We start from the raw sequence: 65,863 nt of genomic DNA, 5'->3' as shown, positions 1-65,863 counted from the left end.
CTCCAGGCAAGACTACTGGAGTGGGGTTCCATTGCCTTCTCCGATTTTTTGTATAGATAAATATATAGAAATTCCTTAAAAATTTTTTATAGTGATATACTGATTACAGTGTGCTACCACATTTGTCAAAACCCGTGTATATTAGAGCTTTCTCCATATTAGTACATAAAGCATTTCTCACATTCTTTGCTCTGATTAACAAGTATTTATGGCTATACTTTAGTTAGCCAGTTCCCTATTTATGGTCACTTGGGTTGTTTCTAATTCTTTTTAAAAAATATTAATACAAACAATATTTTATTGGACAATCTTGTACAGAGCCAATTTGCCTATTTGAGTGTACCTGTAAGATAAAACCCTTGAAATATAATTTTGACTCACATTTTGCATGCACTTTAAGTTTTGATAGGGCTTCCCTGGTGGCTCAGATGGTAAAGAATCTGCCTGCAATGTGGGAGACCCGGGTTCGATCCCTGGAGAAGGGAATGGCAAGTCACTCCAGTATTCTTGTCTGAAGAATCTCCATGGACAGAGGAGCCTGGCAGGCTATAGTCCATGGGATCACAGAGAGTTGGACACAACTGTACACTTAGGTTTTGATGGGCATTGCCAACATTCTGTTCATAAAAATAGTAGTAATTTACATTCCTTCTGCTATTTTAGTATTGCTCCCGAGGCCCTCAAAGCAGCAAATGACTTTATATCATTCAAGTGTTATTCAAAATTAACCATAGAACCTCTTTGCCCACAAGAACTAACATTCAAAAGAGAGAATTTTTAAAGTATATATATATATACTATTTGCCTTTTTATAATTTGCCCACAGTTCTTTGCCTAGGCTTAGAAAAGTCTAGAGGAGTGATTCTGGAAGAATGTAATGAAACAGAAACAGCTAGCAAGGTAATTAACAAATGATAGTCCTCCCTTGCCCTAGAACCCATCATGTTGTCACAGATGTCTCTCGTCCCTGGATTTAAAGAGGCCCATGGCTACCCATTAGTCCATCCACAGCCCCACGCAGGAGACAGGAGTGGGGACGGATGAGCTGGAAGCCTGGTGTCTAAAAGTGGAAGCTTAAACATAGCCTTGTCCAGGATACTTTCCAAACTACAAATTACTCTTGACTTAAAAAAAAAAAAAGTCCTCATTCCCCAGGAAGGAATCTGATGTGAAAGAATAAAAAAGTTGACTTAGAAATCCTATGCATTGGCCACAAGAGCCATGAAGAAATACCTAGTCTCCCCAGCAGTGGGTCCAGGAATGTAGCTTTGTCTCCAAATGACTTCGACTCATTCCTGCTCATTCCATTTTTCCCTGTGAAATAGGACAAGTATGCTTTCTTTTTGTCGAAACAGTGTCTCAAGGAGCTTAAGCGCTGTGCCGGTCATCCCAGATGGAGATGTGGCTGAGATGGAGAAGAACCTGAGAAGCTGGTTCTACTTGCCTCTATTACAGGCCTTGGGACACTGTTCTCACTCATCAGAAGCCAGAACTCTGCCTCGCTCTCAGAACCTTCCCTCCAAAAGCTGACCCCACTCTAGTATTTTGTTTTGCTTTCTCAGATTAATCATTTTCATAGATTCTACACTCTTAATGAAATGGAATTAGATGCTCATTTCAAGATAAACTCTAAACTTCCCAGGTGGCTCAGTGGTAAAGAATTCGCCCGCCAATGCAGGAGAGGCAAGGGATGTGGGTTCAGTCCTTAGGTCGGGAAGATCCCCTGGAAGAGGAAGTGGCCACCCACCCCAGTATTCTTGTCTGGAGAATTCCATGAGCAGAGGAGCCTGGTGGGCTACAGTTCGTGGGGGTCACAGAGTCAGACACAACTGAGCGACTGAGCACACAGGCATGCTTGAAATGCACTCTCTTCTTTTTCACTTCTTTTCTTTTTGCTCTTCATGTGCCTGGAAAGTTCTCTTTCCCACTTACTACATGTCAAAATTCCAACTACACTGTACATTCATTAAATTTTCCCTAACCCCACCCCAACATACTATGTAATTTCTGCCTTGGCCAATGTATGCTGCACTTTCTTGAATTTCTCATCCAGCATTCTGGGCAGAGCTATTTATAAACAGCTCTTTATGAATTTGCCTCTTGTCTTCCTCTGCATTAGATTATAAGCTCTTTCATGACACAAACCATTATCTTTATACCCAATGTAGTGCCTGAGTCATCTGAGGGGCTTACACATACACAGAATATATTTAGCAATTATGATTAAAGTAGATGAATTAATAAAACAGTGTAACTTTTCTTTAAGTGGAATGGTGGAGAACATTTTTCATATTGATGCTGTGTATTTTCAACCAAAAGATATTATTTCTTCCATTTCTAATGGCTCAGTGGTTCCTAATGCCATCAGGATCACCTGGATGGATTTCTTAAACTCAAGTTCCTGTCCCTCACCCTCAAATTTGACTCAATGTGTCTGAGATTGTGTATTTCTAACAAATTCCCAGGTTATGCTGATACCCCAGTTCAAGGCACTAGATTTTTAGATCCATTGTAATAAGCACCTGGAAAATCCCATGGACGGAGGAGCCTGGTAGGCTACAGTCCATGGGGTCACAAAGAGTCGGACACTACTGAGTGACTTCACTTTCACTTCACTTTCAGTCACAGCATCGGTCAGTCAGTTCAGTTGCTCAGTCATGTCTGAGTCTTTGTGACCCCATGGACTGCAGCACACCAGGCTTCCCTGTCCATCACCAACTCCCGGAGCTTGCTCAAACTCATGTCCCTCAAGTTGGTGATGCCATCCAACCACCTCATCCTCTGTCGTCCCCTTCTCCTCCTGCCTTCAATTTTCCCCAGCAACAGGGTCTTTTCCAGTGAGTCAGTTCTTTGCATCAGGTGGCCAAAGTATTGGAGTTTCAGCATCAGTCCTTCCAATGAATATTCAGGATTGATTTCCTTTAGGATTGACTGGTTGGATCTCCTTGCAGTCCAAGGGACTCTCAAGAGTCTCCTTCAACACCATAGTTCAAAAGCATCAATCACAGGCTAGCAACATAATTAAGCCTCTGGTACTTTTGTCCAGTTAGCCCTGATATGTTTACCCAAGAGGATGGTGGAGAGACTCAGAAACAGTTTGGACTGTGCCAGCGTGTCAGTGGGCTGTGACTGATGAGAAGACCAACCTTCCTGATGGGCATTGTTTCAGAATTACTGCTCCTTTGAATCTGTGAAGGAATCTAAACAAATCCTTTTACTCTAAGGCTTCCCCGGAGGCTCAGAGGTTAAAGTGTCTGCTTGCAATGTGGGAGACCTGGATTCAATCCCTGGATTGGGAAGATCCCCTGGAGAAGGAAATGGCAACCCACTCCAATATTCTTGCCTGGAGAATCTCATGGACGGAGGAGCCTGGTAGGCTGCAGTCCATGGGGTCGCAAAGACGGACATGACTGAGCGACTTCACTTTCTTTCTTTTCTTTAACTCCCAGAGAAAGGACAGTAGCACTTGAAGGCCAGTCACTGTTTAGACATCAGTAAAAATTTCTTGTGATGCAGCGTGGGTGGCCATATAGCACACGAGGGTCATGTGCTGTGCTGACAGAGAACCCGTGTGGTCGTGTTATGGAATCCAACCTTGTGCTGCTTGCCACATGACAGGCTGATAAATTTGAGAGAAGTATTGGGGGAAAGAACAGAGACTATTCAAAAAGCCAGCAGATGGAGACTATGTCAGACTAGTCTCCCAAAGAACCATCTGACCCAAGTTAGAATTCAGGCTTCTTTAATACTAAAAGGCGAGGAAGAGAGTATATGGCTAGTTGTTACAGACTTCCTGGCCCTGGAATCCTTTGTTATTGCAGCTGTTTGTGAAGGTCTGGTCACAATGTTCCTATAAAACTCTTATTTTCTATTCTGCATCTTTTTATTATACCTTAAAGGTCAAGCCTGGGAGCAGAGCCTTGAGAATGGGCTATCATGTTTATTTTAGGCTATTGGGAGTCAAGTGTATTCTTCTCTGATTTGAAAAGAATGGGGTCACGAGAATATAATTTGTGGGATCCAGTGCAAAATGAAAATGAGGGATCCTTTGATAAAAAGTTACGTAGAATTTCAAGGTGGCAACAGCAGAGCAGAGAGCAAATACGGGGCTCTTCTGAGTGGCCAGGTCACATGTCCATGACATTGGTCTTAGCCTTGGCCATGCAAAGATTCTAGCCATTTTTGGAAGAGAAATGCCAGGGGAAGACTGAGTGAGGTGTTGTGGGGGGAGCTGATGATACAGGTATAGATGGTGGAGCAGAAGACTGGTGTTAGAGCTGATTTTCCTGGCCCTTTTTTCTCTCCATGTTGTTATGGCATGGCTTTTTTATCTCCTTGTAGCAGAGTGGTGAAGGGTTGGCTTGTCCTTCAGTGTATGTGGACTATGACGGCCTGAGAAAGAATGTTAAGAACACCACGATGAGCCTGTCACCTGCAGTGGAGCAGTGAGCAGCTCTGAGAAAGAGGCACCCTGCTGATTGAATGCAAAAGCCCTCCACCAAGAAAGAGAGCTCAACACAGATTAGAGTGGATGCTGTTTTCCTCCTTTACTACATCTTTGTCCTTTTACTTATTTTTTTAAACTACATTTGTTTGAGGAAATTACATTTATTAGAAAAAAAAAAAAAAGGAAGGAATCTCTATGTTTTCCACTAAATGGTAGACTCCCCAGGAGCCAGTTTCTGTCCTATCCATCTTGGTGTCCTTGTTCCCAGCACAGCACTAGATCCCCCAGACAAACAATTATGTTGAAAAATTGAACCAAATTGTTTTTGGCATTGATTCTGGAGCTTCAGATTCTCTTCTAGCATGATGTTATTGTTTAAATATTAAACAAAGAAAATATCTAATTTTGGCAAACATTTGGTTTATGAGCTAAGGTTTTTACCAAGCTTTATTATGGAACTTTTTTCTTGTTATGATAAAACCCTTTGCTGGATTATGCATCCAAAAATTTTTAAACGCCTTTGAGGAAATGTAATTTGATACCAAGGGGCTTCTCTGGTGGCTCAGATAGTAAAGAATCTGTCTGCAATGCAGGAGTTATTGGTTCAATCCCTGGGTTGGGAAGATCCTCTGGAGAAGGAAAAGGCAACCCACTCCAGTACTCTTGCCTGGAGAATCTCATGGACAGAGGAGCCTGGCAGGCTATAGTCCATGGGGTCACAAGAAACAGACACCACTGAGCGACTCACATACACACAGCTGTGTGATATGAAGTAGCTGGTTAACAAATGTGGGCCTTATTTTCCTTATGCATTAATTTATTAATTTGTCACTTAATTGAGCAATCAATTAGTTAATACCCATTTTTTGAATCAGACATTGCTAAGCACAGAGGATCCTTTTTTAAAAAAGTATTTTCTTTTTACTGAGGTAACATTGGTTTATAGCATTATATAAATTTCATGAGCACTACATGTTCCCTGCCAAAAGTTTAGTTTCCATCCATCATCCTGCAGCTGACCTCCTTTACTCATCACCTTTCCCCCACCTTTCCACTCTGGTAACCACCACTCAGTTCTTTGTATCAATATGTTTGTTTTTGGTTTGTCTGGTTTCTTCATTTATTTATTATGATTATATTTTATGTATGAGTGAAATCATATGGTGTTTGTCTTTCTCCATCTGACTTATTTCACTTAACATAATACCCTAAAAGTCCATCCAGGTTGTCCCAAATGACAAGTTTTATTCTTTTTAATAGCTGAATAATATTTTATTGTATTTATATACCACATCTTTATGCATTCATCCATTAATGGGCACTTATGTTGTTTCCATATCTTGGCTATTGTAAATAATGCTTTGATGAACGTAGGGGTGCATATATTTTTTTCAAATTAGTGTTTTTGTTGTCTTTGGATGAATACCCGGAAGTGAAATAGATGGATCATATTCTATTTTTAATTTTTTGAGGAACCTCCGTACTGTGTTCCATAATGACAGGACCAGTTTGCACAACAAACATACCAACAGTGCGCGACACTCGTTGTTTCTTGCGACTTTGATGATGGCTATTCTAACATGCATGAGATGATGTTGCACTGTGGTTTTGACTTGTGTTTCCCTAATAATTAGTGATGTTGATCATCTTTTCATGCAAGCACAGAGGATATTAACACACAGACAGACATGAGTACTAGTTCATCCCTTCTTATCAACTGGTGCTCATAGACATGTAAAGAAATAATGATGTGGTTGTGACATGTGCTAAATGGTAGCAACAGAAAGAAGGGCTCTGAGAACATAGAAAAAGAGTCCCTCTCTCTACCTGGGGAGTTAAGACAGATTTCACACAGGGAGGTGAACCTGAGGACTGTCTCTAGAAGTGGTAGATAAGCTTCCCAGAATGGCCTCAATTTTTTCCTTCTAAGTTTGTCAAGCAGAATGGAAGAGTCTCTATAGGTCTTTCCAGGGCTACCATGTTAAGATACAGTAGTCCTACCTTATCTGTGGGAGATACATTCCAAGACCCCCGGTGGATGCCTGAAATTACGGATGGTACACAACCCTACATGTACTATGTTTTTTATTACGTATGTGTGCATGTGCTCAGTCACTCAGTCACGTCCGACTCTCTGCGGCCCCATGGATTGTAGCCCACCAGGCTTTTCTGCTGATGGAATTTTCCAGGCAAGAATAGTGCAGTGGGTTGCCATTTCCTACTCCAGGGATCTTCCCAATCCAGGGATCAAATTCTCATCTCTTGCATCTCCTGCATTAGCAGGCAGATTCTTTATCACTAACGCCACCTGGGAAACCTGTTTTTTCCTACATAACAATACATATCTATGATAAAGTTTAATTTATAAATTAGGCACAGTAAGGGAGTAACAATAATAACTAATAAAAAATAGAAAACATATAATAATATACTTTAATAAAAGTTATGTGAATGTGGCCCTTCTCTCTCCAAATATATTATTGTACAAATTCAATGCCTTTTCCACCTTAACTAACCATTTCTCATGCACTGTGGCCCGAACTTCTGCACTTGGAAATACGACAGCAGAACAACAGCACAGATTTCTTTTTCCTTTTTCATAATTTCACGAATAGAAGATTCTTTCTTTCTATAGGCCTTAGGCATACATTCTTTCCTTCCATAGGCAACCTCAGCATACAATTTTTTCCTTTCTTTAAGTTGAGAGCTTTCACCTTTTCAATTAAAGGAAGCCTTCATGGCTTCCCTTTGGCATATCAAAATTCCTAGCATCATTACTCTTTCATTTTGGGACCATTATTAAGTAAACAAGGGTTACTTGAATACAAGCACTGTGATACTGTGACAGTCAATCTGATAACCCAGTGATTCACATCCCTGGTGGAAGGGAGCAAGACCACATGACAGCTCATCATGCCACTCAGAAGGGACCTATTACTTAAAACTTATACATTACTTATTTCTGGAATTTTCCATTTAATATTTTTGGACTGCAGTTGACCAAGGGTAACTGAGACCATGCAAAGCAAAACCATGTGTAAGGGGGGACTACTGTGTTAGGATTTAAGAGGTGGCCTAAAAAATGTTTGAGAGCAGTGATTGTTTCTATATGCTCTTATTTTTTCTATCAGCCACTGTCTTTCTCCCATTCCAAGACGTAACTGTTTTGACTACATGGTTCTATTTGTTGTAGTGAACATATTACTCTTTAACATTTTTATTAAGGAGCATAATTTCTGTCCTCACCACCCCCATATATTGGTTTCTTTTTTTTCTCCACTTTTTTTTTAAGATCCTTGAAAAAGCCTTGTTTTACAGAACCCTCTCAAGCAAGAGCTAATTAGTTTTCTCAGCATAATTGCTAGTGCTGCTGCTGCTGCTAAGTCACTTCAGTCGTGTCCGACCCTGAGACCCCATAAACGGCAGCCCACCAGGCTCCACTGTCCCTGGGATTCTCCAGGCAAGAACACTGGAGTGGGTTGCCATTGCCTTCTCCAAATTGCAGGTGAATCATCTTCAAAACTCACAGACCTCTTGAACTTCTAGAAAGAGTCTGTTGTCTTCTGATGAAGATTTTTGTTGATGGTCATTTGTTATGCAAACAACTTTGCTAACTCTCCAGAAGGTGGAAGGGAATCTATTTCTAAAGAAACTATGTAAGATTTAAGAATTGTATGACTATATTAAGGAAACATTTTAACTTAACAAAATAAGGTATAAAGTTTAGCCCTCCCAATTCTTTACCACTTGAGACCTTGTTAAAAACGGAAGTTCCCAAATATTCAGAGCTCCTCTGTGCAAACTGCTAGGGGCAGTTTTGACCTTGAACCTCTCTCTGTTCTCAAAATCGCTACAACAGAACTTTTGAAAGTTTGTGGGCTTGGGAAGAACAGCAAATTCTTAGAACCCTGGATTTTCCAGCGAATAAAACCATTGATTTCCATCCTATGATGCATGACAATGTCACTTCAATTTTCTTTCCTTATGATGGACAGGGAGGCCTGGCACGCTGCAATTCATGGGGTCTCACAGAGTCGGACACGACTGAAGCGACTTAGCAGCAGCAGCAGCAGCAGCAGCTGTGAATAGGTGGAGAGCATTCATATATGAGGTTTTGGGGTTTTTTGCTTTTTTTTGCTTTTATAGTGTAACACACAGAGTATTTAATAAGGACCCTTTGGTGACTGCTTGTGTCATTACTAAAGGAAGCAGAGATATTGAAACAAGCAGAGAAACTACCAAGTTTTGTGCTTTACTCTTTGGTAGAAAGTTGCTGTGGCCTTCATTTGTCCAATTTTGCTCCAGCTCTTGGGGTGGAAGTGGTTTGAAAAATTAGAAAGAGTTTTGATGGGAGGCCAATGCTCTCAGCCTCCCCAGGAACTACCATTCATCACACCCCTGCCCAAGCCCCCGTAGTCTTTACACTCTTTGGCGCAGAGACTGGTTTTTGTCTGTTTTATGACATTGCACTGTCTCCTTCTTTCCCCATTGACTCTTCCTAAAACTTTTGATCTCCATGAGTAAGAGATGCTGCTGCTAACCTTCCGCAGTTCAAAGACAGCTGAGAAGGCTGGAATATTTAAGTCTGATTCTCTCCCCTGTGTGTTTGTCCACAGTTTCAAAAGCAAAATTCTAAGAGTTCCTGAGACAGGGTTACTTGGCAACTGTCAAAACTGCTAGCACACTGGCATCTTCTCAGCTTACCTTCATCCATGTGGAAACTGTTTGTTTCAAAGATTGCTTCTGTTGCTGAACTAAAGACAAAATAAAGATGAACTGTGGTAACACATTTCTAAGAAATGTTTTATTATTTGCTCGTTCAGACTGAGTTAAAATAGATTTGTCCACTTTAAAAACAAGCCAACAAACAAACAAAAAACCCGACCGTGCTCAGCAAAATTTGTTTTTGTTTTCCTCCTTGTAATTTACTGCCTGGTTGTGGTTTTATGACACAAGGCACTCTAGTCACTGTCCCATAAAACTGGCAGACTGAGAAGCAGCTGCAGTCAGATGCGTTCCCACTCTGGGTCAAGAAATAAAATCCTAATGTTTAATCTTGGTGAAAATGGAGTTGGGAAATTATGAGGCAAAGAGAGTTGATCAGACATTTTGGCTGAGATAAGGTTGCTAGACATTTCAGCACTTACAGACCTGCTAGGGACCTCTCTCGCCCAGCACACTCAAATGCTCTCATGTGGTTTAATTTAATTACGAACAGCACTTGCTGGTGCTGTTCATTTCAGGTGATGCTATTGTACCAGAGTTATGAATGAGTTGAACAGTGCGTCTAGAGGCTTTCCAGTGAAAGCACTTTTGGGTAACAGAAGGGTTAAATCCACAGTGATTTCAATGTTTCTTACTTTCACTTTGTGGGATTAAAGCCAATGCACGGGGTGATGGGATATAAAATCACTGAATTACAGGAGATCTTTATTTATGTGCCTGTTATAAAATGGGGAGTTTTTATGACCCAAAGATAAGTTAATGAATAGGCATGAGAAAGATAGTTGAAGAAACAGCATCTTTTATTAGTTGTCTCCTACTTTTTAAATGAAAAGATCATCTCTGTTGTAGTCTATTTAATTAATATTACATAACTATTTATATAATTTCTCCTCTCATGTAGATACTCTTTAAGATGAGGGCTGCTTGGAGACAAATCTCCTGATGCTTAGAAACCCAGACAAATGGGATAAATCGTAAGTGATGAGGCGGTACGTTTTCTAAATAGATACTAGAATTGGGTACTGTCGGAGCTGGTGACTACAAGCCCAGACACAGCCAGAATGTATGATCTCAATTCCCAGCTCTACCATGCACAACTGTGTGGAGTGGTCAACTCGGCCTTGCTGTGCCTGCTTCCCACCTGTAAAGCAAAAGTCCCCTCCTCTTGGGTTGATTAAGAGGAATAATTCATTTAATATATGTAAATATTTAGTAATTATTGTATTAGTTTTTGTGATTATTATTTGTCATGATCATTTATTCCAAGTTTCTCTGCTCAGATATCCTGATTTTTAGTCTAGTGTTCTTTCTTTTATTCTACTGCTACCCAGAAAAGAACACAAACTGTAAGTTCAAATGTGCTGGTAAACACAGAGACTGAAAGAGTGAGTGTGTGTGTGTGTGTGTGTGTGTGTCCATGTGTCTCTGGGTATGGCAGGCTGGACTTCATATAATAGAACAACTTCAAAGAAGTGGCTTTGTCTCCTTCATCTAGACTATTATAAATGACTCCTGAGTGACCTCTCCTTAGCCATCTCTCTTGCCCCAATGCCCCAGAACAAGCTTTCATATAAACATTAGGCTTTTTCTTCAAGTAGAAGTTTTAAGGTCACCAGTGATACAGTTAGCACTTAAAATTCTCAAAGAAACGTTTGGCTGAATAGCTTGTTACAGGCTCTGTTTGTACAAGTCGTCTGTGTGGGAATCTGGCAGTTCATCAGCACTAATGATAGTCAGATATACCAGCCCAAGACCGGGAACATGCCTCCCAAAAAAACTGTACAGTTTTGTAAGTGATACTAGGTTTTCATCACTGACCACAGTCAGCATCAAATTTACTGTTTTAGTCTTCAAGACTGTTGCTCTGTTCAGAAAATAAAAAAGTGCTTTTACCTTGAGGCCAAAATGTAAATGTGTGACATGTACTTTTCCCCAGGCAACTGACTCACTGCGGATGTAATGACAAGCTATCCTTCAGTTTGATAGTTGATCAGTGAACTGGATGTGCAACTGCAGGAAATTTGCAGGGTTAGGAAATTAGATAAGCAAGATTATCACTAAAATAAAACTCTGCTCATTAAAATTATCTACTACTCTGGCCAGAGTTAATGGCCATCAAAATTTGGAAAGAGTATATTCTTAACTTCAACTCACTCCCTCAAAATTAATTTAATGAATGTCTACTAAAGGTCCCTGCGCAAGGGTTGTTGTTGTTCAGTCACTAAATCCTGTCTGACTCTTTGAGACCCTGTGTAGTAGGCTTCCCTGTCCTCCACTATCTCTCCACTGAGTTATTGATGCTATCTAACCATCTTATCTGTGTAAAGGATGAGGATACAAAGACAAGGAGATATAGTCCTTGCCCATAGGGCATTTTCAGGTTTTGAAGTGAAGTTGCTCAGTCCTGATCAACTCTTTGCGATCCCATTGACTGTAGCCTACCAGGCACCTCTGTTTGTGGAATTTTCCAGGCAACAGTACTGGAGTAGGTTGCCATTTCCTGGATCTTCCCAACCCAGGGATTGAACCCAGAACTCCCGCATTGCAGGCAGATGCTTGAAGTCTTTCCTACCTTGAGTTTGTGAATATTTGTCTGTTTTACCTTCTGGAAGTCCTACTGTTTTGCCTTTTGCCTCTAGATAAATTCTCAGGGTGCGGGGCGGTGGGGGAATAGGTGGAGAGTGAAGTTTCATTTGTTTCCATGTAGATATATATTTATTGCAGGTTTTCTGTACCTACTGCTCTGCAGTGATATTGTTGTAAAGCAAGTATCCCTATGTGTTTCTGGCTTGTCCATTTTATTTCATCCCGCTCATCATACAAGTCCTCTGGGCAACCAAATATCCCTATGAGGAAAAGGAGGTAAGAAAATAGCAGAAAACTTTGCTGATTATGTGGCTGAAATTGGCAACTGGGTTAAGATCTTAATTCTGCCACCTACTAGTCCTGTAACATTGGGGTACATTGTTTGACTTCTTTGGGGCCCTGCCAGGGACCAGCCCCGGCTGATCCAGGGTATTCGAAGCAGGGACGGCGTCAGCGACCTATTTATTTAAATATTTTATCAAAGATATAAAGAGTAATAGGATGAGGATAGCTCAGTAGGAAAATTTAGTGGAGAAAAGAGGCTGAGTAGCTTGGTTTACGCGGGAGACCAATAAAACTTCAAGACAAGAAGTTTGCACCACTTACGTAGGCCGCAGGCGTCCTTCCGTTCTCCCGAAGGAGAGGAGACACTGAGGCCTCCCCGGTCGGATCTTAGAAGCCCAGGCATAATTAGTAAGCATGGCGGGTTCCACGCTCCAGATGGAGACTCAGCCAGAATTTGGGGGAGAGAGAGACATGCGGAGACCAAGTTTCGGTGAACAAGGCCCGCACTTTATTTTCCAAAGTAGTTTTTATACCTTAAGTTGTGCATAGAGGATAATGGGGGAAGGGGTGGAGTCATGCAAGGACAGCAGCTCCTGGTCCTAATCGAAGCCAGGCTTTCAAACTTATATGCAAAAGTTCAGGTGAATTACATCATCTTCTGGCCAGGAGGCCTGTTAACATTTTAAGAAACTTATCTTTCTCTAAAGGTGATTATTCCAAAGTCAGGCACCAGCCTCCAAAAAAGCATTGGACAAAGCTGCATTCCTATAGGGCAAAGGTGAGGTGGGCTCAGTCAAGAAAAGAATTAACTCAAGGGTCCAAGGTTACAAACATTGAGGCTACTACTTACATTTCTATACACCCATTATATCAATCAATACACTGCCAAGGACACAGTAGGTAAGGAGTATGGAGACTTAGCAGCAAACACTGGCCCAATAAAACCCTTCACCAATACAATTTCTAATCAATCTTTTAACTACTCAAAAGAATCTGTGTTTAGACAGTTTAGAACATCTCATGCCTCTTACAGTTGGGAGGCTCTGAGCAATCACATGTGGCCGGAAAAACCTATTCAGGCAGGCTAGAGGATTTCCAAAGGAGTTTGTAGGTTAAACACTGTCACACCCAGGAATTATTAAATGGAGCTGTAAGCTAACTCTTTTTTCAGAGAGAGGTAGTGGGGGACAGCCCCCTGTAAAGTCAGAGGTGTAGGTGAAAGCACAAAGCAGAAAGTAGGCAGACTCTGGTTTTGGGGGTAGATGCTCAAGAATTTCCAGGGAGACTCCTGAGGCTTGATCCCGCCTTTGCGTATGCCAAGCCTCCTTCCTCATGACCTTTGCCATGGGCGGAGCTCGCTCCCTGCATCGGGCCCCATTTCCTAATCTTTATATTTAGCTCATAGTGTTATAAGGATTAATGACTGTATATATATATATATATATATATATATATAATGTTTACAACAGTACTTGTACACAGTAGTTCAGTTCAGTTCAGTTGCTCAGTCGTGTCTGATTCTTTGTGATCCCATGGACTGCAGCATGCCAGCCTTCCCTGTCCATCACCAACTGCTGGAGTTTACTCAAACTCATGTCCATTGGGTGGGTGATGCAATCCAAACATCTGATCCTCTGTTGTCCCCTTCTCCTCCTGCCTTCAATCTTTTCCAGCATGAGGGTCTTTTTCAATGAGTCAGCTCTTCGCATCAGGTGGCCAAAGTATTGGAGTTTCAGCTTCAGCATCAGTCCTTCCAATGAATATTCAGGACTGATTTCTTTTAGGTTGGACATACTTGCTGTCCAAGGGACTCTCAAGAGTCTTCTCGTACACCACAGGTCAAAAGCATCAATTCTTCAGTGCTTAGTTTTCTTTATAGTCCAACTCTCACATCCATACATTACCACTGGAAAAACCATAGCTTTGACTAGATGGACCTTTGTAGGCAAAGTAACGTCTCTGCTTTTTAATACGTTGTCTAGGTTGGTCATAACATTTCTTCCAAGGAGTAAGTGTCTTTTAATTTCATGGCTGCAGTCACCATCTGTAGTGATTTTGGAGCCTCCAAAAGTAAAGCCTATCACTGTTTCCATTGTTTCCTCATCTATTTGCCATGCAATGATGGGATGGCAAATAGATGGCAAAGATGCCATGATCTTAGTTTTCTGAATGTTGAGTTTTAAGCCAACTTTTTCACTCTCCTCCTTCACTTTCATCAAGAGGCTCTTTAGTTCCTCTTCACTTTCTGCCATAAGGGTGGTGTCATCTGCCTATCTGAGGTTATTGGTATTTCGCCCAGCAATCTTGATTCCAGCTTGTGCTTCATCCAGTCCAGCATTTCTCATGATGTACTCTGCATAGAAGTTAAATAAGTTGGGTGACAATATGCAGCCTTGACATACTCCTTTCCTGATTTGGAACCAGTCTGTTGTTCCATGTCCAGTTCTAACTGTTGCTTCCTGACCTGCATACAGGTTTCTCAGGAGGCAGGTCAGGTGGTCTGGTATTCCCATCTCTTGAAGAATTTTCCACAGTTTGTGGTGATCCACACAGTCAAAGGCTTTATCATAGTCAATGAAGCAGAAGTAGATATTCTTCTGGAACTCTCTTGCTTGTTCAATGATCCAACACATGTTGGCAATTTGATCTCTGGTTCCTCTGCCTTTTCTAAATCCAGCTTGAACATCTGGATGTTCATCGTTCATATACTGTTGAAGCCTGGCTTGGAGAATTTTGAGCATTACTTTGCTAGCATGTGAGATGAGCGCAATTGTGCAGTCGTTTGAATATTCTTTGGCACTGCTTTTCTTTGGGATTGGAATGAAAACTGACCTTTTCCACTCCTGTGGCCACTGCCAAGTTTTCCAAATTTGCTGACATATTGAGTGCAGCACTTTCACAGAATCATCTTTTAGGATTTGAAATAGGTCAACTGTAATTCCATCACCTCAACTAGCTTTGTTCATAGTGATGCTTCCTAAGGCCCACTTGACTTTGCATTCTAGGATGTCTGACTCTATGTGAGTGATCATACCATCGTGATTATCTGGGTCATGAAGATCTTTTTTGTACAGTTCTGCTGTGTCTTCTTGCCACCTATTCTCAATATCTTGTGCTTCTGTTAGGTCTATACCATTTCTGTCCTTTATTGTGCCCATCTTTGCATGAAATGTTCCCTTAGTAGCTCTAATTTTCTTGAAGAGATCTCTAGTCTTTCCCATTCTATTGTTTCCCCCTATTCCTTTGCATTGTTCACTGAAGAAGGCTTTCTAATCTTTTCTTGCTATTCTTTGCAACTCTGCATTCAAATGGGTATATCTTTCCTTTTCTCCTTTGCCTTTCACATCTCTTTTCACATCTATTTGTAAGCTCGCCTCAGACAACCATTTTGCCTTTTTGCATTTCTTTTTCTTGGGGATGGTCTTGATCATTGCCTCCTGTACAATATCACAAACCTCTGTCTATAGTTCTTCAGGCAGTCTGTCTATCAGATCTAATCCCTTGAATCTATTTGTCACGTCCACTGTATAATTGTAAGGGATTTGATTTAGGTCATAGCTGAACTGTCTAGTAGTTTTCCCTACTTTCTTCAATATAAGTCTGAATTTTGCAATAAGGAGTTCACGATGTGAGCCACAGTCAGCTCCTGGTCTTGTTTTTGCTGACTGTATAGAGCTTCTCCATCTTTGGCTGCAAAGAATATATTCAATCTTGATTTCGGTGTTGACCATCTGTACACAGTAGCACTCAATAAAAGACCTTAAAAGTCTTCATTTGAAGAAAAACATTTTTGTAACTGTGTATGGGGACAGATGTTAAGTAGACATACTGTAGTCATCCTTTTAATGGTATATGCAAATAGTGAACAATTATGTTGTACAACAAAGTGAAAATTGCTCAGTCATGTCTGACTCTCTGTGACCCCATGGACTATACAGTCCATGGAATTCTCCAGGCCAGAATGCTGGAGTGGGTAGCCTTTCCCTTCTCCAGGGGATCTTCCCAACCCAGGAATCGAACCCAGGTCTCACACATTTCGGGAAGATTCTTTACCAGCTGAGCCACAAGGGAAGCCTGGTTTTGGTGGAGACTGACCCTAAATAAAGCTTGTCAAAATAGAGCTATAAGCAAAGTCTTATGGGAGCACAGAGATTTGGCTAAATCTTTTCCAAAGATTGGATACTTAGAGTGAGTCTGAACAGGTAAAAGGAAGTTTCTGGAGAGAGAATAGGGGCAGGGAATTCTAGAAATGGCCAGAAAGAATGCATAGGGGCAGAGAGATAGAGGATGTATATCCAAACATTTGTTTGGGGGTGTTTGGGGAATTGGCTGGAGGGAACATTTAGAGAAAAGTATAGTGAGAATAAAGTTTGTAGAAGTAATTGAGTCCAAGGGTATGAAGCTTCAAATACCCTCCTGAAGGATTTGAATCCTGCCCTCAGACACCATACCCTTACATATTTTTAAGTAGGAATATGACATTGATAAATCTGTCTTTGAAAACTTACTTGGGAGATAGCCTTGAGTATGTATCAGTATGGAGAGAGTCTGTATATCATTTTATATATATGTGTATATATATACATATTGTTGTTGTTGTTTAGTCACTAAATTGTGACTATCCAACTCTAGGGATAGTATATTAATCAGGCTGTTGTAGCAAATACCATAGGCTTGGTGACTTAAACAACAGATATTTATTTCTCATAGTTCCAGGGGCCTGGAAAGGGCCAAGATCAGTTGCTGGCCATTTGGTTCCTGGTTAGAGCTCTCTTCCTGATTTGCAGATGACTACCTTCTCACTTGTGTCCTTGCATAGCAGAGAGAGAGAGAGAGATGGAGGGGGAGAGGGAGACGGGAGAGTGCTCTGGTCTCCTTTCCTATAAGGACACTAATACCATCATGGGGACCACCCTCTTGACCTCACATAAACCTAAGTACCTCTCAAAGACCCTATGTCCTAACACTATCACACTGAGGGTTAGAGCTTCACCATGTGAAATCTGCGGGGACACAAATATTCAGTGCATAACAGAGAAGAATTAGAGGTCTCCTTAATAACCAAGGCATTAAATAGCAGGGTTAGAGTTAAGGTTGAGATAGTCATGGTGGTAGAGATAGCTGTTACATATGTCATTACTAGATCTTAGATGACCTGAGGAGGAAAAACACTAAAGGTTAGAGTTTAGGATTAAAACTGTCAGTGTGATTAAATGCATAGGCACAAGAGGGAAAGTCCCTGAGTTCATCCCTCTGACTGTGTGATATGGGGCTAGATTTTTAAAGTCTCTACCCCAGTTTCCTCATTTGTACAGTGGGGATAATAATTGTACTCTCCTCATAGCGAAATTGTGAGTTAAACATGATAATGGGTATAAAGCACTAAGAAGAGTTTTTCCCCTTCAGTAAGATTGCAGCCATGAAATTAAAAGACGCTTACTCCTTGGAAGGAAAATTATGACCAACCTAGGCAGCATATTAAAAAGCAGAGACATTACTTTGTCAACAAAGGTCTGTCTAGTCAAGGCTATGGTTTTTCCAGTAGTCATGTATCGATGTGAGAGTTGGACTATAAAGAAAGCTGAGCACCGAAGAATTGATGCTTTTGAACTGTGGTGTTGGAGAAGACTCTTGAGAGTCCCTTGGACTGCAAGGAGATCCAACCAGTCCATCCTAAAGGAGACCAGTCCTGAGTGTTCATTGGAAGGACTGATGTTGAAGCTGAAACTCCAACACTTTGGCCACCTGATGCAAAGAGCTGACTTATTTGAAAAGACCCTGATGCTGGGAAAGTTTGAGGGCAGGTGAAGGGGACAACAGAGGATGAGATAGTTGGATGGCATCACCGACTCGATGGACATGGGTTTGGGTAAACCCCGGGAGTTGGTGATGGACAGGGAGGCCTGGTGTGCTACAGTCCATGGGGTCACAAAGAGTCAGACACAACTAAAGTGACTTAGCATGAATGCATGTTAAGACCCTACAAATGTTAACTAGATAGTATTTTATTATCAACAATAACTCATAATATTTTTCACTAAATTTTTTGAATTGCTTCATTCAAATTGATAACATCTTAAACTCTAAGGATCCAGAGTTTTCTTAAGAGCCATTAAATTTTTTGTTTTGTTTTGTTTTGTAAAAATTGTTTCATGGTTTTTTTTGTTTTTTGTTTTGATTTCACATACTATGTTATCATTGAATGGTCTTCATTTATAATATTTGTTGTTTATTTTCTGGCTTTCTTAGGTCTTATTCTAATGAATAAGACCTAAGAATAACAGATAAGCATTTTTGTTAAAATTTTTCCAACATAATATTTTTTTTTACCACAGTTACACATTTATATCATTTAAAAAATCAATTATACTTTCTTATGAAAAATAGCAGTCTCATGCTCATTCCTATCTTTACCCTCATTCCTGATATGGCTTTATCACTTGATTAAGATAGAGACTTAAACCTTTTCTTTTTCTTCTTTGTAAATAATAATTATTCGGGGGGAGATAAATTTGAGATGAAGTCGTGAAACTAGCAGGACTCTGTGGGGCTCATGGGCATGGTAGCCTTTCTGTCTTCCCCCATTCCTTTTTTCAAGAGAACCAGCCACTATGACCTTCCTTGAGTCCTGAAGGGCATATTCAAACAGTTGCTAATCAGGGAAGGGAGGGCAGACAAGGGAGGGGCAACCTTGGGGTCCTGCTTCTACTTCAAGGGATACACATAATAATATATTTGAGCTGTTTATAGAACTAAAACCCCTAGCACATGGACTCAGCATTGTTCATTCTGAAGAGGCCAGAAGGAACCAGAGAAGCTCATTAAGAGATTACCGGAGACCAGATTAAATGAGTGCAGGCCCTGCACACTCTCTAATGTTATCAGCAACCCTGCCCTTGACTCACTGCTATAAAACGCCTCCCCACATCCTCCCAGGTTGGGACACATGGTTTCTGAGGCATGAGCCCTCAGTGTCCCTCTCCGCTGGGTAAAGCAATAAAGCTATTCTGTCCATGTCACTCGAAACTCTGTCTCCAAGATTTGATTTGCCACTGGTGCACAGAGGTCAAATTTTTGGCATCGGTAACTCTCCCATCTCTCACGACGAACTCTCCATTCACTCATTTTTTAAAAAACAGTATGGACACATATTTTTAAATTTTACTCAACTGATTCACTAATTATTTTGATACTTAAATCGTCTCTTATTTGGTCAGTGCATCCTCTTCAACATAGCTTCTGTGTTTTTTGACATGTCCATATCATTTTTTGAGCCCTTTTTGGGGGCAAAAAGGTCCATCTTCTTCTTTCCCTGTGTTTTGCTCTTCATCCTGTTCACAGTGCCAGTTGTCTTGCTGTTCACACTGCTGGCACTGTTCGCTGAACTCAGGGTAGGCAAGGCATGAGCTGAGGCCAGAAGGCCGGAAGAAGACGCGAGACGCCATGGGAACTGCAGACATGTTTATTCTCTTCTGGCTGGCACAGCAGCCATAGCAGTAGCCATAACATAACACAACATAACTGCACACACCCTCGCTCCGGGCTGGCACAGCAGCCGTAACAAGTCTTCTCTCCCGGCTGACTGCAGCAGCCAGAGCAGTCTTCAGGCTATATTCTCTCCTCTCGTGGCTGACCCAACAGACACAGCCATGATAATACACAGCGGTAATTCCCGAAGCTTTATGGGTGGAGGTCACATATGCTTACAGCACACAAAAACCCGTGACCAAGCGAGTCCCTCATGACGCACATCCGCGGTGCTGTAAGTGATCGCAGCAGCTACAAAACTTGGGGCGAGAGAGCCTGAATATTCCATCTTGGCTAATTTGCTCTTTCCCTATATCCTGTCTCAGCTCCAAAATCAGTCATTTCCCCAAAGGGGTGCTGATTTAATGGAGAATGATTTTAGAGAGTAACACTTGAATTCTAGATGTACCCATTGCTTTTGTCTGAGGTCACTCTCTCAGACCTTCTTAGTGAACAAACACAGGTGTGTCCATGGGTATGCATCTGTGTATTTAGGTATATATTTGAAAATGATGAGTTTACCTCATTATCTTCAATTTCACTTAGATCCACAGGGTTCATTCTAGTTTTTTCCATTTCGAACTCCCTTTCTAACTCCTTCAGGAATGAGAAACTAGGCCCCCATTATCCTTAATATATTTACTTATCTGATCAATCTCTGTGTGTGTTACGATTTTCCATTGCCACTCTTTCCTCTGCAGGTGGCCTTTTTAGCCCACTGAGGCTCTGAGCCCCATATGCAGGCCCTTATCTCTCCTAACACCCCCATGATTGCCCTCCTTATCCTTCTGTCAGTCTGACAACCTACATAAGAACCTACTTCAAGTCTAACACCCCCCATCAGCAGTGCCCCAGCCCGGCCCCCACCCCACCCCCCGCCGGCTCCCCGCATAGATACCACCCTCGTTTGTCCCACCTAATAGCTCTTGGACTGAATTGTTCCAGAAGGAAAGGAAAAGGGACAACACAAACTTACTGCTCTTTCTTAGGTCATTTTGCTGGTGTATTTCTAGCATCTCTAGTAATGAGATTTTACCTAAGTTGACTGATCAGAACTCAGCACACTGAGACATGTGGCCAAACAGCAGGCTACAGCAGACACAAATTCTTGCTTTCCAGCAGTCTCAAGCAGTGGGTAATTGAACAGGTCCTCCTTTTACTTCTAATGAGCATTAAGTTACTGGTAATGACTAAGAAGAGGGCTATTTAACTAACAGTTTCAGATCTTGTTCAAAGTTTCTTTGTAGCTAACTAGGTTTCCATTTCAAATTCACCTCCATATGAGATTGGAATTAGGTTTCATAATGACCCTTTTTGCTGGGACCCCCTATGTTAGCCTTCTTCGGTTCTAGGGTATGGTGCTGCTGCTGCTGCTGCTGTTGCTTCAGTCGTGTCCGACTCTGTGCGACCCCATAGACGGCAGCCCACCAGGCTCCCCCATCCCTGGGACTCTCCAAGCAAGAACATTGGAGTGGGTTGCCATTTCCTTCTCCAATGCATGAAAGTGAAAAGTGAGAGTGAAGTCGCTCAGTCGTGTCCAACTCTTAGCGACCCCATGGTACAGACGTATGTAATTTCTGCAGAAGAGGTATAATATAACATAATGTAATATAGTATATTTGGGGCTTTTACACACTATTACCATTTCCTTCTGTTGACAGAGGAAATCCCCCCAACACTATGCACAGTCCCTTGTATGTATGACTATAATAATATATGACTTTATTGCCTCTGCTTTGAAGAGTCAGTCAGGAGCAGTGGAGTGTTTCCCTTTATTTTCTAAGAAAAGCAATGAACATTTATAAGCTTTGACATTTCCTAGGACTGACTGCTGCTAAAACTGGCTTTTTGATATAAGAAAGGTACTTGCTGTCTTAGGTTCTGATGGGAACTGTCTTTGTAGCCTATCCTGGTTGCGTTCCAGAATAGGGGCAGATAAGGTCCCCTCAGGATTCACTAGCAGTTGTCATGGTTCAGACTAAACCCTGTTTTGCTTAGCGGGGAAAACTTGCCCCACCTTTTCTTTGCCCTCTGTTTTCCTTTCCTGGCTGTTTCTTTGGTCCCTCAGAGTGTGGAGAAATATCCTGTAATTCCCTCAAACAGAAGATCTTGTGTAATAGAAATAAAAGCTAGGAGCCCAGGCAGAGGTGATATCATGTCACAGGAACTCTGGAAATGGAATCAGGAGGTTTGGGGTCCAGTCTTTGCATCTGTGGCTAATAAGGACTGTAGACGGTTTGGAAGTTTCTTAAGCAATTTAGGCCATTTTATGTGGGTGAGACCAGATGAGTTTCTAATGAATATTTTTTAGATCCCCAGGCCTATAGGTCACTCAGAACTGCTTCTGGGGGCTCGTGGTGGTGGTTGTGGTGGACTGGGGAAATAGTAACTGAGAAGGATATGGAGAAGGATATGGAGAAGGATGTGAAGCAGGCTGTGTTGGATAATCTCCACGGTCTTTCACACAGAGTAGAAGCAGCTCAATTTTCATATATGTTGCAGCTTAGTTGTTCTTAAAGGATTTTTTTTTTTTTTTGAAGAAAACATTCTCACACACACACACACACAAAAAAAAACAAAAACAAGGGAAAGTCAAAGAAAAGCTATGAGACCCCTTTACTGCCACATATTTTGTGGTCTCCTATGACAGCAGACCCCAACTAGACTATGCCAGATCTGTGATTTCCAGACTTATTAGATTCATGGAATATTAAAATAAAAATAGTAACCAACTGTGATGGTTAATTTTATGTGTCAACTGGCCTAGGCTTTGGTGCCTAGTTGGTCAGTGCCAGTTGAGATATTGCTGTGAAAATATTTTTTCGATGTGACTAATATTTAAATCAGTAGACTGTATAAAGCAAATTATGCTTGATAATCTCCATAGTGTGGGTGGGCCTCATCTAATAAGTTGAAGGCCTTAAGAGAAAAGACTAAGTTTCCCTGAGAGGGAAGGGATTCTGCCTCCAGACTGCTTTCAGGCCCAAGACTGCAACATGAATTTCCAGCCTGTAGCCCCTACAATTGTGTAAGCCAGTTTCCTTAAATCATTCAACCCCTTCCCCAGGCCATCTGTCTTGTCTATCTATGTATCTATCTGGGTTCAATCCCTGGGTCGGGAAGATCCCTCAGAGAAGGGAATGGCCACCCACTCCAGTATTCTTACCTGGGAAATTCTATGGACAGAGGAGGCTGGGAAGCTATAGTCCATGGGATCACAGAGTCAGACACGACTAACACTTTCACCTACCTATCTGTCTACCCACCTACCTGTCTACCTATCCTTATTGGTTTTGTTTATTTGGAGAACCCTGAATCATGAACCAACATAAGACTGTGGTTTTAATATTTACCAAGTAAGGACTCAAATCCAAACAAATAAAAATGAAAACCTACCATCTACTGTTATCACTTCATGAAGAAACTTTTCTACTCCCATAATAGAAAAGCTGTAATCTCAAAATAAAGGACAGTTTTATTGATTGAAAAGATCATGTCCTAGCAAACAGCTTCATGCACAGCTTCTCTTCATTTATAGTTTTTCATTTTCCAAACACAGGTGGAAGTGCCTGAGCCAGTCTTTAGGAGCTGTACTGTGGGTGACCCAGCTTTTGATCGTGTGAGAGAAGAGTCTCCCCAAATATTTTCCCCTGATAAAAGAAAGTAGGAAAGTAATGAGGTGTCAAGACTCACAGTCCCTTTTTTCTTTCTATAAACAGCACGTACGGAATTGTAGGGTTGTTTGTGAGCCATGCTCACTCTTGTGTCCTATCTCTTTTGTTACAGATGATCACAGAAATATCTTGCTGTAAAAGCACCTCACGGTTTCTTCTAAATGAAAGCACATTTCCTATGTCCTTTCAGCTCAGCTCTACTGTTCATGCAGAGGCTGAGGAAACTGTCCATCACAGGCTTCTTAAAACTCATTATCCTTACAGAAGGTGAGAGCTGGAAGTTCCCCTGAAGATCATCAAGTTCAAGTCCACTTTTGACAGGCAAGATAACAGAGGCCAAGAGAGGTGAAGTGGAGCCCAGGAGCGGCAGTGGTGGGTTAGGCCCCAAGTTCCCGAATTTCAGTTCAGCAATGGCCTTGCTCATTTCAGCTTCCTCTTTTGCCTTCATCACTTTCGTTTCACTTGGCTCTTTCCCCCAGAAGAGCCTTTCTCCTTTTACATCTCCTTTCCTTTACTTTGAAGTTACAGATCTGAAACTCTGTGTTTAGCTATGCCTTGGCTTTCTTCCACGTTCTGTGAGGAGGTTGATGGCCTCTCAACAAACTCCTTTTATCTAGGTTCAAATTTCCCCACTTCCCTCTGCTGAAGCTTGATACCAACTGACCTGTAAGGGCTTGTCCTTCAAAACAGACTTAGGACCTTGCCTGTAGGACCAATTACTGAGAGGACAAGTGAAAATTATTGCTTGCCGCTGATAAGTCGCTTCAGTCATGTCCGACTCTGTGCGACCCCAGAAACAGCCCACCAGGCTCCCCCGTCCCTGGGATTCTCCAGGCAAGAACACTGGAGTGGGTTGCCATTTCCTTCTCCAATAATTCATTGTTTCCTACATACTATTTATAGGAGCTTTTCAAATTTTTCATTCTCCCCACACTTGAAACTTTATCTATTGGGTGGTGGTTTGTGAGTTTTTGAGCCACGAATTTGAGTTTTAGATTCTATTTTCAGTAGCGCTCTCAGTTTACTCCAATTGCAAAAATACTCCTCTGTATTTACAGTAACAAAATCAGAACGCAAATTTAGAGAAATTCAATCAATGGTGAGTCATGGGTGCCAGTCTCCACTTCATCTAAAGTGTGGCAACCCTTCCTGTTGTAGCGAGACATTTCTCATTCCTTCAGAAGCAGCTGTTTAGCACATCACCACTTCCCTCGAGCTTCTGACCCCATCATCTTTTCCTTTTCTCTCACAGAAAATGGAAACAGCCAGATAGGGACTTTTTCAACTTACTCTCCAATAAATCACCCTCAGATACGTTCATTTGTGGTTTTAGCTTCTGTCCAATGTCAAAGCCTGAGATGATCCTAGACCTCCTCGAAGACAGTTCGTTCTAGGTGTGCCGCACTGTTTCAGCTCTTCAGTCCTACTCTACTCCTTTGATTATTGCTGCCTCTTCATCTTTAGCTCTTCCAGAAGATGTCTTCTCAGTATTTATGCTTAAGTATTGGGTTGTCCAAAAAGTTCTTTCAGGTTTTTCCTGTAACATTCCTAACAAAATTTTTGGCCAACCCCACCACTTCCCAACATGAAACAAAACCTTGGACCCACCGTCATGACTTCAACTTTACGGTTAGACTCTAAAGAGCTCATACCCCAAATCCACTATCCTACCTCCCACCCACACTTCATTAGGATCTACTTTTGCTCCCATAGGTGCAGCAAAACTGTTCTGATTGAAATCCTGGTGGCTAAATCCAGTGAACCTTTTTCAGTCCTTAGCCTCAAGGCAGACTCTTTTTCAGTTGGCCGATAAAGCCTTGTTGGCTTTTATATCTCTCAGACCCTAAGCCTATAGGGTTTGTTGAGTTCCTGGAACACGATCTCAATTTGATGAAATAATTAAAATGGAAAACAGGTGGGAGCCAGGTGATGAAGCCTTCTAATGCTGAGCTGTGAGGACTGATTTTTAATCTCTAGGCAGTAGTAATCTAGAAACGTCTGAGGAGCAAAGTAGTAATGTATCTTTTGTGAAGTAAACTTGGGCAGTGGATGATTTTGGAGCAGTGGTTTGCAGAATGCCGTGTAGATCAGCAGGATCAGCATCACCTGGGAATTCATTAGATGAAATTTTTGGGTTCCACCCCTGACCTAGTCATTGAGAAACCTTGGAGGTGCAGCCGCTTGACATCTGTTTCATGAAGCTCTAAGTTAGAGAACTTACTGGTTTGGAAGGGAAATAGAGACAGAACAAGTGTCAGTCATCAAAGGCTTGAGTCACAGAGATGCTGTGGAGAGTGGGGTATGTGGAATGTGCAGTATTCAGTCACTGGATGACAGCCTTAGGCATTTATTTTTCCTGTAGCTACTGTCATTGGAAAAGGCCCTGATGCTGGGAAAGATTGAGGGCAGGAGGAGAAGGGGGCAACAGAAGATGAGATGGTTGGAGGGCATCGCAGACTCAATGGAAGTGAGTTTGAGCAAACTCTGGGAGACTGTGAAGGACAGGGAAGCCCGGGGTGCTGCAGTCCATGCAAAGAGTTGGACATGCCTGTGCAACAATGACGACAATTGATATGGAGAATATGCAGGCTTGGTGTGCCTCTGGAGTCTCATCATTCAGTCCTTCATTCAACATATGCTTACTGAGCTGGGGTCATTCACTATGACCTGAGAGAACACAGGTCAAGCCCAGAGCTAAAGTTATGATTAGCATTGTCTCATATCATTTCCTCCAAGATCCTGGTAGATACAAACATGAGTACTTTCAGTAATTCATACTGGAGAATTACTGAGAGAGAGAGAGAGAGAGAAGAGCTCCAAAGTCACCCCGCCTGTGAACAATCAACACTTTTAACAGGAAAACAGACATCTATGTTACCAAATGGAGAAGGCAATGGCACCCCACTCCAGGACTTTTGCCTGGAGAATCCCATGGACGGAGGAGCCTGGTGGGCTGCAGTCCATGGGGTCGCTAGAGTCGGATGTGACTGAGCGACTTCACTTTCACTTTTCACTTTCATGCATTGGAGAAGGAAATGGCAACCCACGCATGTTCTTGCCTGGAGAATCCCAGGGATGGGGGAGCCTGCTGGGCTGCCATCTATGGGGTCACACAGAGTCGGACACGACTGAAGTGACTTAGCAGCAGCATGTTACCAAAAGGTTTCTCTTCAGAACCGTCCCATCAGTTGCAGCTGACCCAAAAGGCAGACCATGTGGTCCTGAGGGGCAGCTTAGATAAGGGGTGGTTCTCAGCGGTTCACTTTTAGAAACCAATTTTGAAAGATCTGAGTGGGCGAGCATTGAAGTGAAGCGTAACAGCGTTCTCAGTTGCAAGCCAGAGAAGGCGACTGGTTGATTTAGGCTGAAAAGGAATTGATTCAATGGGCAGAGATTGCCCAGGAGGCTTGGAAACTAGGCAGCAACAAAGGTGATTACTCTGCTACTAGGTTCAAGGTCAAATCCTCTGAACAATGGCTACTCAAGCCCAGATGCCAGGAGCTTACGTGTTGCCTGCACTGGGTATGACACCAGATGTTTTCCCTGTTGCTGGTTAGACGCTGCTGTTCTCATCCTCAAATACCATTTCTTTGCTTCACCAACTAGGTGGAGTGTCCCAGATGCAAGGGAGATTGGGAGAAATTTTTGCTTCCACAGGTAAAAGTGGTCTGTGCTATCTGAGCACCAGAATAAGATTCAGATGCAGAGCACATGCCCCTCCCCGCTTCCCCTGAAAAAGTAAAATCCACTGATGTTTATTTGCAAGTCGTGTGGAACCTAAGACAGAAGGGATCTAAGACATCATCTAGATCAGATTCCAAAGATAAAACTTTTAAAAGCCTTTTAACAAATAATTTAGAACACCTATATGTAAATGATGTAAAAGGCGTTGTTCTGCTGGCAGCTCCCCTTTTTTATTCGTGGAGGAGAGAAGTGCTATCAACATACTCACTGCTACCGGTCAGTCTCTAAAACACCTGTAAAAAATTTGGGGTTCTATAATGACATTTAATAACAAGGGTGAACAAACCATTTTATAAGTAATTTGAAAATTCTTAAGAAGGCTCAGAACCTGGGCAGGAACAAAAATGATTAAGCAGCATTACGCTTACATTTTACCAACTGTTTGCTCTAGCTCAGTGAACTCAGAAAAGTTTATGTGATGAATTTCCCTTAATGTCACAGAACAGTTTAAAGCTAAATAGGAGAACAGCTTTGCTTGTGGTTTGGTGCTTTTTCCAGTACTTTCTCCAAACCAGACTCTTTTGGTCTTCATTGCCTTTTCTAGAAAACAAAGTGGTCTTAGACTTTGAAGAGAACTTCATGTTTAAGTTCTCAAACACCCATTATTTTATAATCTACCTCTGATCTCTTGAACAACTGTTTCCTAATTTTAAATTCATACCACAGGTATATAAATTACTTTAAAAATCGTTTGTGGGAAAAGTGGTAATTTGAAAAATATTCAGATTCATAGTGCTAACCACAAGTAATCTTGAATAATTTCTACTTTAGTATCCTTTTAAAAGCCAATTTAAAACTATTCACAACAGCTTTATTTATAGAACCCTAAATTGGAACAACTCAATGTCCTTCAACAGGATGAATGGATAAACAAACTAATACATACAATAGAAGACTAGTCTGCTAAAAAAAGAGGGAATGAACTACTGATCCTTACACTAATACAGATGAGTTTTAAAGCAGCCAGTTGAGTGGAAAAAAAAAGCCAGAGGCAAACAAGTACATCCTGTAGAATAACATTTATGTAAAGTTCTAAGGCAAAGTACGGTGACAGAGATCAGAACCCTGGAAAGGAAATGGAGAAGGAAGAGATATGAAAGGCATCGTAAGAGGGGATGGTTATACAGTTGTATGCGCTTATTAAAACTTAACACACTTAAAACCTTAAAAAGTTGCACAGGCCATCTAGACAGCCACAAGAATCTTATTTTCTGCTTCTGAACTCTTGGGGCAGCGGGAATATTATCAAAGATTCTCACAAAGAATTAAGAAACTGTTAGATAACCATTCTTAAGTGTAGACTTCCTAAACCTGAAAATGAAACTTCTCACTTGGTCAATAATTCAGAGAAAATATACGGACACTTAAAAATAGCCACTAAAGATAACAGATAATAAAATATTTATTTTATTTTTGTAAAATTAAAAATAGTAGACAAGCATATGTAATTACAGTTCCAAAGCAGAGCAATAGAAATATATAAATTATTGCAGTTTTAAAAGGAAAGTATAACAGCCAAGTAATGTCTAAATAAACTTTTTTGAAACCAACTTGGTTTTCATCACGGCAGCTTCATTTTCTTTTCTCAGACGTCTTAGGCAATTTTGTATGAATTTCTGCTCAAATTTAAAGCAAGGTTAACACACACACACAAATTATAAAAGTATAAAATAGCATTTAACAGAAGTCACTACTGAACACTTTCTAAAATGCCTCTTTTGGAGGCAGTAGGATGGAAATAAACATTCTATATGTTTGAAAAAAGAAACACATTTACTAAAATTCTTTTTTTGGGTGCAGTTGAAGGAAGCTCCAAGTAACACTTTGTGAAGGGAGGGTGGAGGGCAATACTCACATGATTTTTCAATGTTTTAATTTGCTAAGGTTAAAATTGTGGACTAATTCAACATCTAAAATGCCTCTTTAGAGGCAGTAGGATGGAAATAAACATTCTATATGTTTGAAAAAAGAAACACATTTACTAAAATTCTTTTTTTGGGTGCAGTTGAAAGAAGCTCCAAGCAACACTTTGTGAAGGGAGGGTGGAGGGCAATACTCACATGATTTTTCAATGTTTTAATTTGGTAAGGTTAAAATTGTGGACTAATTCAACATCACTAAAATGCATTAGTAATCTGAATTCTTTTAAACTGAAAAAGAGTATGAGAAGTGTATGTTACAAACTAGGTGTTAAAGATCTCAGTTTTAGAGACTTGCTATGATATGGTTCATAGCAAGGTGATGAAGTTGCTTAATAGGTTAGGCTACATTATTAATAAGGTCAGTTATGAAAGGATGAAGTGGATAAAAATACCGAGACGCTGGACAGAACTTTGTTATTCCAAGCACAGTATTACAGCTCTTCTCCAAGATACATTTACTTGTGCCAGGGCTTCATTACCTTATTATTTGGCCAATGAAGTCTAACCCATTCCACCACAAATTTCCTCAAATAATTATTTCCACCAACCTAAACTTAAAAACGCAACTGAACACTGAAATCAATTATCTTTGTTTTACAGCCACATCTGAACAAAAGATACTTGAGTACTAAACTTTTTTTTATTAAGTACTTTAAAAGTACTCAAACATCTTACTTCGGCATAAAAATAACACTACAAGAACTTTACACTGTACCATTCGAAAGTTGTTATGTCACATAACCTAATTTTATGGTCACTAGCCTGAACTGCTTACTGAGCTACACAAATAATTTATTCTTTAAAAGTTCCTACTGAAATTTTGAGCATATACATTTTGTATTACATTTTACAACATTAATAACACTAGCAGATTTCTTCTAAAACAAAATAAAGCCAAAATTTGTAAACATTAACACATACACATCTATCCCCAAAAATTCATTAAGAAAACACACACACAGCAAAAACTGACTGAAAGCAACAGCATAAACACCAAGGTAAAAAAATATATAAACAAAGAAGAATGAGCTCTAAACCCTTTTCAGTGGTAAATGGTAAAATAAAAAACCCGAGAAATCTCAAGATGCCAACAATATATTTTGACTATATTTCTGAAATCACTTCCCAACATGAAATTTATTTAAAAGTAATCCTCAAATGTATATAAAAGTGGGCACTCTGTGGTGAAATGAAGATATAATTTGAAAAACTAAAAACATTTCTTTGCTCCCAACACTGTAAGAAGCTACATAATGGACTGGAACACATCTGGCTGCCGGCATGCATCATCTATCACTGGTCTGGTTTGAAAAGAGCATGCCTTTCAAAAGACTAATTTGGACACTAAATACTAGGATCAAAGGGTAATAATCGCAAAGTAAACACATTTTTAGCTTAATTAAAAGGCTGACAGCATTTAAAATTTTTAAAGAGAACAATCTTGTGTTGTCAAAAATCACTTTCAACTTCAAACTAATTTTTTAAACTTAATTCAACTTGCCTAATTATGAACTCTAAAGTGAAAAAATATTAGTCTTATTTCACTCTCCTTAATCATATAAGCCATTAAAATGTCAGCAATGGCTGGCTGACAATCTCTTTTTTGCCATTTTTGAAACTAAAAGTATAGGTGAGATTTTCTTCTAAACATCCTCAAAAAGTACTAACAACTCTGCCGAAAAATGGTCAAGTGTGGTAACCAATATTTGCAGTATTTCATATTCTCTGAAGGTAGAACTCAACTCTATCCCTTATCCTTACTTCAGCATATAGAATAACTGCATATTTGAGAAAACTAACATAGGAATATAAAATAAGTTTACCAAATATTTGGATAAACTGCTCTGCAAAATACTTTAGTCTAAAAATTTTTTAAACTAGAATATCCATCCAAATCAAGTACTAGTGTGAGTACCAGCACCACAGGTATTTTTTAAGAGCACCGTGCCTTTGAAGAGCTTACGTATAAATATCTAACTGGAGTAAATCAGAGTCTCCAAATAAGACCTTGGTACCTGTATGATCCCATCTAATTGTGCCAAACTCAGTAGTAAAGCTACATATTTGCCAGAAATAAGCAAACACTTTGTTTGGATAACACTGTTGTATTCAGGACTGTACCATGTGCCTGCTGTTCTGGAAACAAGCTACTGCTTCTATCAAAGGCAACGCATCCCCAGTTTTTACGACTGTCCCTAAGTGATCTAAATAGAAGCACAAATGTGTGCAAGCAGCACACTGGCTGGTAACATCCTTAGTGAATTATGCCAAAAAAGGAGAGTGAAGTCAAATTTGAACATCTGTCCATAACAAGGAAGCACTGAGATACTTACTGGCATCAGGAAAGATCTCTATTCAACTTACAATTTATAGGGATTTTTGATATTGCACACATTCAATTTAAAGCTTATCAAAACTAAGGCAATGAATTCATTCCCCACTCCTTGGATTTTAAATTCATTTTGGATGACTCAAAGAATCGAGAAAAATGCAAAGTGTCTTTCAAAAGCTCCCTCCAAAAAGCAGTTATGTCATACTTCAAAGAAAACAAGACAAAAATCAGTAACATATCATTTAGTATCCTCAGGCAAATTTAACACATTTTACATTTTAGCATGACAAAAACTTGTTTTCTACTAGATGGAGGCGTTTCTTTGCTTGGTCAAATACTCTTTGTGTTCAAGACTAAAATCTGACTGACCCAAGCCAGGGCAGGCTGCCAAATTTAAGGCAGAAGTTATTCATATCTTTGTGTATGAAACTGCCAAGCTAATGGGCTTTTCTCTTGATGCTTTCATGCAAAGGATCCTGTCTCATAAATACATTCTAAGTACCAGCAGAAAACAGAATTTAGAGCCCATTATAAATCTGCGTTGGTTATAGCATTTACTATACTATATGGTTTGAAAACTTCTCTGTTTGAGACAACCTGTTTGTTCAAAACTCTTGGAAACATGAGAAGCAACTAACAAGAATATCTTCTTAAAAAGGAGCTTATTTTTTTGAATTAAGAGTTTTACTTTTCTGTCACAAGCAATCTTCTCTTTTCCTTTATATTCTAAAATTTAGAAAATGCTTTCTTTGGGCACGACTATCAATGATGTTAACAGAATTTGGACAGTTGAATTCTTGAACTTTTATCGAGCACACAAAATGATTTTAATTTTTTTCAAAGACAGGACAACAGTTTCATGGCATATTAAATTTGAAGATAGATACTACATTTGACTTGGAAGTGAGGCTTGACTTAAAATTCTTGTCTAAATTCTAACACATCAAAGTCATTATTGAAAGTAATACTGACTAGAATAGGCTTTTACTTCTATAGAGATGAGCTGACATACAAAAACTAGATTAGTATTTTCTTCCTGAACTCATAATTGCTTTTATTAGAAAAAAATAATGTCTTTTATTTTCCTGTATACTTGCTTTAAAAAGTTATTAACTCCTCTAGAAGTCAAAACAGTTCAACTAGATAGATTTCTATTCCAAAATACATTTATCTTTGGAAAACAAGATAACAGCTGTAAAAACATTATTAAGAGAATAAAATGCAGTGATGTGAAATATGGGTAACATATTCACACACGAAGTGTAACTATAATATATAGAGCCATTCAAATACACATTTATAAAGAGAATGAAAAGGTACCTAAAATAGCATTTTTATATATAAAATTTTCATATTAAAATATTGCTCAATAAATAAGAGGTGATATTATGAATTCCATTTCCCTCTTATATGTTATCTTCAGTAATTTAGACTAATATAAGAACTGTTAACCTTCTGTTGTTTTGACAGGTGAATTACATTAAAACATGTTTAATAAAATCACTGTAACAGTATATTTAAGTAGTCACATGTGGTATAAATTAGGGAGGGCTGTTTAGTAATTACGGGAAAACAGATTCCCCAAATGAATCAAAATGATTAACCCTAGCAGACTAGAGTGTAATGGTCTGCTTTATTTGGCAAAGATGTTGAATATTGCCTTAATCTTTGCAAATTTAATGACCATAAAATAATTGACCATAACTTTCTTCAACTTCTTCAAAGTGAACATGCCCAGCAGACCAAAAAATGGCAGAGCATAGGAAGTAAGTGTAAGTTGAGTTCAGTTGCTTATGGGCAGGTGTGACTTCAATCCCGTTCGGCCCATCTGCAGACATGGTAACTTGGAATAGTTCTTGAGAAGCTGTTCGATGGCAACGTGGCGGACATGGAGCTCTGAGGCTAAAGAATCTTTCTCTTGCACTTGGTGGGCTAACTCTTCAAAAACTTCTGTAAAAATTTAAAAGTAATTCTATTTTTAATACACAGAAAGCTAATCTATGATTTATATTTCAAGTACTTAAGCTGAAATGAACACATTGGGCAAGTGTTTGTAATGAAAGTAGTTTGAAACCAAGGAAACAGCTGAGTTTTGATCATCCTAGGAAGTTGTACACGTTGCATAGCCAACTGGAATATGGTGTTCTCCATCAAATGAAACTTGCGAGTCCTAAGCAGTGACCCGGATGCACAGCAGAGATGACAGTTACAATCATCTCTGAGATCCTTTCCTCACATGGAATATACAGGTTCAATGAATTTCTAATATGATTTATGGACAGTAAAGTGCCTGTTAGTACCCAGGTCTGGAACCTCCTCTAAGAGGCTCTGGAATCAGACTACCTGAATTTTTGAATTTTTGTTCTGACTCTTACGTGTCTCAGGCAAGTAACTTAAACTATGTTTTAATTTCCTCTTATGGAATAACCTCAGTAATGAAAGTAAGCACCTCATAGGGTTACTGTGAGGATTAAATAAGATCATACTTGTAAAGTACTTGTCACAGGATAAGTACTTGATAAATGTAAGTTGCTATTATTATGTTATTATCCTGAGAGGCTGTGTGGTCAAGAAAGACCACTACCTTTGGAGTTAAAAGGACAGGAATTAGAATCCTTAATCTGTTGCTTACTGAATGCAAGATCTCTGTAAGCAACTGAAGCAACTGTAAGCAACTTAAGGTTTCTGAAGTGCAGTTTCCTCACCTAAATGGGAATTAATTGTAGGGGAAAAAGAAAAAAAGACAATGGGGAATTTGAACACTGTTAACTGTATTAGCATCATACTTGAATGATGTTAACAAACTACTGTTCTTTTTTTAAAAAGATGAGGTTGTGATTGCCTAAAAAAGAATGTTATCTTTTAGAGAAAATTCTAAACTATTACATTTATGGACAACAAAATAAAATATTGTCTGGAATTTGTTCCAAAATAATCCATGCTGGAGGTGGGGGTAGGGGAAGGAAAATGGGTACAAGTAGAGAAGAAGGAAAATTAGCTAGCTGAAATTGGGAAAGAGGGTTTCACTACATTATTCTGACTACGTTTGTGTTTGGAAGAGTTAATAATAACAAAAAAAAAAGGGGGGCCAATACCACCTGCCTTAAAAATCTGCTAAGGAGCACACCTGTGCAGTGCCTTGTACAACAGTAGGTAGTAAAAACATGTTAGTAAGAGATTTAAGTTGTAGTCTCTGTTTTCACCAGAAAAAGAAGAATCTACTTCATCAGCAGGTCACAGAGAAGACTAAGAAAAATTCTTTTTGCTCTGGAAACTCTAAGAGGATCATTTCTAAATTTAAATGCAAATAATGCTAATAAGGGATTTTCTGTATCAAAACTGGCACATGTAAAAAGTACTGACATGAGTCTTTACCCTGTATTTGCTGTTGGAGCTCTGCATTCAGTTGCTTTACCTCACCAAGAGTCATCGAATTCACTGAAACATGAAAATACATTCATTACTACCATGACAACCTGGGAAAATAAGTTATCTACACCATCAACACAACATCCTATTTAAAAAAAGTATCTGCACTTATTTCTGAACATGACATTTAACAGGACCCTAGGATTCATTCATTAACTCCTAAAGTGCTGGGTTTTCAAATTCTGCCCACAATTCACAACCAGTCTATTTCACAACTGGTCTATTTCCACCTGAAATAAAAGGTTCACTGAAAATTCTTAGCATTAGGTCCAGTGGGTTCTGATATTTCTCATGCTGTTTCAGTTTTTAAAAAGGGCTAGTTACTACCCATTGAGTTGACTTTGCTAAAGCGCCACACGCTTCATGATGTGTAGCTTGAAAAAGACTAACGTACTATGAAAACAGTTTGAAAATCAATTTATCTAGCTATATGTTGTTAAGTCACTAAGTTGTGTCTGACTCTTTTGTGACCCGATAGACTGCAACCCACCAGGTTCTTCTGTCCATGGAATTCTCTAGCCAAGAATACTGGAGTAGGTTGCCATTTCCTACTCTAGGGGATCTTCCCATCCCAGGAACTGACTTCGTCTCCTGAATTGGCAGGCGACTCTTCACCACTGAGCCACCAGGGGAGCACCGTCAACTGGAGATAACTCAGATGTAGAATCAAGGAGTTATATAAAAATATACCCAAGGGCCCTTCTAGCCCTAAGATCACTTGATTCTAAGGTAATTAAAATTAACTCCGCTCCTGTGTGTTTTTGAAGAAATAGATGCAGACTGAATGAGTCACTTTTTCCAGGTGCCCACGTTACCTTTAGCCTTTGGTAAAATGTCAGATTTCTGCTTTTGAAATACCAGCCCCAATTAGTCTTGTAGGGATTAGCAACATAACTGTGTGTGTTTGTCAATGGTGGAGGCTCTGCTTCTAAACTATATGAACCCTGAACTTTCTAATTCCCAATCTGTTGATTCCGTTCTGTTAATCATTTGAAATGGCAAAACAAATGATGGGACTGTAGAATTCCAGTGGTTTTAGGACATACTAAGGAATATTCCAAAGACATGATGGCATTTTTGCTAGGGTGAACCTGTCATTTAAATGCTAAATTAACCAAACCTGTACTTCCACAGCAAAATTCTTGACACATCACATATATAAAACATTAAAAAAATAAAAAAGAACCAACAGAACTCCAATCTTTACCCCTTTTCCCTATACTTACATTCCTCTCTGCTGTAATGTGGATGCTGGGTCTGGACATGAGCCTCTGGACCAGAGATTGTCTTTTCCTTTTTCTGTTCCCGGTTGTGACTATGAGGCCACAGTACACTATTATGGCATAAAGTGGTACCCGAATCTTGTAACACAGCAAGCCCAAAGTTTGTGTTCTCCTTCTGTTCCAACATTCGTTGTGTACAGTTTGAGAGGCCACCTGCATTTCCTTCTATCCACTTTGCAGAATACTTTGGTACTTGCGAGTCAAACTGTGGGAGTAACTTTTTATCTGGCTTATGCCTGAAGTTAAACAGGTGATGCTGGGGGTTTTTAGAACATTCGGAGTCTGAATCCAGATCCTTATTTTGTGCATATTGTACAATCCAATTTATCTTCTTACTCAAAATAGTTTTAACTTCTTCATAAGTACTTTTTGAAAGCTTAGATCGAGGACAATCCTGGTTTGCAATCAAATGATATTTTTCAAAGCAGTCTTTATGGCCCCTTAACGATTTGGTGTGCAGGAGATCAGATTTTGGTATTCCTAAAGAAAAAAAAAGAAGTAAGACTTGACACAATTTTGTTTTTTATAAGCTGCATTAAAAAATACAAATCTTAGTAAAATACCGAGTCACTGATTAATTTGCAAATTAGTGGAAAAATGCTAAAGAATATTAATATTAATAATATACATGTATATATTACAATAATGATATAGCCTAATAATTTATGCTTCAGTTTAACTATATATTCAATAAATTCTGAATAGCAGAAATATTAAATTCTTATGAATAGCAAAGCCTTTCTTAAGGACTTAATGATTCAATTTCAACCTCAGTCCAGAGGCATGTTATTGCATAATATTAAAAAATACCACTGAACCAGCAATCTATACTTACAGAATCTTGACCTGTACATTATAAAGCTTTCTTCACTAGCTCTCCTGAAGTTACACATTTGTAAAAATTTTTGTTATAGGTTTAATAAGAGAAATGCTTCACAATTTTTTCCCTAACAAAAAAACATAGTAAATCATGATTTAAAATTAACTTATATTTTTACTGGGGAAAGATAAACCAGAATCAGAAAAATATACATTAATAAAAGCCTCAAAAAGTCAATGAACTGTCTCGACTTTTTCAAGTAAGAAAATAAAAACATCTAAAATGTTTTTACATGTTTAATACTTACTAAAACTTTATCAAGATAATTTTATCTCTAGAAGAAATGCACTACACACAATTCTTATTCTCAGAGCAACAAATTTAATCTACCAAGATACAATAGCCAATATAATTCTTCAACTCACAAATGTTCATTACGTACCACAAATCATGGAAAATCTTACACATTTACATTTCCAGCTTTTTAGTAGAGCTCAAGTATGCTATCTCTATTGTTTTTTAAAAGAGAGAATACATTTTCAAATATACAACATACTTTGAAATATAGAATACATTGATACATTTTTGTAAGTTCAAACCATTTAAAATAAAACAGCAGTGCTTTCATATTGAAGGTGAACATGGGATGTGGAATGGAAAATTAACGCCTGCAAGAATTAACCAGTCTAAACTGCTTAGCTTTGAAAACAGGAAGCTGAGAGCCACTCAGGTGTTAGTTTAAAAAAGAAGTTTTAACTGACTCATCAGAAAACATTACATTCCGTATTCATCCCTTGTTTTAAAAGCTGAAGTTGTAATAATTTTATTCACTGACTTGCAAACCCTGGCTAATACTAAGATAGTGATGTATTTGTATTTTAAGAGTATTAAATCAGGTGCAAAATACTCACAAATTCTAACTTGTTCTAAAACATCACATCAGCCAATGGTGGGTCCTGCCAAAACCAGTACTAACTGGGCTGTCAGTTCCCTCACAAGTAAGCTATGGGGGTACCCCTCTTAAATACTAACAGTCTAATTAAGTAGACGTGCCTCACCAGGTAAACTCAACTATCTCAGTCTTGTTTCTTCCACCGAGTGTAAAAACCAAACTTAAAACAACTGCATACACATTTTATTTACCCCTTTGGTGCCTGTGCTGCAATTGTGTGTGTATATACTTTTTACCAGTTATTGTCTGGTTAGGTCAAATTTCCTGCAAAATTAAAATATTCAAGCACAAAACTTCAAAGCTCTATTTGACAACACTGTGTATGCCTTCGAAACCTTAACATAAAAAGGAAGTGCACAAATCTTGATTAGAAAGAAACCATTAAAAGTATTTTATAATATTATGTATGTTTTAATATAAGTAAGACAAAAAGGTAGTTAGTATCAATTACAGATAAAATAAATACTTCCATTCTGCTGTTTGATTCTAATACTGATTGCTAGGCAGAGAGAACCTGAAGCTCGCTTATTTTACTAGCTTTGGGAAATTCTTTAAAGAGCTTTCTTACTCTCTTAGGGCTCACTGCCAACAGATAGCTGGCCAATCCCTGAAACCATAAATGGGCTCATTCTCAGTCCATTGCCACAGCACTAATCTGTGTAGCCATGGGTTAGCTGAATCCAAACCTTGTAAATTCTATTTCTCCTCCTCCGTCCATGGGATTTTCCAGGCAAGAGTACTGGAGTCGGGTGCCATTGCCTTCTCCCTCCCTTACTATATATGAGAGGAAATCCTTCTGTGTATAAAAAGGATTCTAAACTAGGCTATGTGCGTTCACGCTAAGTTGCTTCAGTCGTGTCTGCCTCTTTGTGACCCCAAGGACCACAGCCTGTCAGGCTACTCTGTCCATGGGATTCTTCGGGCAAGAATACAAGAGTGGGTTGCCATGCTCTCTTCCTGGGGATCTTCCCGACCCAGAGATTGAACCCATGTCTCTTATGTCTCTTGCATTGGCAGGTGGGTTCTTTACCACTGGTGCCACCTGGGAAGCCAAAAGAAAGTCATTATTCTTTGCTGCTAGTTTTTTTTTGGGTTTTAAAAATTTATTTGGAATGTTCAGAAGTTGTATTAAAAAAAAAGACAAAAAAATGAAACAACAAATTTCCCAATGTGCCCCAGAGCTTTAATAAGTCAATATAATAAATGTTTATTTGAAGAATAATGTGGGCTTTTAAAGTTAATGATTTTTTTTAATCCAATCTTTCTTCTTAGTAATTTATGTAATAGAACTTTTTGTTCTCCAGAAATAATTTTTTAAGTTTTACTTAAATCCCCACCCAAATGAATGTTTGGAGCCCAGTAAACACATAATTATATGCGTACTGGTAATCAGCTGAGATGAAAAGCAAGTCAGAGAACAACAATATTCAATTTACTATGAAAATATGTAAATGTGAATTTCAAATTCAGACACTCAAGTGAAAAATCCCCTATAAAAGACAAAAAAATGTCATGACAGGAAGAGTTCTGAACGTGGGAGTATTTCTACTTAGATGTCTCATGTGCTTATTCGCTCAGTCATGTCCAACTCTGTGATCTCCTGGACTGGAGCCTGCCAGGCTCCTCTGTCCATGGAATGCTCCAGGCAAGGATACTGGGGCAGGCTGCCATGCCCCTAGAGGTCCCAACTGCTCCTTACATTCACCCTGCCTCTTCCTCCATTCTTGCACCCACACCCAATCCCCCTCCTGAGTCTGGCACACCCAACTGCTCAAGGAAGAAATCTGGGTGTCCTCTTTGACAGTTCCTCCTTGCTCCCCATCCCAGATGTTTTACTGTCCACCTTGCTAGACTTCTTCACCCTAAAATCTAGCATATTTAATATTCCTTCACTCCATTACCACTCCCACTACGTTATTTGGGTCTTCATCACCATCCCCTCTCTAGTTCTTCCTTCCTCTAAGAAGCCTTTTCTAACCAGTTACATCTTAGCTAATGGCACCAGATTTTAAAATTGCTTGTTCACTGGCCTTTATCTCCTGCTAGATGTAAATTCTGTGAGAAAGAGCACCATCTGTATTATGTACATCCTTATTATCATAGTGCCTAGCACATAGCAAGTACTCAAGAAAAAGTCATTACATGAATAAAGGAAAATTAAAATTGTATTTAAAAAGCAAACCTAAAACTTATCACCAATTATTATTTGAGGTCTACTGCAATGAAGTTTTGCCCATCTGCAAGGTAACTAGGCTGTGCAGTTTTGCAGGCTCTCAGAAGTTAACTGGGCTTCCCAGGTGGCACAGTGGTAAAGAATTCGCCTGCCAATGCGGGAGACCCAAGTTCAATTCCTGGGTTGGGAAGATCCCCAGGAGAAGGAAATGGCAACCCGCTCCAGTATTCTTGCCTGGGAAATCCCATGGACAGAGAAGCCTTGTGTGTTATAGTCCATGGGGTTACAAAGAGTTGGATATGACTGAGCGAACACACACACACACAGAAGTTAATTAAAGACATCTTCCAGTGAAGTTACTCCTACATTTGGTTTAATATGACATTAATCCCAAGAACTGATGAGTGGCACTGATATATAGAGATGCATTCCAGTGGCATCATTCAATCTGCCAAATAAAATCAGGAACTTGTACTCAATTACTTATTTTTATTATAAATATACATACTGTGAATATACAAGGCTGTTTTATGTAAACTGTAGCTCATTCATCCAGATCTGTATCTATATCTTCTTTAGCTCACTAAAAATTTAGCCCTCTCAATTTGTATCAACAATATATGTGTCATTTTATAAATTCCTGAAGTGATTTTGTTTTTTTCACCTCATCAGTTTGAATTAATATAAGAGAAACAACCACTGTTATTATCAGAGATCCCAGTGAGTTTTCCAATTGACTTTATAAATTTTAATTGCATTTACAAGTGTTAACAGCTCTGAGCACTAATTTGTTTCTTCAGAAGCTTTTCAAAGGAAATGAATCTAAATGCAATTAAATGAGTTGGTACTTTTCAGAAACTGAGTTACAAGTAATTTCCAAACCAGTTTCACAAAAACTGTACTACAACTTCCTAATAAAACTGAGGACCAATATAATTGACAACGTGCTGCTGCTGCTAAGTCGTTTCAGTCGTGTCTGACTCTGTGCGACCCCACAGACGGCAGCTCACCAGGCTCCCCCGTCCCTGGGATTCTCCAGGCAAGAACACTGGAGTGGGTTGCCATTTCCTTCTCCAATGCATGAAAGTGAAAAGTGAAAGTGAAGTCGCTTAGATGTGTCCGACTCTTAGCAACCCCATGGACTGCAGCCTACCAGGCTCCTCTGTCCATGGGATTTTCCAGGCAAACTGACATCCTAAGTATTAGGAAAACTTTAAAACTTATCACACAGATGGCTACGTAACTTTGGGTCTTGAGTTCCTGATTAGTAGAGAACCAAGACCTTACTTGGCAACCATAATTGACAATATTTTGGAAATTTATTTAGGTGGACATTTCTGTATGAACAGAGGTATTTTAAAAAATTAAGCTGTTTCTATTCAATAGTTTTCTTTATAACATCTTTCCCCACTTCCATTTCTGATTCTGTTATACCATTCTCACATACTTTGAAAACCCTCCCACTAACCCATCTGCCATGCTATCTCCATTTCTATTCTTTAAGTTCCTTTCTAGGATCAATTTGCTTTAAGAAAACTTGGTTAAAGCCATAAAGGGCAAAAGCCACTCAAATGTAGACCTTCTCGTTTGCTTATCATTGTCACCCTTTTAAAATGAAGATGTTTCCATGCATATATTTAATATGTTTATTGTAGTAACAGTTTGTCCTCTCACAAGATGATACTCCAAATGGCACTAAAAAACAGCCACAGAACCCCAAACACTTAAGTTTTACGACATGTCCCATCACCTTCTGCTTTTCCCTTTTAGCCTCTTGAAGATCTTATTTATGGGTTGGTGGTAATTAGAGAAGCAAAGCAATCTTTTCCTGCTGGTTCCCCAGCTGGTCCTATCAAACAGTACCATCTCTCAGCCGACTACACTGATGTTACATGCCTTATTTTCACAGGTTCTCGACTCCTATCATCTGACTGCCATATGCATATTTACTCTGCAATTAGTCTTCCTTCTGAATGTGACTGCTATATTTCATTTCTCAGTCAAAGGACTGGCTTCATATAATTTGGTATTCCATAGGTTGAGCAAATATAATACAACCAACTGTTGGATGTAAAGCTGTAATACCTGTTATCATATCAGCAGGAGACTGGAAAGCTCTAAGGGAGTAAGCATTTTAACTTTTACTACAGCTTCAAAATAAAAAAATAAAAAATTAGAGAACTGGCAGTATTGGTTTTCCAAATGGTGGGTTTGTGTATTCTTTCTTAATTTTAAAGTAAAGCAAGATAATTTAGTTATGATTCAAGTTTCAGGTTAACAGGCTGTGAAGAAATTTTAAGCACACTGCCTCCAGACATAACCAACATTTGTGCAACAATTCACAGTACTGCTTCAAAATCTTTTTTTATGGAGGCTCACATTTGCCCAGCATAAAGAGTTTTCCAAGAGTTAAGGTGTTTCTTCTTGTGATGATCTTATCCTGGTTGCTAGGAATGGGAGAACAAGCATCTACATGATTATGTGTTGCCCATATTAAGCGATGTTTATGTACATCTTTGTTGTTCCATCATGTCCGACTATTTGTGACCCCATGAACTGCAGCATGCCAGGCTTCCTTGTCCTTCACTATCTCCTTGCTCAAACTCATGTCCATTAAGTCAATGATGCCATCCAACCATCTCTCCTCTTGCCCTCAAATCTTTTCCAGCATCAAGGTCTTTTCCAATGAGTCAGCTCGTTGCATCAGGTGGCCAAAGTATTGGAGCTTCATTCTTCCAATAAATATTCAGGACTGCTTTCCCTTTAGGACTGACTGCTTTGATATCTTTGCAGTCCAAGGGACTCTCGAAAGTGTTCTCCAGCATCGCAATTCAAAAGCATCAATTCTTTGGTGCTCAGCTTTCTTTATGGTTCAACTCTCACATCCATACATGACTACTGGAAAAATCATAGCTTTAACTATATAGACCTTTGTCAGCAGAGTGATGTCTCTGGTTTTTATTTTTTAATATGCTGTCTAGGTTTGTCATAGCTTTTCTTCCAAGGAGCAAGTGTCTTTAATTCACGGTGGCAGTCACGGTCCGCAGTGATTGTGGAGCCCAAGAAAATAAAGTCTGTCACTGTTTCCACTTTTTCAGTAAGTGTTAATTGTAAAGATGGGAGCAAACAGCTAAACTCTATTGAAGAAAGAAGGAAAGGAAGGAGCTGTTATGCCTTTGTTTCTGAGGACCAGGTTTCCATTTCTGAAAAAAGGAATAGAGGAAAAGTTGGGCCTTCCCTGATGGCTCAGATGCTAAAGAATCTGCCTACAATGCAAGAGACCCAGGTTTGATCCCTGGGTCAGGAAGACTCCCTGGAAAAGGGAATGGCTACCCACTCCAGTATTCTTGTTTGAAGAATTCCATGGACAGAGGAACCTGGTGGGCTATAGTCCATGGGGTCGTAAAGAGTCAGATATGACTGAGTGACTAACACTTTTCACTTTTCTGGAAATAGAGGTGGCATGCCCACAGCTTGAAGTCTGGATCCATACTGCAGCAAGTTCTGTTTAGCCTATAAATGTTTTTTAAAAATTTAGATTCACTTACAGTTTTCGATTTCTTGGTTTCCCTTAAAAACAAAATCAGAAGATCTGACAGCAAATGGCTAGTAATGAGAAGCAGCTACTGCCTGAAAATTGGGCAACTGCTCTTCAACAGTCCTTATCTTTCCCTTTGGGAGTGTGCAGGTACTTGTGACTTATCCAGTGGCAAGCACAGCCATGCTGGTTAGTGATTCTCACACTGCACCAAGACTCTGTAATGATGTAGGTCTGGATTGCTTCTGCATAGGTAATGGCTGGACACCCCAAGTGACCAGGCTCCTCTGCATTTGATGATCAAGCAGCAGCCAAGCCATGATTCAAGAAGAGTGATCACCTTTAGATCTACTGCCAGTCACAGGAAAGCAGTGGGAGGACGCTCAGATTATCTAGGCTCTTACTAACGAAAGGCAGATTAGCCTGAAGGTGGGAAGCGAGGATGAATAGCTGCGGCACCTACTTCCTTAAATCTGCAACAGGACAAGCTTCTACCTCTTGGAAAATTTTATCAGTTGTGCTCTGTGCCCAGTGGGTTCTGTGGTTAACAGTGCTCCATTCCCCTCCCCCTCACATCACTTAAGAGTCTGTCATGTTCAAATACCCAACATACAGTTTAAAGGAACAGGGAATTGCTTATCTCTGCCTTGGAAACAGATGGAATTATTGGAAACTGTACTAAGCCAATACACCGATGGGCTCAGCAACTTGCTTTTCCAAATTTTGAGAATCATTGCCTTAAAGAAAGATATACCAACAGGAGGTCTGTGGACAGCATATTTCAGTTTAGGAGATGTTTATGACAAAGGTTTTTGGGTGTGCGAAGAGAAGGATTGAGCAGTTAGTCAAAGCAGCTTATAATCCAATAAATGAATTATAAGGGCAAATTTCAATCAGCAAAGAGTTCAGAAGGTTGATGTTAAAAGGCAAACCTCAACCTCAAATAACCAAGGAAGCCACAGTAGAACTGAATTCTTGTAATGATGGATGTATAACCTGCAAATAATTTATCAAAAAGAAAACCTTTCTCAGTGAATTTTACTTTTTCATCATAACAGTTGGGAAACTGGAGAAACACACCTACACAACAACTGTTTATTACTAACTGGGTACAAAAAATAACAAGCTACACTCAATCCTGCTCTCAAGTTTAGTTACCTATTTTAACGAGAAAGGTCCACTAGAACTCTCTGTGATAGTGGACGTGCTCTCGCTCTGTGCTATATACAGTACGATAGCCACTAGCCTTATGTGGCTACCAGGCATGTGAAATGTAGCAAGTATGACCAAGGAACTATGTTTTACTTTTAACTTTAATTAACTTAAATTTAAATCACTACCTTGTGGCTAGGTTACCAAATTGGACAGGGTAGCTTGTCCATAGATAATTGATGAAGTACAAGGGTATTTGGAAAAAGAATACGAATGGAAGTTATCCATCTTTAGGATACTAAGCTCACAGTAGCACAGAATATAAAAAGCTAAAACTGCTTTTCTAGCACATTAAAAATACTATGTTTAGACTATAATTGTTAAGTGGCACAAAGAATTAAAAGTTATAAAAACTTGTAAATAACCCAGTTGACCTAAGTAACCTTCTACTTATTCCATTTTTCTAAGTAAAACTTTCCCCCAAATAGGCAAAGTCAAAAAGATACACATTACTTAAACAAAAGGTAAGTCTAGAAAAAAGGCATTCATAATACATGGATGAACGAGGATAAACCATTATGAAAAAGGAAATTTATGAGTTCAAAAGTAAAGAAATGTGATAGCTATGTGAACTCTGCCCTTTATCTCCTGAACTGCTGTCTGCCTAGTTAAGGTTTTGCCTGATTTATTTTCTTACAAATAAGAAAAACAAAATAAAAGCTGTCCTGCAGCTATTTATAAAACATGTTTTATATCTCAACTTCTTTGCATATATCTGAATCATTGTTCCTGAAATTTTAGTTGACTATTCCTTATATAATGCTTTACAGCAGCATCTAATAGAGATTTACTAGCAAGTGAATTTGAAGTCATTTATAATTCAATTACTACTATAGGTAGTAAATGGTAAAAATTAAAACTGATGGGAAAGCCATTTGATTAAACAAACTAAAGATTTTTCAAAAAGGCAATAATTGATGAATCATACTAAAAAATGCTAAAAAAGATTGTGACTATGTACTATAATTGAATCACAGCATTTCTAGAATAAAAGGAACTTTGATTTACAGAAAGGGTTTGGAGAGCTAGTGTCCAATAAAATCGTTCCATGATGAAACAATTATAAAAATTACAGACCAATGCAGTGCAACCTTTTTTATCCATTAATATGAAAAAGATGTTTCTGATATATTAAATTAAAAGACCAGTTATAAATGGTATATATAGCCTGATTTCATTTTTAAACACAATTTACCATGTATACATGCATACTCTACTGCAGAAAATAATTTATAAAACACCAAAAATATTAAGAGATTATTGGTAGATATGTGGGATTGTAAATCTTAAAATTCTTTTTGTTTCCTGTATTTTGATTTTTCTGTAATAGTTTGTTTTTTCAATGAAAATAAAAAGAGATGGAAAGAGAGAAATTTCATTTCAATGAGAGAAAATCTTTCATCATTTAAATACTGAAAATTTAAAACATTTTTTAAAAAGCCTATAAAGAAATATTTTGGTTTGGGAAAGAAAACAGTGTGTCTTAGTGCAAGACAAATCAGGTTTTAAGTTATATACTGTATGTTCCAATGTACTAAGTAAAACAAAAAAATTATACTGGAATGATAAAAGATACACAGTCCTAAAATATCCCAACATTCTGAATATTTTTAAGGTTGAAAATTTCCTTAGGCTAACAATGTATCTAGCAAAGGATAACTTTCAAATCAAAGATTCCCCTCCTCCGAAGTCAGATTATAACCACTGCATAGTTTTATCTGGAAATCCTTGTTGGAGACCCAAAGACTTGAAAGGCACTGAGGGAAAAAGACACTGACGTGTGAACACAATTCGTATTGTTGAAAGAAACTGGGGAAAGGATTAGCTTTGATTGTTGCTGTTTAATTGCTCAGTCTTGTCCTAGTCTTTGTGACCCTATGGACAGTACGCGGCCAGGCTCCTCTGTCCAGGGCATTTCCCAGGCAAGAATACTGGAGTGGGCTGCCATTTCCTTCTCCAGGAGTTCTTCCCAGGGACTGCACCCACATCTTCTGCTTGGCAGGCAGATTCTTTTACCACTGAGCCACTGAGCAGGGCAGCTGCTACATGAGGGAAATTACAGGGGCTAGAGCAGAAAAATCTACTGAAAACCAAATCATAAAAAGGTAAACTCAGGGGACTTCCCCAGTGGTCCAGGGGCTAAGACTCTGCACTCCCAATGCAGGGAGCCCAGGTTCTACCCCCGGTCAGGAAACTAGATCCCACATGTTGCAGCTAAGAGTTTGGATGAAGCAACTAAGACCCAGTGCAGCCAAAACTGAGGATAAAGTCAGACTTCAATGTATGTAAAACACTGAATTATTTTGGCAATGGAAGAGTTGTTCAATACACAAATGAGTCAGAATAATCTTTTCAGAAGACTTCATCTTTTCAGATGAGATGAAAACAAAACACTTCTATATTTTAATTTAAATCAACATGAACAGTTGCACCACATGCTGCTGATGTATTTACCAAAGAGCTCCTACACTTATTATCTTTTTGTGATCTTTGAAGTGGCCCTGTGAACACTGGCAACAGTGTAATTTATCACTTCTATTTAATATCAATACAGGTTGCTGCTGCTAAGTCACTTCAGTTGTGTCCGACTCTGTGCGACCTCATAGACAGCAGCCCACCAGGCTCCCCCGTCCCTGGGATTCTCCAGGCAAGAACACTGCAGTGGGTTGCCATTTCCTTCTCCAATGCATGAAGTGAAAAGTGAAAGTGAAGTCGCCCAGTCATGTCCAGCTCTTCGAGACCCCATGGAGGCAGGTGCATACTAGGAGGAAGGTGAAGTCAATTGTGTTTAAGACACAGGGAACTAAATAAACAAAGTATGGAAGTGAGAAAGAAATGGAGGAAACTAGAGGAAGGGAGAGACAGTGGGCATGGATGATTGGCTTGTAGAGTGCCTTTGAAGAGGTAATAAAGGTAGCCAGTTAAGTAGATACCTGGTCATGAAATGTTTCATGTGTCATGTTAGGCAGTTAACAGTCTAACCAGAAGAAAATGGTAAGGAATCAGTGAGGAGTTCTAAGAAAATTAATGGCATATCAGATTAGCACTTTAAAGACCCTTCTGGTGATACTGAGAGAACTAGGGGTGTGGGGTAGTGACGGGGATGGGGGATCAAGTCTATAAACCTGACTAAGCGGGTCTTGAGGTGGTACTGTAAGAAGGAATAAAAGGCATACAGCTCGAAAAGCAGAGCTTACGTAAGATTTCAGCCACAACCCATCACCTCAACTGCACAACTTTACATGGAAAGTCCTGAAGAAACTGGAACCATTCATTCGCAGGGCAGTTTTTCAAAGTTTGGTCCCGAGACCACCTGCTTAAGAGTCAGCTGGGATTCCTGGTAAAATGCAAATTCTGGTACTCAACTGTAGATCTATTGAAACACAATCTCTGGAGTATTGGGCCTGGAATTCCATGTGAACCAAAGATGAAGGAAATAAACACACATGTGTATATGGAAATAAGGAGATAAATTTAGTCTGAGAAACTTAAATTCAAGATACCTGTGCTGTCGTTCACTCAGTCATGTCTGACCCTTTGCTATCCCATGGACTGTAACATGCTAGGCTTCCCTGTCCTTCACCATCTCCTGCAGTTTGCTCAAACCCATGTCCACTGAGTCGGTGATGCCATCCAACCATCTCATCCTCTGTTGCCCCCTTCTCTACCTGCCTTCAGTCTTTTCCACCATCAGGGTCTTTACCAATGAGTTGGCTCTTTGCATCAGGAGGCCAAAGCATTGGAGCTTTAGATTCATCAGTCCTTCCAATGAATATTTAGGGTTGACTTCTTTTAGGATTGACTGGTTTGATCTCCTTGCTAAACAAGGGACTCTCAAGAATCTTCTCCAACACTACAGTTCAAAAGCATCAGTTCTTCAGGACTCAGCTTTCTTTATGGTCCAACTCTCACATCCATTGGAGAAGGCAATGGCAACCCACTCCAGTACTCTTACCTGGAGAATCCCATGGGCAGAGGAGCCTGGTAGGCTGCAGTCCATGGGCTCGCTAAGAGTCGGACACGACTGAGCAACTTCACTTTCACTTTTCACTTTCATGCATTGGAGAAGGCAATGGCAACCCACTCCAGTACTCTTGCCTGGAGAATCCCAGGGACGGGGGAGCCTGGTGGGCTACCATCTATGGGGTCGCACAGAGTCGGACACGACTGAAGCAACTTAGCAGCAGCAGCAGCAGCTCACATCCATACATGACTACTGGAAAAACCACAGCTTTGACTATATGGACCTTTGTAGGCAAAGTAACATCTCTGCTTTTTAATATGCTGTCTAGGTCTGTCACTGCTTTTCTGCCAAGGAGCAAGTGTCTTTCAGCATCTAAAACACCTGTAGAATATCTAAATGGAGAAGCCCAGAAGGTGGCTGGATAAATAGGTCTGGCATTTAAAAGAAAATTGGCCTATGATATGTTTATGGAGTTCCATTAGCTCATAAAGGTATAGCTGAAGCTCATGCAATGAAAGAAACAGATAGTGAAATATGAGAAGAAAAGAAAAACAAGGACAGAATTCAACAAAAGAGTATTTCAGGGATCTGCAATAGCTAATGAACTAAAGAAGAAGAAAAGAGGGCAGAAATAAGAGGCCAGAGCTATTTTAACAGAGAACCCAAGGAGCTGAGTGTTTCAAAGAAGAGGGAAATGTTAAATGTCAGATTTTGAAAATGGCAAGGACATGAAACTCTTTATTGTATTGACAGCTAGGAAGTCACTGGTGAAAGCAAAAGAGGAGGCCAATTACAGGGGCATTGAAGAGGAGGTAGGGAGGAAGGACAGAGGAGACACTGAATGGACACTGCTCTTGCGAGAACTAGCTTAAGGGACAGAGAGGAAAGCTTTCCCCCTTGGTTTTTTTTCTTATAAATACAAGAGACAGGAGCATTTCCGCCATTCTAATCATCTTTTTGGTCAATCTGCCAGGTTACGGAGAAGATAACTGTAAGTATGCAAGATGATGTGTCATTATACGATAAAACAAATGAACGCAAGAATAAATGAAGAGTGGGTGGTAGAAAAGAGAGACAGGGTGTAAGAAACATGAAATTAAATTATGCTTTAATTAGTCTCGACTGAGAATTGTGATATTTTAATTTCTTTCCTCAGATACTTATGACTGCTATTTCACTTGGTTAGCAAATACACTGGTAATCAAAAACTAAGTTTTCTTAAGAACTGTCTTATACATTACATAGGAATTATACTGTATTTGTTCTACTTTGTAGTATAAATACAGCCAAAATGTTGACTGACATTGAACTGAACTTGATTGTTGACATACTGAAATTATTCCAATGAGTCAAAGTAACATGGTCAAGGTTATGAAGGATACTTTAATACCACCAGACTTCCTCTATGTGTGAACTCTGTTTTCACAACAGACTAGCAATTATCATTTGCTAAATTAATGGCAGATATTATTTCATCAGTTATTGTGAGTTTTAGATATTGAAGATGTCATTCAAGTGTATTTGAATAGCACTCTGGTGGTTGGAAGGCGCTTTTACTATTAAATTTAATCTCCATTTCATGTAGGAAATGAACACTAAGTGTGAATTTTAAATAAGGTAATACATGGAAAAATATAACGGCGACTGAATTTATTCTTCATAAAAGGCAAATGTCTCTATATTGCCTTCTAATATATCATATAACTTATTCTTGTTAACTGTATTATCCTTAGCTACCAAGCAATTGCTGGCACACAGCAGTTGCTTAATTAATATTTACTGAATGAATGTGTATAAAAATCTCTATGAACATAGCTTTGAGATTCAGATTTTCATGGGTGCCACAAACCATTATTTTGCCTTGCTGTTATACAGCTGAGACAGTAATGCCAAAACGCTAACTGAAATAGATACACTAGTTTAAAATTATTTGTAAGCAGTCACTGTTTTCCCTTATTACAAACTATAAATCCAAGGCTCAGTGTTTAATGGGCTTATTCCCTTTATCAAAATCCTAATAGATGGTGTGCCAAACTGGATTAGAATGATTTAAATTCATTCTAACTAGAACTATAAGTGACAGCATTTTGATAATTCTGCAATGTTACTTGGCCACTTGGATTTCAATTACTTGTTACATTTTCCATGTTAACACCTTATTTGAAATTCACAATTAGTGTTACTATTCTTTACAAGGTAGAAATTAAGGTGCTGGAAAAGTACCTTTCAACATCTAAAGTGCTATATAAAGTTATGCTGTCTTACCACCTACTTCTTCTCTTTCTAGGAAGTATTCCAGGCTCACCTACCAAAGGAGATAGTGTGTAATTCCAGGATTGGTGCTGATAATTTCACTTTAGTTTGTACTGTCTGCCTCCACTTACTCAGAACCTATTCCCCCTTGAGGGAGGCTAATCAGGCTAAGCACTGTTACTTGAATGGCTGGAAGGAAGGAGAGCAGTGTCAGAACACTGCCTCATGACGAGCTGACACCTGTACGATTCCGTAGCAAATGTCAGTCTACAGTTCAGCTTCCTCATGTCTTCTGGGCAGCAAGACTGTCATGTGTGTGTCTCTTCTTCCCAGCCCTTCCCTCTTCTCTGATGATCTAATCTATGTGCTGTTAAGACTATATTTTCTTGACAGACTATTTAAGTTACAAACTATATGGAGACTGTATCATCCTACTGTCTTCGGTCATGAAAAATGTCTCCTTTTGGATATTCCACCAAATGTGTATTAAACAGCATCACAAGTAGAAATAGCTTTTAAAAAGCAAGCACTTCTTGGGACCCAAATTTTCTTCCTTGCTTGAACATTCACATTGGTGTAATTCATCTGTAACTTTGCCTAGAAGTTATTTAGTATCTCTGAGATTTCTTAAGAGTTCATGTAATTTTCGTTGGAAGCAGAAATGATTTAGGCACTTGGACTTTTGGGATCAGGTTTGGACTTCCAAGCGGTGTGATTCTAGATTAGCTTCCCAGACTCTCTCCTTATCGCCCTCATTTATCAAATTGGGATAACCTAGCACCTATCTCATATAGCTGTATTAAGAATGAAATAATGCATGTGGAACACAGAATAGCTGATAAATACCTATTATTTAGATAAGTCACTTACCTAAAAGTGTAAATCTCTTAAGTATTTGACAATTGGACTAGCTTCTCCTAACTAGAGAGTCATTATTTCATTTCTTCCTGAGTAGAGAAATTTACCTTTGTCTTCTTTCTTCACAGGCAGTATTATTTCGTATGCAACAGGAAAATTATTTCTGGGCAGCTGATTTCTCTTTATCAGCTTTCTAGTAACAGCTATTATAAAATTATTTCAATCCTGAAAAGTGTATCCCTTTACTGAGAATAGATAATTTTGACCTAACAATTTAAAAGATTTCCAATCTAGATTTAATTTGTTTCTGGATAACTCATAAAACATTTCTTTTCATCTCTGCCAACACACTGGGTGGAAATGAATTATGAATTTGAATCAGAATGTCATTTTTATCTATTGTAACAAATACTTTATTTATAATCGTGATGCTTCTATTAATAAGATACGCTGGTAATATACTGTTTGTTTTCAACTTTAAATCACTGATTTAAAGAGCATACTTTTATCACAGACTTAACAGGCACTCCAGATCATCAAACACCTTGAAGGGGTCATCATCATGAGCAAACACCACTCTGCTGAGGTGTTCAGAATAATAAGATTTGCAGCATGTAAATGAATGTAGAAACTCCCACTCTAAGCACAGTCCTGTTTAAGACTTCTTGCTCTGTGGAGAAAAAATACTGTTTTCTATCCTCCTGATTGCAAAAAAATAACCAGATATTACTGCTAATATTATTTGCTACATTTTTCTTTTGAATATAATACAAAGTTCTATTAGTAAGAGTCACAAAGCTTTTAGGAGACTCTAGAAAGATCTCAGACAATTCTGTGCAAGGACAGAAAAATAGCAGAAGAGTTTCACTGTGGGCAAGATTAAGGGAAAAACAGAAAAAAAAGACAGTCCTCTACAGTCTCCTTTAGGCTAATTCACTCATCAATCAAAGATTTCAAGTACTCATTCATAACTTCTGGCCAATCCTCGCGCTACTGCTAAGTATATACTAGTAAATAAAGGAGGCTCAAACTCAATTCCTTAGAGAGCCAGAAATGGAGGAGGGGGAGCACAAAGAAACAAAGAAATAAGCCAATAGTTACAGCAACAAATTATACCAAGTGCCATAAAGAAAAGGGTGCTAACAGGAAAAGAACACGGGGGTTGACAGTGGTGTTGGGTGGCAGGGAAGGCTGCTTTGAGAAGTATTAATAACTTTTTAAAAGTTAGGGCAGGCATGTTCTTGCTGTGGCACCACCTCTCAAGTATTTTAGCCAGGCATGTATGTCTTCACCTTTTCCATAGTTCACTTCCAACCCCAACATTTTTTATTGCAGGGATGGAGGGGGAATTAGCTTATTTATTCACTCATTCATTTTGAAAAGAAATATACGTAGTATAGGATAATACTTTACCTTTAGACATGCAGTGTGAAGTAGTTATGGGCTATACAAGTGAGGATGTCTACAGATTAGGTGCATATACAGATGTGTAGTTTAGGGGTGGGGAGAAACATTCTGCAGCTTCATTCTGAGTATTAAGAGCAAACAAATAAATCTGAGCACCATTGCTTATGTTGCCAAGTATTCTTGGAACAAATGGCAACAACTGGAGTTCAGCCTTCTGAATTAGATTCTGGCACAATAATTTCAAGATTAAGAAATGAAAACACAAAACTGCTCTTACTGGTAACATTTGAGAACCAGTATGACCCAATGAACTTAGGTATCTTGCCAAGAAAACCCAACTAGTAAGTGGCAGAGTCAAGATTCAAGGCCAGGTCTGAGTCCAGGGCCCACATGGAGCAGAAGGGGAGCAGTGGCAGATGTACCCAGCTGTAGAAAAGCAATCTTCCCTGGAAAGGTGAAAGAAAATTAGAGACACCAAGGGAACATTTCATACAAAGATGGGCTCAATAAAGGACAGAAGTGGTAGGGACCTAACAGAAACAGAGATATTAAGAAGACATGGCAAGAATACACAGAAACTCTACAAAAAAGATCTTCACGACACAGATAATCACAATGATGTGATCACTCACCTAGAGCCAGACATCCTGGAACGCAAAGTCAAATGGGCCTTAGCAAGCATCATTATGAACAAAGCTAGTGGAGGTGATGGAATTCCAGTTGAGCTATTTCAAATGCTAAATGATGATGCTGTGAAAGTGCTGCACTCAATATACTAGCAAATTTGGAAAATTCAGAAGTGGCCACAAGACTGGAAAAGGTCAGTTTTCATTCCAATCCCAAAGAAAGGCAATGCCAAAGAATACTCAAACTACTGCACAATTGCACTCATCTCATACACTAGTAAAGTAATGCTCAAAATTCTCCAAGCCAGGCTTCAACAGTACGTGAACCGTGAACTTCCAGATGTTCAAGCTGGATTTAGAAAAGGCAGAGGAACCAGAGATCAAATTGCCAACATCTGCTGGATTATCAAAAAGCAAGAGAGTTTCAGAAAAACATCTATTTCTCCTTTACTGACTACGCCAAAGCCTTTGACTGTGTGAACCACAGCAAACTCTGAAAAATTCTGAAAGAGATGGGAATACCAGACCAGCTAACTTGCCTCTTGAGAAATCTGTATGCAGGTCAGTAAGCAACAGTTAGAACCGGACATGGAACAACAGACTGGTTCCAAATAGGAAAAGGAGTATGCCAAGGCTGTATACGATCACCCTGCTTATTTAACTTATATGCAGAGTACATCATGAGAAACGCTGGGCTGGAAGAAGCACAAGCTGGAATCAAGATTGCTGGGAGAAATATCAATAACCTCAGATATGCAGATGACACCACTCTTATGACAGAAAGCAAAGAAGAACTAAAGAGCCTCTTGACGAATGTGAAAGAGGAGAGTGAAAAAGTGGCTTAAAACTCAACACTCAGAAAACTAAGATCATGACATCTGGTCCCATTACTTCATGGCAAATAGATGGGGAAACAATGGAAACAGTGACTGATATTATTTTTTTGGTCTCCAAAATCACTGCAGATGGTGACTGAAGCCATGAAATTAAAAGACACTTATTCCTTGGGAGAAAAGTTATGACCAATCTAGACTGCGTATTAAAAAGCCAAGACATTACTTTGCCAACAAAGGTTCATCTAGTCAAGACTGGTTTTTCCAGTAGTCATGTATGGATGTGAGAGTTGGACTATAAAGAAAGCTGAGTGCCAAAGAATTGATGCTTTTGAACTGTGGTGTTGGAGAAGACTCTCCAGAGTCCCTTGGTCTACAAGGAGATCCAACCAGTCCATTCTAAATGAGATCAGTCCTGGGTGTTCATTGGAAGGACTGATGCTGAGGCTGAAACTCCAATACTTTGGCCACCTCATGCAAAGAGTTGACTCATTGGAAAAAGACTCTGATGCTGGGAGGGATTGGGGGCAGGAGGAAAAGGGGATGACAGAGGAGGAGATGGCTGGCTGGCATCACCGACTCGATGGACATGAGTTTGCGTGAACTCCAGGACTTGGTGATGGACAGGGAGGCCTGGCGTACTGCAATTCATGGGGTCGCAAAGAGTTGGACACGACTGAGCGACTGAACTGAACATATGTATAATGAGCAGTAGCATTAACCATTATATTTTATGTCCTGAGATGGGTCAGAAACTTGAAAATTCTCATAGCTTTTTTGCAACAAGTTCATATGAGATCTGGCTGTATGCCTATCCTCAGAATACAATGCTTCTTTTGTAAAAATCCATTCCATTTTAAACTCCTGTGTTAGAAGAATCACCGGAGCTTTACTTGTTGGTCTTAGTTGTAGCTCAAATAGTTTGCTTTCAACATAGTAACCTTCAATTACTAGAAAGGCCTCTCTATCGCTGATCTTGGTAGGTGGACACTCAAATGTCTTTCACCCCTTTCTTTGTAAAATACTGATTTTATTTGGAGCAGCTTCTCCTGAAAGGGCAGTGGAATGTATAACAAATTGTTAAGGAGGACTTTAGGAAAAGCTCCTTTATAGATTCACGAGAGAAGGCTACTATGTACCTTTTGTCAGATGCCCCTTCTATTCTGTCTGAGAATAAGGAAGCAATGGCTGGAGTTCCAGGAGCCATCCTGGCTCATGAGATGACTGTTGATGGCAAATATGTGTTAAAGAAAGTGGATTAGTAAAACAGAAGCAGCTTGAGTCTTTCTGATCATGGAGCTACCACACAGACTCCAGATTCAACTTCTTTTACTATGAGATATGTAAATATTCATTCCATATCATTTCATCATTATTATTTGGATTTTCTATTACATATAGCCAGATCTAATTTCTAATGGGTATCTTTCCAACCAAAATTTATGTATGATCTCAATTTTAAATTCATCCTAAACTTTAGAAAGTTTGAAGTTAAAAAGAGAAAAAATTGGGAGTAACTAAAACGAGGCCATCATAAAATTAGGACAGGGAAAAGAATCTGGAACCTGGCTCCTCAGATATGGCTTGTTAGCTTACTAGATGTGGCTTAGCCTAGCTTTATCTTTTTAAAGAAACAGTCTATAAAGTAATCACCAATTAAACCTATAATTTCACTTCCACCCCTCCTAACTCCTGTCCAAATAAAGAGGTTTTACTGTTAGAGACATTTTAAAAGTGTTCAAATTTATTTAAAGTGACATTAAAAGGCAGTTAAAAAATTAATTCTTCATCTGTACTTCTAAGTATAAAGACAGCTAAGCTAAATTCAAAAGTCACATCAGGCTTTATATTTAAAAGTACTCTTTTAGCTAATAACAAGGCATGATGCTTGTCATTATGCAAAGCGAGAGAAAGAGGTTAATGCCAGATGGAGTTAGCAACATACAGCCTCCCTATCACAAGTAAAGTGGTGAGCCTTTACTCAAGTGGAAAGATGCTGACATGTTAGAAGCATGCTGATGTGTTAGAAGCAAGACAAAGGGAAGAGCTGTTGACATGCTTTGGGTAGTTAATAATCAGTCCTGACTTCCAAGCTAAATCACAATATGAGATTCAAGCTGCTCCATGACTACTGGCCCTGGGAACAATGTTTTGGTCAAAGACTCAGAGAATCAAGGAAAAATGAGATTAAAAGTGAGCACTGGGTCCACCAGTGCCTTAACTAAGAGAAAACATCTACAGACTTCTTGCTGGAAAGATTACTAAGGATCTGAATTCGGGTCTGTTTCTAAAAAACTTCCCAGAAGGTTCAACCAATTAGGGGAGAATGAACTCTGAGATGGATTTTACAGTCTAGGATGGACTGGTTTGAAATGCTTACTTAATTAACTAGCAAGATCAACTCACACTGAAAACTCTGGCATAAGAGGAACTGATCTCTGTCTTATAAAAAGCTCCTCTCTACTGAATAAAAAGGAAGTCAATTATTAGAGGAGGAAGGTAAAAATACTAAGGGTTTCCCTGAACACTTGGACAGTAAAAAAAATCTGCCTGCAGTGCAGGAGACCTGTGTTTGAGCCTTGAAGAATCCCATAGACAGAGAAGCCTGATAGGTTAGTCCACGGGGTTGTATAGCGTCAGACATGACTGAATGACTAACACATACATAAACAAAAATACTAATTATTCACACAGTATTTTGGCACAAAATGAAAACTGATACTATGAAGTAACAGACTGTAGCCCTGGATCTCCCCCACCCCCTATCTTTAGTTTCATTTCTGACTGTGCTATATTAACAGCTGAGTTTCATGACTGGCTCCTGACTACCCTGGGCTACCTTCTTCCCAGCCTTAATAGCCTAGGGATTGGTCATCAGTAAAGAACTTTAGAAAGATTTGCGTACCATGCACTACGATGCACATTAATGTATTTGATTATACATACATAAAATGTTTATAGTGTCTTGGCGCCAAGGACAGGTCATAGTATTAAGAAGTTTATGCATCTTTCTCCTACTCCTAGAAGTAGACAAGTAATTCCAATGGTGAATTATATGTCCCTCCCCACTCCTTGCCCAAATCAATTTCCTTAAAGTGTATTTCTTAGGTTCTTGAAGTATATCACCTCTGGTTTGAAAGTATATGAAATGTAGGTACTCATTTCTTTGTAAGTACTGCAAAGACACAGAAAAAAGGCAACTTAGAGCCATGCTCAGAATATGAAATCTTTCCTACAAGATTAGTTTATTTCTTTCTTCTTTCATTTTCATTTTATAAATATATGTATGCACAGTTTTAAAAATCTGATTAGTTTAATTTTGATTTTATGCAAGCAACATTTGATTAGGCTAGTTTTGATCTGACATAAACTACAATCCAGAAGGTGTAAGATATTAATATTTGTGTTTACTATGAATCTGTGGACTCAAAAAATTCCAAGAAAATTTTTAACTAGCCTCTTAGGTGAAAGATGAATAGAAGGCTTTAGAGCAAACTTGGCAATTAGAAAGCTAAGAAACCAAGTGAGAGCAACATTACCACACTACAGAAAGGTTATATCAAAGGTAGGAGAGTTAAATGTCACACTTTTTAAAGTCCCACTTACTTATCGAACATTTATTGATTGGTACTGTGCTTAGAATTTGGTAGGGGACAAAAATGTTCAAAAACATTTTAAAAGGTTTATTGACATAAACAAAGAATATAACTTGTTTCACCTTTTTTTTCATTGACTTTTAAAAAACTTGTATACTGATATAAAACTTGAAATTTTGTGGGATTCAGGGCTCTCATTTCCCTTCTTTTCCCCTAAGATTTCTAAGATTAAAAAAAAAATCTCATATTAAAATGGTTATAATGCAGAAGCTCATCATTGTGTTAAATATGAAATGTATTATATTTGTGAGACTTAGGAATTGACTTCAGATAAGTTGAGAAAAAATTTAAGTCTAAAGTAATTTTCCCTAGGAAAGTTTAATTGGCATTACAAATATAAAATCTTGAGTGTATGTAGAACATAAGGAGAAATAGTTCTAATTCAAATTGAGACTTATTTTTGTCTTTTAAGTTAAAGATAACTATATTTCAACATTGTAGGGCTTATGACAAGCTTATACATTGAGAGAGGTTTATCAGAGATGAAATATTTATAAGGATGGTACCTGAGAAATATCTGTATATTCTCTATACAGTGATGAAGAATCAGTTAAAAGACATTAAAAAACAACAACAACTAGAAAAGCAAATATGAAAGTTTAGGTTTCTTCAGAAAAATCTTACCACAGCATGAACACCACTAATGATAATGTAGCAGGAAACACTGGCTAGGAAAAGTTGGCTGGCTGAATATCAAGGACAGCGATTAGGATTCAGGAAAATAGGTTTCTATTACCCCATCAACTAAAATAACTATCGACAGTAGATCAATGGAATTAAAAGGACATATGCTAGAACTAGATTGCCAGGCTTCCCCAGTCGAGCACTGTCATACATTGCTGAGCAACTTCAAAGTGCAGTTTCTAGGTCTTGAAGATTAGGCTCCATCAACTTTAAAATGGATAATAGTAGCCATCACAGAGATATTTTGAGTTGAATAACATAATCCACATAAGGTGCTTAGTGCAGGGCCTGTCACGAAACAACAGCCTGCCATCACCACCAGAGCAACCCTCAACAGTCCTGCTACCTGGTTGTGTTTTCCTCAATGTAAACAACTTTGGGCTGAGTCATTTCCAATGTCTGTCCATCTAGAACCAAAATTTACAATGGAAAAGAATATACAGGGCCAATATTGTTTTATGCATTTTATGCAATCCACAGGAAATCCATGTTTTTCCACAGATTAGCATGTTTAGCAACTACACTTCTGAGTACAATGGCAAAACTATCACAACCAGTATCTTAAATGGAAAATGAATGTCATATAATTAACTCTACATGTTTTTAATAGTCTATTTATAGTTATAATTTTGACTTTTACTACAAAGTATCTAAATATATTAATTTGGTGCCTATAACAATTTCTGAAAAACAAGTCTTAAGAGAAATCTCAAGGTAGATAATCCTATTTTTTTTCAAATGGAAAGAACATTTGTTATCTCCTACTTAATAAACAGAACCAGTAAAGAATAAAAATTAATCTAAAGGTCTAACAAAATCTCTCTACTGGTATGTTATCAGAATATTAAGATCCTTTTTTGTGTGACATAAATATTTAAAAAAATCAGCATTTATCAAGGTAACATCAAGATTAAGGAAACATACCTTATATGTTTCTTGGAGGCAAACTACTGATACCCACAGACACATTAGCTGTGCATCAACCTAAACACTTTAATAATAGAGATTTTAAAAAAAGGTATTTGGAGAACTCATTTGTGTACTGTTAGAGATACTACTGAGAAATTTTAAAAGCCCTTTTAGTTTAAAAATTATTAAAGGCGTGTGTGATCATTGAAAAGTTCTCTAAAAATTTAAAAATGTGCTTCAGATAATGTGCACTGGAGAAAAAATTAAAGCTCACCTCAATTATGTACGAGCATGGTATGGCCAAAACAATATAGTTATATTTGCCTATCAACGTAAATGTTTGGTTATGTTAGTTCTTAATATTAAAACAAACACACAGATCTGTTAAAATCTGATAACTCAATAAGCTCTCAAAACAGAAAAGTTTAGCAGTCACTACTCATTTTTATATTAGTAAAACTGAGTTAATACTGTGGGAGTAAAAAAAAAAAGTTTCTCTTAAATTCATAGTTGTGCTACCTTCAGTTTCATTTCCAGAAACCCTTATCTTTAACAGATTTCCACTTGACACAATTTGCAATCATTCAAGAAACTAGTTTTACCTTATAACCAGAGTTCAGCATGAAGTAGTTCTGTAAAGTTCACGGCATAAAATGAACCTATCCAGTGTCCTTACCGTCAATATTTAGCTCAAAACAAACGTGGCAGAAGGAGAGTGTTTCTTTGTCTGTTCCCAGTTTACAAACACTGCAGATGTTGTCATCATTCAAATCAATGCTTACAAACTGCTCCTCTTCGTTCATAATGCCCCTATTAAGAAACAGAAAAACAAAGTTACACAATTTCAAGAACTTGTCATCACGGCAATAGTAGGAACTTCTAGGAAAGAGAAGGATGCTTTTCAGTTTATCTAAGGCAACAGCCTCACGAAACAAGCATCGCCACACTAATACTTTTACCGTCCAAGGACACAAAGCTAGAAAGTCCAGCCGCAAGTGACACTATGCCCAAGCGCCTTTTTTGGTCCTGTGTTGTATTTAGTTGAGGGGAGCTGACGAAGAACAATTTTCGGGTATTCTAGACCGCTTCCATCCCCGACCAGGCGCAGAAACAGCTTAGCAGCGCGGCCTCTCCAGCTACCGGGGTCTGTCAACCTACTTAACGCTGTTGAAGGGAGGACGAGCGACGCGCTCGGGACACCGCTCTCCTTACTTCATTGTGCGAACCTTAGATGCGTCTCGCTAGCTCGGCGTAGCGAGATCTGCTATTCCAGGTCCGCGGCAGGCAAAATGCACGTGGAAAAAGTGAACACTAGGGAGGGGTCCGCCGCGTCCCCGGCATCCGCACGGAAGGTCGGGCAGCGGCTCAGCGGAGCGGCTCGGGCACGGCCGGACGAGCCGGGATGGCCAAGCCCGGCCGGGGGTTTCGGCGGGGGGAATCCCAGAGCCCGGCCGGCGGGAGCGTCGCGTCCCCCGGCCCCGCGGCTTCCTCTCACCCGGGGAGAAGGCGTTAGAGAGCTCCAGCAGCCGGTTCGTACGGACTCAGCGCTTCGGAGAGCCTGGTTCCCGCCCGGCCTCCGGCGTTTGGGGGCGCGCGCCCGCCCCTCAGGATGCCGTGTCCTTCTCCCCGACCGTCCGTCGGGGCGCCCCGCGCGCAACAGAGACTGGGGCCGCGGGGCTGAGAGGGCAAAGGCGGCGGGACCGCGGAGTCGGGGACCAGGGCGCGGGCAGGGGAAGCAGGAGCTTTACCGTCCGAGTTCGCGCGCCACCGCAGCCGCCGCCGATCCGCGCGGCTCGGGCTCCTCACTATTGTTTCCGGCCGCAGCCGAGCAGCCAGCCCGCGCGGGCCCCGCCCCTCCCGGGGGGCCCCGCCCCCTCCCGCCGGTGCCATCCTTCCGAGGCTCTGAGGGGAGAACGGTGGGGAGGCGCGGAGGGCTAAGCCCGCGCGCTCGACCGGCGGCCGCCAACCCCCGCAGCTCCCCGGCTGCACCGACGCCGCGGCCTCGGCTCGGATTTCCTCCTGATCCCGCGTCTCCTGGCCCGGATCTCTCACCGTTCGGTGGAAGGTGGCTCCTCACACGCCCCTCCTCGAGGCAAGTAGATAGAGGAATCCGTTGTCACCTCCCCCTTTAGCGTAGAGGAAACTACTGCCTCCCGGCGGGGGCCGCGTGGGCCGCCAAGTGACGAGGCTGGGGGACACGGCCAGAGATACGCGGGGAGAACTTTGGGTGAAATCGCTAGACCGAGGCAAAATAGTATCGCTGAACTTTTGAGTTAGGTGCCGGTTGACGAGTTTAATGGGAGAAAAGTTTGTGTTTCAAGTTTTCGTCATTTAGGGGTAATTTAAAATCCAGAAGCTTTATTTTTTAAGATTGTTGTAGAAATGGGGCGCCCCTCCCCTGTAATATGGCGCATTCCTAACACGCCCACGAGGATAATCCCGGAGCCCCACCTCTTATTTTAGGTTCCGCCCCTTTAGAAAACCGAGGTACTCAGGATCTCTTTTGCCCACTTTGCTTTCTGGTTGACATTCTTTCTTTTAAGGTTATGATTCATATAACACTTTGACTTACATTTTCTATTGTAAGACTCACAACAGTTTAGAGAAGAGAAACCAGAAGAGTTCTTATTTTGCCTCCTAAAAATGACTAACCCAGATTATCTCTTGGTTAGAAACAGAGGTGGGGACTTGATCACAGGGGTTAGCTGTTATTTTCCAGAACATCATAAACACCTGTACTGTTTACATAGACGGGACTAGGTTGTCAGTCTACAGGTGACTGGTGGTAGGAATGGATTCCGTAGAACTTGGGAACTTCTAGACCAAACTGGCACTTAATGTAAACTATCAGTGCCCCAGAAAAGTGATCTGTGTTTTTGCTACTTGAAGTAGGAGGTCAGTCAGCAATATTGGCCTGGTATCTTGTTAGAAGGAGAAGGGGACTACAGAAGAGGAGATGGTTGGATGACATCACCGACTGGATGGACATGAGTTTGAGCAAGCTCGGAGAGTTGGTGATGGACAGGCATGCTGCAGTCCATGGAGTCGCAGAGTTAGACACGACTGAGCAACTGAACTGACTGATCTTGTTAGAAACGTAGAATATAAAGTCTCACCCAAGACATCCTGAATCTGAACCTGCTTTTCACAAAACCCCGAGGTGATTACTGTACACATGAGAATTTGAGAAGCACTAATAGAAACAGAAGGGCCTCCCGGGTGGTTCAGTGGTAAAGAATCTGCCTGCCTATGCAGCAGCCGCGGGCTGAATCCCTGGGTTGGATCCCTGGCAACCCACTCTGGTATTCTTGCCTGGGATATCCCATGGACAGAGGAGCCCAGTGGGCTGAAGTCCATGGATTCTCAAGTGAGTGAGCCATAACTTAGCTGACTGAACAACAACAACAGATTGAAATAGAAAAGTCTTTGTGTTACCTATTTGAATTTCACATTTTATGTAAATATGACTGAAATGTCTTACATCTTGGGTTCTACTCATTTTTTTTTCAATAAAGTGTTTTCTAAAATCAGTAAGGATTTCCTTGGATCAAAGTTATTTTCATTTCTCAGTCAGTGTTCTCTCTCTTTCTGTAGCATTTTGCCTATCTACCTCTCCTTAAAACTTTTACCTTGTTTTTTATTTTAAAATTATTTTTAAAAGTCTACACTTTGGGGTTAAACTTACAGAAATAAAACTTTCCCATTTTAAAAGTGCAGTCCCTGAGTTTTGCCAAATGTATACAATAGCATGTCCACCACCCCAATCAAGATATAGAACATTTCCACAACCTTGAAATTCTCTATGCCCCTTCTCGGTCAAACCCCCTCCCCCATCTGATCTAATTTATATTTCTAAAGATACGGTTTGCCTGCTCTAGAACTTTATATACGTGAAAATAAATGGTGTGTATTCTTTTGTGATTGCCTTATTCAGCATATTTTTGAGATCCATGGTGCTGTTTTGTAATAGGAGTTCCTTTTTGTTGCTGAATAATATTCCACAATTTGTTCATCCATTCAGCCCTGTGCTCTAGGGGGGTGGGATGCAGGATGGGATGGGGATGGGAGGGAGGCTCAAGCAGGAGAGGAATAAATGTATATTTATGGCTGATTCACATTGTTGAATGGCAGAGATTAAAGACATTGTAAAGTAGTTATCCTCCAATTAAAAAAAAAAAAAAAAAGACTGGACCCCAGCAGACAGCCAGCTACGAAATGTGACTTCAATTGAATTCAGCCAAAAAACTGAATGGATTTGGATGTTCAATTCAATACCTGTCTGATGTATTGATTTTAGCTTTCTGAGGTTCTAAATGGAGGGTTAGAATTCCGTTGTACCTGGACTTCTTACCTATGCGATTTAGAGATAGTAAACTGTATTATTTTAAGCCATTAAATTTGTGTCAAATCGTTATGACAGCATTATAAAATGAATACATTTGAATATCCAGGTTTTAAAAGAGTATTGGGCTTTGTTTTGGGAGGCTGTTACTCTATTAGCTTATTAAACTTTGTGAGTGTCTACACTATCCTTTTGTTATAAGAATTTCTAGTTCTCTTCTTAAGGAGTGGCTTAAGTCTTCTATTGTATGTCACAGGTCTTCCAATAAAGTTTCTATTCTCTAGTTGTATAAAACTCAAATGATTACGTTCCTATTAGTTCCAGTAGTTGTAAAGATTGTCAGTTCAGTTTGGTTCAGTTCAGTCACTCAGTCCTGTCACACTCTTTGTGACCCCATGGACTGTAGCACGCCAGGCCTCTGTATCCATTACCAACTCCTGGAATTTACTCAAACTCATGTCCATTGAGTTGGTGATGTCATCCAACCATCTCATCCTCTGTCGTCTGCTTCTTCTCCTGCCTTCAATCTTTCCCAACATCAGGGTCTTTCCAAATGAATCAGCTCTTCACATCAGGTGGCCAAAGTATTGGAGTTTCAGCTTCAACATCAGTCCTTCCAATGAACATTCAGGACTGATCTCCATTGGGATGGACTGGTTGGGTCTCCTTGCAGTCCAAGGAACTCTCAAGAGTCTTCTCCAACACCACATTTCAAAAGCATTAATTCTTCAGCACTCAGCTTTCTGTATAGGCAGCTCTCACATCATACATGACTACTGGAAAAACCATAGCCTTGACTAGACGGATCTTTGTTGGCAAAGTAGTGTCTCTGCTTTTTCATATGCTGTCTAGGTTGGTCATAACTTTTCTTCCAAGGAGTAAGCGTCTTTTAATTTCATGGCTGTAGTCACCATCTACAGTGACTTTGGAGCCCCCCAAAATAAAGCCTGTCACTGTTTCCACTGTTTCCCCATCTATTTCCCATGAAGTGATGGGACCAGATGCCATGATCTTAGTTTTCTGAATGTTGAGTTTTAAGCCAACTTTTTCACTCTCCTCTTTCACTTTCATCAAGAGGCTCTTTAGTTCTTCTCTTTCTGCCATAAGGGTGGTGTCCTCTGCATATCTGAGATTATTGATATTTCTCCCAGCAATCTTGATTCCAGCTTGTGCTTCCTCCAGCCCAGCATTTCTCATGATGTACTCTGCATATAAGTTAAATAAGCAGAGGAACCAGAGATCTTAAAGAGATAGGAATACCAGACCACCTGATCTGCCTCTTGAGAAATTTGTATGCAGGTCAGGAAGCAACAATTAGAACTAGACATGGAACAACAGACTGGTTCCAAATAGAAAAAGGAGTACATCAAGGCTGTATATTGTCACCTCAATCTTTCCCAGCATCAGGATCTTTTCAAATGAGTCAGCTCTTCACATCAGGTGGCCAAAGTATTGGAGTTCCAGCTTCAACATCAGTCCTTCCAATGAACACTCAGGACTGATCTCCTTTAGGATGGACTGGTTGGATCTCCTTGCAGTCCAAGGGATTCTCAAGAGTCTTCTCCTGCACCACAGTTCAAAATCGTTAATTCTTCAGCACTCAGCTTTCTTTATTATCCAACTCTCACATCCATACACAACTACTGGTGGATCACCTGATGTGGAGAGCTGACTCATTTGAA

The 65,863-nt window shown here is 39.6% G+C and overlaps 1 protein-coding gene across 5 annotated transcripts; it reads right to left on the bottom strand.

Annotated features, from left to right (window-relative positions):
* Window positions 1-28,372: 28,372 nt before the first annotated feature.
* On the bottom strand, window positions 28,373-61,973 carry C1H21orf91 (chromosome 1 C21orf91 homolog). 5 transcript variants are annotated; one of them, XM_005201150.5, is made up of 5 exons: window positions 61,892-61,973; window positions 60,516-60,649; window positions 35,898-36,434; window positions 34,618-34,680; window positions 28,373-33,192 (listed from the first exon to the last, which is right to left on the bottom strand). In XM_005201150.5, the coding sequence occupies exons 2-5, from the start codon at window positions 60,640-60,642 to the stop codon at window positions 33,026-33,028; spliced, it is 894 nt and encodes a 297-aa protein (XP_005201207.1). In that variant the 5' UTR covers window positions 60,643-60,649; window positions 61,892-61,973; the 3' UTR covers window positions 28,373-33,025.
* Between the last annotated feature and the right edge of the window lie 3,890 nt (window positions 61,974-65,863).

Source organism: Bos taurus, chromosome 1 (genome assembly GCF_002263795.3).
Source record: "Bos taurus isolate L1 Dominette 01449 registration number 42190680 breed Hereford chromosome 1, ARS-UCD2.0, whole genome shotgun sequence".
Lineage (NCBI taxonomy): Eukaryota > Metazoa > Chordata > Mammalia > Artiodactyla > Bovidae > Bos > Bos taurus.
This window is presented reverse-complemented; position numbering and strand designations above follow the sequence as displayed.

Bases quoted from the DNA above. Each gene is read 5' to 3' on its own strand.
- C1H21orf91 (XM_024991415.2), bottom strand. The intron at 34,681-35,897 runs GTAAGTATAGGG...TTCATGTTTCAG, and splicing joins ACATTACAGCAGAGAGGAAT to TGAATTCGATGACTCTTGGT. The intron at 33,193-34,617 runs GTAAAGACTCAT...AAATTTTTACAG, and splicing joins GCTCCAACAGCAAATACAGG to AAGTTTTTGAAGAGTTAGCC.